General features: G+C 50.1%; 1 protein-coding gene across 1 annotated transcript; it reads right to left on the bottom strand.

The window, feature by feature from the left end:
• Positions 1-4789: 4789 nt before the first annotated feature.
• Positions 4790-56742, bottom strand: RASGRP1 (RAS guanyl releasing protein 1). The gene is made up of 17 exons (XM_054400094.1): positions 56711-56742; positions 54502-54671; positions 36914-37019; positions 34205-34267; positions 32339-32470; positions 29977-30130; positions 24351-24524; positions 22535-22651; positions 18533-18808; positions 17296-17376; positions 15815-15919; positions 15006-15115; positions 13397-13541; positions 11259-11295; positions 8992-9138; positions 7758-8137; positions 4790-4924 (listed from the first exon to the last, which is right to left on the bottom strand). The coding sequence occupies exons 1-17, from the start codon at positions 56740-56742 to the stop codon at positions 4790-4792; spliced, it is 2364 nt and encodes a 787-aa protein (XP_054256069.1).
• Between the last annotated feature and the right edge of the window lie 7298 nt (positions 56743-64040).

Genomic DNA, 64040 nt, shown 5'->3' with positions numbered 1-64040 from the left:
CAGCCCCATCTGGATGTGTTCCTGTGTGACCTGTGCTGGATTCTCTGCTCCTGCTATGGCAGGGGGTTGGACTCTGTGACTTCCAGAGGTTCCAACTCACAACATCCTGTGAGCCTGTGGCTTGTCAAAGATATATCCCTGGTAGTGTCTGGGACTACTAAGAAATCTCATCTACATTTTATCATGGTAAAAAAAAAATTAGTAAATTGCAGATCCACCTCTGTTATGAGGACAGGCTGGGGGTGTGCAGCCTGGAGAAGAGAAGGCTCCAGGCAGACCTAAGAGCAGCCTGCCAGGACCTGAAGGGGCTCCAAGAAGGCTGCAGAGGGACTGTTCCCAAAGGCCTGCAGGGACAGGACAAGGAACAATGGTTTGAAATGAGAGCAGAGCAGATTGAGATTGGATGTGAGGAACAAGTTCTGCACCAGGAGGCTGATGGAACACTGCAACAGGTTGCTCAGGGAGATATTCAACAGGTTCCCTGGAGCTATTCAAGGTGGTGCTTGACAGGGCTCTGAGCAACCTGATCTAGTGGAGGATGTCCCTGCTGAGTGCAGGGGGGTTGGACTGGATGACCTTTGGAGGTCCCTTCCAACCCAGACCATTCCATGAGGATTTGTGCCTTTATGTAAAGCGAGGCAATAGCTTTCAGTTACTTCTGAAGTCTTCAAGTGTCTCCAGTTGTGCAGTAAGCCACACCTTGTGTTGTCTGTGCAGGCTGTAGAGCAGATCTATCAAATAAATGAGGGCTCAGCCACTGCTCCCTGCTTGCTGCCACCAGCAGACTTGCTGGCAGTGCCCTCTGTGCTCTCATCCAGTCACTGATGAACGTATTTAACAGTACTGCTCCCAGTATCCACCCCTTAGGGCCCCCATTAGGCGTGAGCCTCCAATTGGACTCTGTCCCATTGACCACAACTCTCTGGCTTCTCTCCTTCAAGCACTACTGATCCACCTCACTCCCTGCTCATCCAGACCCTGGCCAGCTCAGCTGGGAGGAGGCTCTGGGAGCTGCTGTCAGCTGCTTGCCTGATTTCTTTGAGACAGAGACTCAAGAGGCAGGAAATGCAATTGGAATGGCTTTGTTTCTATTAGAAACATGAACCCCAAAACCTTACAGCTGATATAAAATCTTTACAATCTGTACACTTTTCCCATCCTCTCCAAGATTTCAGGTAGCCACAGACAGCAGTTACAACAAAACAACAGCAACCCATTTCCAACCCTCCCTCCCCCCAGAAAAGCTACTTCCCAGGCAGCCCTGCCTCCTTCCTGGTGATCTTCCTCCACCTATTTTCTTCTCTCCTCTTTAAATGATCAGAATTCACACTTCAACAAACAGTAGTTGGGGGGAGAAAGGGGTGGGGGCTGGGATTTGTTTTTCTTCCCTTCCTGTATGCAGATGAAGCCCAGCTGAGTCTGGAGCAGGAGCAAAGGGGAGTGATTGTCATTTAAATTAGCCATGACAAGAAAAAAAAAAAACAACTTAGTTTCAGTGCTTGCTAAATGTGACTCCTAAACAGCACTTGGTGCCTTCATTTTTACCTGCTAGCATAAAGCAGCTGGAGGACCTACTTAGAGAGATGTGAGTGGTTTCTGTTCAGAGCTCTGGCGGTCTCAGCAGCAGCCCTGCAGTCAGTTTCTGCTCTTCATCTTCCTTACAGCTAAAAGGCAGATCCAAAAGAAAGCAAGAAAGGACCACCACAGAGAGAACCAAGGGACTAAGGGCAGAGAACCACTTCTGCAATTCTCCAGCTACCAACTGGCCCTGAAGCAGGAGGTTTCCAGCACTGCTGGAGCTCCAAACACTGCTTCTGTAAGATAAGAAGTCCTGCAACCATTAAAAGCCATCCAGGTCAGTTGTAGGAGCAAGATGACCACACAAACACCACAAACCTATGGCCACAGCTCAGAGCTGAGGATTAGGATTCATCCTAGCACCACTGAGGCCTTGGGGCCAGCTGACTGGAGAATTTGCAGTAGGATTTTGTTGATCTCCATCCCTCTGCACAGTTTTGTGTGTACACCCCAAGTGTGTTAGACTCCAGAGTTCAGGCCATGAAGGAGTTTGCTGCACAGCCCTGTGAGGCTCAGCTGCTCTTCTAAGCTATTTTTCAAAAGAGCCTTCAAAATATTCAACTCTTCTCTTATTTGAATTGTTGCAGAAACAGACGACTTTTCTTCTTGAGAGATGCCTCCTTAACTCACCCCTTGCTGCAATTCCCTCAACAAAGGGCCAAAAAAATCAAGAAGCTTAGAGAAGAAGAAAAAAAAAAAAGGGCAAAGCAAGTTTACAGCCAGAACCTGAAAACCATTCTGGTGCCTTCAACAATCAGAGTACAATTCTGTGTTAATTGGTAATAATTTGGGTTTAGTGGATGAGGAACATCCTCACAGCTGCTGGGGTTTGTCCTCTACTTTTCAGTTATTTCCAGGAAGGGAAGAGAAAAATCTATTTGCCTCCTTTTTTTTTTTTTTTTAACTTAGCACAATCCAAGGTCAAAGCAAGAACTTAGAAATCACTCAGCTGGCAAAGAGGTTCAAAAGGCCTTTTTTTATTATTGTTGTCATTTAAATAAAGCCTCATTTACTTGACAACTGCTGTAAAGAATGACTGCAGCACACATCTACAGCATCTGGAACACAAAGCACACATGCTGCTGGAAGAGCCTGGCTCCACTGGGACCTGGAACTTACTTAACTAAGCATTCAGGAGCATGAAGTGGACTTTGGAGATCAAGATGCCAAAGTTCCTGTTGTTTAAAGGTATGATGGCAAATCCCTGTGGGCTGAAGGCAAGCAAATTTTATACAGCATGTGCAGAAGTTCTCTCCTGGACTGCAAAGTGGCTCTGCTGACAGGTAGATTTAGCAGGAACTTGGCTCTTCTGGGGTCTCTTGACAGTATTTACACTTGGCAGCTTTAAGCAGACTAAGTTGCCTTCCTAGCACCTTTTCCTGTACAGAATTTACACAGCCAAGAGCACTCTCACCTTGACTCTTCACCTAAAGTGCATCTGAAATCTAGGAGAAAGATAATGGAGAAACCGTGGGGAGAACCAGAAGATGTTAGGAGCTCTGGAATACAGCTGCACTGGAGTCCTGGGCACTGGCCTTCACAGGGTGGCCCTTGAGGTTCTGTTCAGCAGTGGCAAACACTGGACATGAGAGAAGAATAAATAAATAACCTGGTCTCAGATCTACCACAGATCAACAAGTTAGTCCTTAAGCCACACTACAGTAGGACAGGCTCCAGGGCTGGGCTGAGGAGAATCTCATCAGGGTCAGCAAAGCAAAGTGTGAGGTCCTGCACCTCAGTCAGGGCAATCCTGGAAATCAATCCAGGATGGGGGATGATGAGATGGGGAGCAGCCCTACAGGAAAGGACTTGTGGGTGCTGCTGGGGGAGAAGCAGGACATGAGCCAACAGTGTGAGCTTGCAGCACAGAAGGCCAAGGGCAGCCTGGGCTGCAGCCAAAGCAGAGATGGAGGGAGGGGATCCTGCCCCTCTGCTCTGCTCTGGGGAGACCTCACCTGCAGTGCTGCATCCAGCTCTGGAGCCCTCAGCACAGGAAGGACATGGGCTTGATGGAGAGGGTCCAGAGGAGGGCCAGGAAAATGATCAGGGGGCTGGAGCAGCTCTGCTCTGAGGACAGGCTGAGGGAGCTGGGGGTGTGCAGCCTGGAGAAGAGAAGGCTCCAGGCAGACCTAAGAGCAGCCTGCCAGGACCTGAAGGGGCTCCAAGAAGGCTGCAGAGGGACTGATCCCAAAGGCCTGCAGGGACAGGATGAGGGACAATGGTTTGAAATGAGAGCAGAGCAGATTGAGATTGGATGTGAGGAATAAGTTCTGCACCAGGAGGCTGCTGGAACACTGGAATGGGTTGCCCAGGGAGGTGGTTGAGGCCTCAGTCCCTGGAGACAATTAAGGTTAGGCTCAACATGGCTCTGAGCAACCTGATCTGGTGGAGGAGGTCCCTAATGACTGAGGGAGGGTTGGACTGGATGAGCTTTGCAGGTCCCTTGCAACCCAAAGCTCTCTATGGTAGGTACCCTGTGTGAACAATGTCTTCCTTAAGCCAGATGAGTAGGACACAGCACACAGAACTGGAAGCAGTCCTCAGAGCAAACCCTGGGCTCATCCATTTTCCCTTACCAAGGTCAGCCTTTAGGCAGCAGGACTCCTACAGCTCTGAAAGAGGGCTGAAAACCATTTCAGTTTATCTTAAGGTCTCTTACTAAACAATCAGGCTTCAAGAGCTTAACTCCTTCCTGTAACACTCTTGTTCACCTTGTGCAAAGAAAGATGACAAGGGCATGATCTGAGCTGGTTCCAGCCACAAGGAGAAGGACCTCTTGGGGGAATATTCTACAGTTTGACTGAAATATTTGTCTCCATTAAAAATTTGTTGGTGAATCTGAGGTGCCCCAGGCTCACAAACAGCTCCTGTGTCACAACACTTGCAGAGGAAGCTGTGCTGCTGGCAGCCAAGGTGCTGGGCAATCCACATGGCCTTCACCATGAGCAGGAACATCAGCCACAACCTCATTTCTGTCCCAAGCAGACCCAGAAGGTTCTCTTCTCATTGCAGAGGTGACACTAAATTACCTTTAGAAGTGAGAGGAGAGGGTCTGTGCACTGGAGGCTGTTTCAGATGGAAGTGTGCTGAAGAAGGAGAATATTTCTGTTTAACACCCCTCAGCCTCTCGAGTTCACTTGGTAAAGCAGCTCTAGCACAACCCCACCCTTCAGTCTTGCATTCCTCCACAGCAGGTTTCCTTTCCTGCCTGCTACGAGCAGTCTCTGTGTTGCAGGTTGTGGACTACATGGTTTCTCCTCTGGATTGTGAGAGATTCAATTGTTTTGTGTGCCTGTTCCAGCTGGAGCTTTAAGCCTTCATTGACTGCCTTCAGAGTGTTTCTTTCCTAAAGAACAGCAACAAAAAAAAAGTTCAGGTTGAATGGCATGAAGAGCACAGAATTGTTTCTGTGGGAAGAGACCTCTGATATTAATCCAGTCCAGCCATCAATCCAACCCCACCATGGCCAAGAAACCCTGGCCCCAAGTGCCATGGACACACCTTTCAGGAACACCTCCAGGGATGAGGACTCCACCACCTCCCTGCGCAGCCTCTGTCAATTCCTGACCACTCTTGCAGTGAAGTTTTTCCTGATCACAGTCTCACAGTACATCAGAGGTTGGAAGGGAGCTCCAGAGATCATCCAGTCCAACCCCCCTGCCAGAGCAGCATCACCCAGGGGAGTCTGCACAGGAATGCATCCAGGGGAGATTGGAAAATCTCCAGAGAAGGAGACTCCACAACCTCTCTGGGCAGCCTGCTCCAGGGCTCCAACACCCTCACTGTAAGGAAGTTTTTCCTCATGTTGAGCTGAAACCTTCTCTGTTCAAGCTTGGACCTGTTGTTCCTTGGCTTATTCCTGTGCACCACCCAAAAGAGCCTGGGCCCCTCCACTCCACCCACCCCTCAGCTATTGATAGACATTGATCAGATCCCTCTCAGCCTTCTCTTCTCCACACTAAACAGCCCCAGGGCTCTCAGGCTCTCTTCACAGGGAGATTCTCAAGTCCCCTAAGCATCCTCCTGGCTCTCCATTGGATTGTCTCCAACCAAACCCTCCCCTGGCACAATTTCAGGGCATTCCCTCTCCTTCCATCATTAGATGCAGACTAGGGAGAAGAGCCCAACCCCCACCTCACTGCAGCCTCCTGTCAGGGAGCTGCAGAGAGCAGTGAAGTCTCCCCTCAGCCTCCTCTTCTCCAGACTACCCTAGCCCAGCTCCCTCAGCTGCTTCTCCCCAGCCCTGTTCTCCAGACCCTTCCTCCCTTTGTGAGGGCATTCAGTCATGATTGCAATATCCCCAAGTACCTCTAAGTTATTATTTAGAAGTCATTTAGACAAGGCGAAAAAAAATGAAGGGGAAAAAAAAAAGAGTTGTAGGTGTTATCAGTGGAACAGGAGCAGTAACTCATTTGAGCATTTCCCTGGTCACTCATCTATCCTCTTAAACATCAGCGAATCATAGAATCAGTCAGGGTTGGAAGGGACCACAAGGATCATCCAGTTCCAACCCCCTGCCATGGGCAGGGACACCTCACACTACATCAGCCTGGCCAGAGCCTCATCCAGCCTGGCTGCAAACACCTCCAGGGATGGGGCCTCAACCACCTCCCTGCACAACCCATTCCAGGCTCTCACCACTCTCATGGGGAAGAACTTCTTCCTCATATCCAGCCTGAATCTCCCCACTTCCAGCTTTATTCCATTCCCCCCAGTCCTGTCACTCCCTGACACCCTCAAAAGTCCCTCCCCAGCTTTCCTGTAGCCCCCTTCAGATACTGGAAGGCTACAAGAAGGTCTCCTGGGAGCCTTCTCTTCTCCAGACTGAACAGCCCCAACTCTCTCAGTCTGTCCTCACAGGAGAGGTGCTCCTGCCCTCTGCTCATCCTGAACATCTCCAGCAGCTGCTGCCTGGCAGTTGTGTCCACCACCTGCATCTATCTACCCTCCACTGCTGCTTCCAAAGAGGGCAAACAGCAACCCAGCTCCTACCTCACAGCTCTAGGGAGGGGATTGTCCCCTGGGACTCAGCTCTGGGGAGGCCACACCTGGAGTGTTGTGTCCAGTTTGGGGCACCTCAGTCCAAGAGAGATGTGGAGGTGCTGGAGCCAGGGCAGAGGAGGGCAAGGAAGCTGGGAAGGGCCTGGAGAAGAAATCTGATGAAGAGCAACTGAAGGAGCTGGGCATGGTTAGTGTGAAACAGAGGAGGCTGAGGGGAGACCTCATTGCTCTCTGCAACTACCTGAAAGGAGGTTGTGGAGAGGCTGCTGCTGGTCTCTTCTCACAGGTCATTAGTGATGGAACAAGAGGGAATGGCCTCAAGCTGTGACTGGGGAGGTTTAGACTGGACAGTAGGAAGATTTTCTTCCCATCAAGAGTGTTCAGGGATTGGAATGTGCTGCCCAGGAAGGTGGTGGATTCATAGAATCATAGACTCAACCAGGTTGGAAGAGACCTCCAAGATCCAACCTATCACCCAGCCCTAAGCAATCAACCAGACCATGGCACTAAGTACCTCATCCAGGCTCCTCTTGAACGTCTCCAGGGATGGAGACTCCACCACCTCCCTGGGCAGCACATCCCAATGGCAAGTCTCTCTCTGTGAAGAACTTCCTCCTCACATCCAGCCTGTACCTCCCCTGGCACAACTTGAGACTGTGTCCCCTCCTTCTGCTGCTGGTTGCCTGGGAGAAGAGACCAACCCCCACCTGGCTACAACCTCCCTTCAGGTAGCTGTAGAGAGCAATGAGGTCTCCCCTGAGCCTCCTCTTCTCCAGGCTAAACACCCCCAGCTCCCTCAGCCTCTCCTCACAGGGCTGTGCTCCAGACCTCTCCCCAGCTTTGTTGCCCTTCTCTGGACACCTTCCAGTACCTCAGCATCTCCAGTCCCCAGGCCTGGCTGTGTTTCAATGTGGTGCTTGGGGCTCTGGTTTAGGGGTGAGCCTTGTAGAGGAGAGTTCTGGGTTGGACTTGGAAATGCTGAGGGTCTCTTCCACCCTGAATGTTTCTGTGACTCTGTGATCTCTGTGTCTCTGTGATTTCTGTAATCCATTCTAGGGTTCTCTGACTGCTCTGACAATCACCTGCAGGGGGTCAGGGGACACCCTCCCACCCGGTCCCTCCCCCCTGCCCCTCCCAGCTCATCTGTGGGGATCAGCCTGCGTGCAGCCTCTGAGTACCTGCTCGAGTTCTTGGTAGGAGGGCTTGGAGCTGGGCTGCTCCTCCTTTGCCCTGTGGCTGCAGTCCTTGTTCTCCCATTTAACATAGGCCTTCCTGCGGCCCAGGAGGGGGCTTGGCCAGGGGGATGGGGGAGCAGCCTGCAGGTGGGGAGGATTTTCTGGCCCCCTGTGTTCCTTCTTCTCTGCCTGCCTACGAGAAGTAGCAGCAGCAGCCAGCAGGATGAGCTCAGTCTGGGTGCTTTTGTGGACCACAGCTGGTTTCAGCCTCACGGAGATCTTCTGAGCTGAGGAGCCCATGAGCATAATGGTTCGGTCCTTGGTGTCTTCGTTGTGTTCCACCACTTCTCCATTGGGAAATGGGAATGCTCCTTCTTCTTGTCCTGTGGTGAATGGAGTCAAGAGCTCAGCCCAGGAAAAGAGAATCAGGCAGCACAGTGACTAAACTTGGTATTGGGAAGGAAGAGAAGATCTTTACTGGTTTCACATTCATTGCCCTGGAGATTTCTCAGGGTTATGTCTCCTGAGCAACTCTTTGCCCTGTCTCAGGAACATAAATGTGGATCAATGAGAGGAAAAGAGGCTGGGAGGCCACAAGGAGGTCCCCTCAGAGCTTTCTCTTCTCCAGGCTGGACAGCCCCAACTCCCTCAGCCTGTCCTCATAGGACAGGAGCTCCAGCTAGAGACAAACCTCCTGAGGGCCAAGAGGTTTTATACAGACCCTGACTGGGTTGAGAGATGAAAGCTGGGGATTATTAGTTCAGTGTTGTCACAAATCCCACCTGAAAAAGAATTTCAAATGGTTGGCAAATTCATTTTAGCTAACAACAAGTTTCATTTGCCACTGCTTTTCTACAGCTCAGCCTAAAATACTTTGGCAGTTAAAAATAAAATCTGAGGGAAAAGAGGGGAGGGGGGGGGCAGGGAACCAAACTCACAATGTTAGAAACGGAAGGCAAAAAAAAAAACCCAACCCTGCAATGAAGAGGTATTTAAAGAGACTCATTTCAGGTAAAGTGATTTCTGCTGGTGGGAAGAAAACAAAACAAGGCTGCACATGGGAACACAGGAAGGGAAAGGACAAAGGCAGTGGACCTGCAGTGGTCTTCCCTGGTACCTGGCTCCAGTTGAGATGCTGATGACACACTGCACCTAAACCCCTCCAATGATGCTGGAAAAGGAGCACAGCAAAGAGGATCTCAGATCTTTGCATCTTTTTCCTGAGATCTTTTCTCACCATGGAATTGTTCCTTGACTCCTACTGGGCAGAGGCTTGAAGCAAGAGCAGATGTTGGGCTGCTGTCTGCGACTGAAGTTTTGGATCTCCTCTTGCACTCTATCACAATCAGGTCCTTGCACTGCTTGTGACAGTTCATTCCACAGTCTGAAAGCAAAGCACAGTTGGCACACACACTCAGCCTTGGTTTAGAGCCAGACAGATTTCAATCACAGAATCACAGAAACATTCAGGTTGGAAGAGACCCTCAGGATCACCAAGTCCAACCCACAACCCTACTCTACAAGGCTCACCCCTAAACCAGAGCCCCAAGCACCACAGCCAAACCACCTTGAAACACAGCCAGGCTTGGGGACTCCACCACCTCCCTGGGCAGCACATTCCAATCCCTGAACACTCTTGATGGGAAGAAAATCTTCCTACTGTCCAGTCTAAACCTCCCCAGTTGTAGCTTGAGGCCATTCCCTCTTGTTCCATCACTAATGACCTGTGAGAAGAGACCAGCAGCAGCCTCTCCACAACCTCCTTTTAGGTAGTTGCAGAGAGCAATGAGGTCTCCCCTCAGCCTCCTCTGTTTCACACTAACCATCCCCAGCTCCTTCAGTTGCTCTTCATCAGATTTCTTCTCCAGGCCCTTCCCAGCTTCCTTGCCCTCCTCTGCCCTCCCTCCAGGTTTGCTCTTTTACCTCTTCCAAAAGGGGCACAAGAAAAATGCTGACACAAAGGATTGGACAGAATTGGAGAGTTTGGATGGAAATGCAATTCACAACTCCATACAACAGCACTGAGCATACAAAAGACCCCAAAATCCATGGGCTGGGCTTAACACAGCAGCTCATTAGCCAAAGCTTCACACAAGCCTCCCTTTAAACCAGGCCAACAAACCCAAGCCTTCATGCCCACCCCCCAAGCCTCTCTACCCTCCACACCATTGTGACACAGCTAAAATTCAGCTTGGCAGCTCCAGCCCTAACTGGCAGCATTGCCAAGGCTGACACCAGGTCTCCCCTGCAAGAGAGAACAGCCTGGGCATCCTCCTGGGAGGAGAGAGGGGGGGAAAGGGGAAGAAAACTGACTCTGCAGCCTGTTTTATAGGGATGCAGGAATTGTGGGAATGAAATACAGCTCCTTGTCCACATCCTGGACCTCTCTAGCCTCTGGAGGTTTTCAACTTTGTGGTTCTTAAAGGCACCTAGCCCCTAAACTATCAGAGGAACCTAAAGCCAGCTTTTAGTCTGGGTTGCCTCTCCAGGAAGCAAGAAAGTTGCTTGGATGTTCTCTACCTGCATGAGGTGCAACAACATCCAACTGGCAGAGAGACCAAGGACATCCCTGCACCAAAACCCCTTTTCATCCTGCAGCAACATTCTGACTGCCTGAGCTGCAGAGAGAGCAGGAAGAAACCTCTGCCAAACACCTGCTCTGCACGCCTTGCAGACAGAATTACTGAGGATGGAATAGACCTCTGAGATCATCCAGTCCAGCCTATGACCTAACACCAGCACATGGACTAGAGCAGGTCACTAAGTGGTGTTTGCACCCCTTGGAACACAAGGGGCTGCTGCCAAACCCTCTGAACTCAGGGATGGTTTGCAGAGGGCTGGAGCTAGCAGTTAGGAGTTCCTTCATTGTGTTATGGATGTGCTGGAAGGTGTCCAGAGAAGCACCACAAGGATGAGCAGAGGGCTGGAGCTCAGCTGCCATGAGGACAGGCTGAGAGAGTTGGGGTTGTGCAGTCTGGAGAAGAGAAGGCTCTGAGGAGACCTTCTTGTGGCCTTCCAGTATCTGAAGAGGGCTCCAAGAAAGCTGGGGAGGGAATTTTTAGTGTATCAGGTAGTGACAGGAGTGGGAGGAAATGAATCCAACTAGAGGAGGGCAGATTTAGGTTAGAAGTTAAGAAGTTCTTCCCCATGAGGGTGGTGAGAGACTGGCACAGGTTGCCCAGGGAGGTGGTGGAAGCCTCATCCCTGGAGGTTTTTGCAGCCAGGCTGGATGTGGCTGTGAGCAACCTGCTGTAGTGTGAGGTGTCCCTGCCCATGGCAGGGGGGTTGGAACTGGATGAGCCTTGAGGTCCCTTCCAACCCTGACAATTCAGTGATTCTGTACTCGCTCCCATTCTGGACCAGCTGTATGTCATTCTGTGCTTGACTTGGTCTTCTCCTCCCTGAGAGGTCAGATAAACAGGTCCCCAGGATCTCAGGATGACCATGGGGTTCCACCACTCACCAGCAGTTTTAGATTAGAACAAACCAAAGGTACTTTCTTACCTTTGCATCTGTATCCTTGCTTAATGACTCCCCACAGCTGAAATTCAAACAGAAAGACCATGGATTAAGAGATTTCCCTGGGCACCAGATACCACCAGATGAGACAAGAAAGTCCATTAGAAGTTCCACTCACTTGTAAGATCTGAGCACCTCCAGAATACCTTCTCAAGTAAGCTTAGAATCTGAACTCTTTCCCTCTTTACCATAAGGTAAAGATAATAACTCATGTGTGGTCCTCAGTCACAAACAAAATACCTTCAGTCAGTCTCTACTGAACACATCAGCAGATCTGACAGCTCCCAGAGATTTTGTGGTGCTGGAGGAGAGGAAGAATTCTCTCTCAGCACCTTTGTACCTTCAGCCAGTCTCAACTGAACACTCAGCAGCTCTGACAGCTTCCAGAGTTTGTGGAGCTGGAGGAGATGAAGAATTCTCTCTCAGCACCTTGGTATCTGGAGCCAGTATCTACTGAACACATCAGCAGATCCGAGAGCTCCCAGAGTTTGTGGAGCTGGAGGAGAGGAAGAATTCTCTCTCAGCACCTTTGTACCTGGAGCCAGTCTCTGCTGAACACATCAGCAGATCCGAGAGCTCCCAGAGTTTGTGGAGCTGAAAGAGAGGAAGAATTCTCTCTCAGCAACCTTGTTTGTACCTCGAGCCAGTCTCTGCTGAACACATCAGCAGATCCGAGAGCTCCCAGAGTTTGTGGAGCTGAAAGAGAGGAAGAATTCTCTCTCAGCAACCTTGTTTGTACCTCGAGCCAGTCTCTACTGAACACATCAGCAGATCCGAGAGCTCCCAGAGTTCGTGGAGCTGGAGGAGAGGAAGAATTCTCTCTCAGCACCTTTGTACCTTGAGCCAGTCTCTGCTGAACACATCAGCAGCTCTGACAGCTCCCAGGGAGTTCATGGAGCTGGAGCAGGTGGAGAATTCTCTCTCAGCATCCTTGTTTGATCCCAGCTGAGCTGAGGATTGGGAGGACTCAGTTTTACTGAATCTTTCTGGGACACAGGCAAGGGGCAGGAAATGTCTGTACCAGGACATGGAAGGCTCTGGAATTGTAAACCTGAGACTGTGGTTGGTCACACAATTCCCCATCACCACCACCAGGTAGGAGATACCTTCAAACAGATGATAGCAGTGCCCAGAGGGGTGCCAAGGATACCTCCAAGAGCTACACAGGCAGAAGCCTGGTGCTCTATGTAACTTCACTGCTGTCTTCTACAGATCCCTTAGGAGCAAGTTCTGCACCATGAGGGTGGTAGAACATTCCCAAACAGCATCTATCAAAGGATACCCAGGAATACTGCAAGGGTTTAGAAGGAGAAGAGATGAAGCAGGGATGCAAAGACAAACTCTTTACCCCCCTCTCTCCCCATCAGTTTTGGAATCCAGCACCTGAGCTTACCTGAGGGTTTCCAGTGAAGCAGGTGACCCAAAAGAGCAAGAAAAAGCAACGGCTGCAAGTGAAGCACATGAGAGGCTCACTGCAGACTCCACCAAGAGAATGACATTGGAGTGCCTGGCAGAAAAGGAGTCCCTGGCTCATGGAAGAATGGCTCTGGAAGCAGGGCATGAAAGTGATCAGGGCGCTGGAGCAGCTCTGCTGTGAGGACAGGATGAGGGAGCTGGGGGTGTGCAGCCTGGAGAAGAGAAGACTCCAGGCAGACCTAAGAGCAGCCTGCCAGGACCTGAAGGGGCTACAAGAAGGCTGCAGAGGGCAGGGACGAGGGACAATGGTTTGAAAGGAGAGCAGATTGAGATTGGATGTGAGGAACAAGTTCTGCACCAGGAGGCTGCTGGAATGCTGCAAGAGGTTGCCCAGGGAGGTGGTTGAGGTCCCATCCCTGGAGATATTCAAGGTTCGACTTGAACAAGGCTCTGGGCAACCTGATCTAGTTGAGAATGTCCCTGCAGACTGCAGGAGGGTTGGACTGGATGACCTTTGGAGGTCCCTTCCAACCCAAAGCATTTCCTGATTCCATGATTTCTGTGTGAGACACTACTGGTTTTTATGAGATTAAAAAAAAAAAAACAAACCACAGAGAGAGAAAGAGAGAGAGAGAGAGAGAAAGAGAGAGCATCATTCCAAGCAACCATAGCAGAATTGAATCAAAAAAAACAAAAAAGTAGCTTACAAATCCAGCACAGTTGTCACAGAAAGTAGGCCTTAGGTAAGTGGTCTCTTGAAAGTTGTGAGCAAAGCCAAGTCCCAGCTTGGAATAGATGGAGCTGGCCCTCATGAAGTAAGCTGTGATTTCATCCCTGCTGATCAGCCCTTCCCTGCAAACAGACAAGAGAAGTTATTTGCCAGACCTACCCAAGGAGAGTCAACACAACCTTCCCTCACAACTTTGATGCTGAGCTGCATCTTTGGTCTCCTTAGCTATTCACACAGCAATCCATACTCCAAGCACAAGTACAGGCTGGGCAGTGACTGCCTGGAAAGCAGCCCTGAGCAAGCAGAGCCTGGGCTGCAGCAAGAGAAGTGTGGCCAGCAGGGCAGGGAGGGGATTCTCCCCCTCTGCTCCACTCTGCTGAGACCACACCTGGAGCACTGTGTCCAGTTCTGGAGCCTCTGTTACAAGAGAGATCTGGAGGTGCTGGAAGGTGTCCAGAGAAGGGCCACCAGGATGAGCAGAGGGCTGGAGCTGCTCTGCTATGAGGACAGACTGAGAGAGTTGGGGTTGTACAGTCTGGAGAGGAGAAGGCTCCCAGGTGACCTTCTTGTGGCCTTCCAGTATCTGAAGGGGGCTCCAAGAAAGCTGGGGAGGGACTTTTTAGGGTGTCAGGGAGTGATAGGACTGGGGGGAATGGAATAAAGCTGGAAGTGGGGAGATTCAGGCTGGATGTGAGGAAGAAGTTCTTCCCCATGAGAGTGGTGAGAGCCTGGAATGGGTTGTGCAGGGAGGTGGTTGAGGCTCCATCCCTGGAGGTGTTTAAGGCCAGGCTGGATGAGGCTCTGGCCAGGCTGATGTAGTGTGAGGTGTCCCTGCCCATGGCAGGGGGGTTGGAACTGGATGAGCCTTGTGGTCCCTTCCAACCCTGACAATTCTTTGGTTCTATGTTTTCCTTTTATTCCTTTTGTAGTGTTTAAAGCAGGACATGATTTGTTTGAAGGAGGAAAACGAAAGATGCTTATAAAACAGCCCTGCACAAACAGAAAAAAACAATGTAAAGTGTAGTCCTCCTAAAAGTGGAGGTGAGAGGAGACCTCATTGCTGTCTACAACTACCTAAAAGGAGGTTGTGGAGAGGCTGCTGCTGGTCTCTTCTCACAGGTCATTAGTGATAGAACAAGAGGGAATGGCCTCAAGCTGTGACTGGGGAGGTTTAGACTGGACAGTAGGAAGATTTTCTTCCCATCAAGAGTGGTCAGGGATTGGAATGTGCTGCCCAGGGAGGTGGTGGAGTCCCCAAGCCTGGCTGTGTTTCAAGGTGGTTTGGATGTGGTGCTTGGGGCTCTGGTTTAGGGGTGAGCCTTGTAGAGTAGGGTTGTGGGTTGGACTTGGTGATGCTGAGGGTCTCTTCCAACCTGAATGTTTCTGTGACTCTGTGATATTGCAACCCTGAGAAAATAGAATTGAAACACACACCAAAAAAAATCCTAAACAAAGAAACAAAAAAACCCAACCCAAACAAACAGAAAACCCCCACAAAAAACCCAACCCACAAAAAATCCCACAGGACTCTCCCAAAAAGCAGATGCTCCCAAGTTGCTAGGCAGAGCTAGGGGCTGGGTACTCACCAGTCCTTAGCCATTACACAGAATGAGAATGGAAAACTGGCAGCTATCTTCTCAAACTCCTCCTGGGAGATGTATCCATCCTGGTCATGGTCATAGTTTTTGAAGACAGACTGTGCAAGAAAAGAGGGGAATGGGTGACAGCAAGGATGGGCTGCATGGCCACTTGACAAAGCCTCCACTGCACTCAGGGCTTTCCTCCCCCACTTTCTCCCAGTGCAACACTATCTGGGTTGGGGTTTTCTTTGACTTGAAGCTAAAGAAGCCCTCACAAAGTCTGCATTTGGAGCAAAATGGAGAGAAGTCAACAGAGGCTGAGCTAACTGCTTCCCTGCACACTGACAGCTTTTTTCTGTGTTGCTTTAAGACCTTTATTTGCTTTAAGATCATTAAGTTCTGCACCAGGAGGCTGCTGGAACACTGCAACAGGTTGCCCAGGGGGGTAGTTGAGGTCCCATCCCTGGAGATATTCAAGGTGAGGCTGGACAAGGCTCTGAGCAACCTGATTTAGTGGAGGATGTCCCTGCTGACTGCAGGGGGTTGGACTGGATGAGCTTTGGAGGTGCCTTCCGACCCAGGCCAGTCCATGCTTCTAAGCACACAAATGAGCATTCACAGCTCCTGCTGGCTCCTTAGAGTGGAATTTCCTTCCATGCCTCCTGGGGCACTGCTGCTGTTTACAGGCAGGCAGAAACACCTATCTGTGAGGAGAGAAGTGCTTCCCAGCAGCTCTCAATCCCTTTCTGCATCTTCTCACAGCTAAGGATATGATCCACAGATGACCTGGAAGTCAAAGGGCCAAGCATACTTACATCTACCATCCTCTGAACGTGCTTGCTGATGGTCTTTGGATCAGGCTTGGGGGCTACTCCTGAGGCCCAGTCTGCAACTACAGGTGGTCTGGAAGGTGTCATAGGCTGGAATAAATGGAATGGAACTTCATTAGTGCCCCATGGAAAGATTTTGCAGTCCTGCATTGCTTCCAGCTGTGAGCATGGACTGCGTGTGACCCAGCCTGCTGTGCCCACATCATGCTTTTGACAGTCCCCTGGTGCTTCAGGGGAAGCTCTTCCCTGGGCTGTCCAAAACAGTGGCACAGGTCACTGCCAGCCCCACAAATTCAACATCATTTCCATATTTATACCACAGTATCACAGAACATTACAGGTTGGAAGGGAGCTCCAGAGATCATCCAGTCCAATCCCCCTGCCAGAGCAGCAGCACCCAGGGGAGTCTGCACAGGAATGCAGCCAGGTGGGGTTGGAAAGTCTCCAGAGAAGGAGACAATGTCTGGATTTAATCATTTGAATCACAGGAGAATAATTTCATGTAAAGGAATCAGTGTGCATGGCCAGGACTGAGCCTGGTGGGCTGTCTCCAAACAACTTCATCTGACTTTGTGTTCACATTGCAAAACTTTGACCTGGTGTCAACCCTTTCATAGAGGGAATGGTTTGAAGCTGAGGCAGAGCAGGGTTAGACTGGAGCTGAGGAAGAAGTTCTTCAGTAGGAGGGTGCTGAGACTCTGGCACAGGCTGCCCAGGGAGGCTGTGGCTGCCTCCTCCCTGGGGATGTTAAAGGCCAGGGTGGATGAGGCCTTGAGCAGCTGAGTCTAGCTGAGAGGTGTCCCTGGGCATGGTGGGAAGGTTGGAGCAGAGGAGCTCTGAGGTCCCTTCCAACCTGAGCCATTCTGGGATTCTATGTTGGCTCTGCCTCCATTTCAGTTATAACTGATTAGTTACTACACCTCAGCAGCTAAGTTTTGATTTCTCACTGGTTCACACTGAATTGCTCTCCCTGTTAACTTGTGGGACACTCACTGGGGAGAGACTTTTTAGGATGCTGGATAGTGATAGGACTGGGGAGGATGGAGCAAAACTAGGAATGGGTAGACTCAGATTGGATGTTAGGAAGAAATTCTGCCCCATGAGGGTGGTGAGAGACTGGCACAGGTTGCCCAGGGAGGTGGTGGAAGCCTCATCCCTGGAGGTTTTTGCAGCCAGGCTGGATGTGGCTGTGAGCAACCTGCTGTAGTGTGAGATGTCCCTGCCCATGGCAGGGGGGTTGGAACTGGATGATCCTTGAGGTCCCTTCCAACCCTGACAGTTCTGTGATTCTATGCTTTCACAGACTTTGCTCAGTCTGTAAAGCTAAAATGTTTTCAGTTCAGCATGAACCAAAAAAAAAAAACCAAAAACCAAAAAAACCCAAGGAATGCAAAGGAACAAAAATCACATTGCTCAGATAAAGAAATCATCTTTGTGTTTGTGAGGAACATGCCAAAGGTCCTTACAGCAGCACGGTGGCTCCGTGGCTCTCGCGCGTAGGACAGCTCATAGATTTCATCCTCGGTGTAGTAAAGGTCAAGGGACAGCTGGAACACAAACACAACAGCAGGTGAACCCCAGACCAGCCACAGCTACTTGGTGAACTTCTTCCTGGCATGCATCTGCACTTTTCTTTTTTTGGGAAGGATTAATTTTTAGTTTAGGTGGCAGCTAGGAGGAAAAGAAAACTGCAGGTGAGCTGCACAGGTGACTTGCAATGGGCACAGCTGGAAACTCCAGACTGCTTGTGGCATGATCTGAACAGCTCTGACAGCACACAGCTACAGTCAGGAGCACAGCAACTGACTCTGGGCAGAAGCAGCAGTCAGGTAATTTACTGCTAAGTGGCTCAACACAGGAGTTCAGAGGGGTGTGATCACAGGAAGGGCTTGGAAGGGACTTCTGAAGGTCATCCAGTCCAACCCCCCCTGGCAGAGCAGGACCAGAGAATCCAGCACAGGTCACACAGGAACACATCCAGATGGGGCTGGAAAGGCTCCAGAGAAGGAGACTCCACAACCTCTCTGGGCAGCCTGTTCCAGTGCTCTGGCACCCTCACAGTCAAGAAGTTCCTCCTCATGTTGAGGTGCAACCTCCTGTGCTGCAGTTTCTATCCATTACCCCTTGTGATCAGGGGCACAGTGTCCAGTGGTTCTCCCCAGGGATCAGTACTGGGCACAGGTGTGTTCAAGATCTTCATCAAACTGGATGAGAGGATTGAGTTGGACCCCCAGTAAGGTCATTGGTGATACCGAACTGGGGGTGGCTGACACCCCTCAGGCTGTGCTGCCATCCAACCAGAGCTGGACAGGCTGAGAGCTGGCTGCAGGCAAACCTCATGAAGGGCAATAAGGACAAGTGCAGAGTCCTGCAGCTGGGCAGGAATAACAGCAGGCACCAGGACAGGTTAGAGGCTGCCCTGCTGGAAAGCAGCTCCACGGAGAAAGACCTTGGAGTGCTGGTGGGCAGCAAGTTCTGCATGGGACAGCAAAGTGCCCTTGTGGCCAAGAGAGCCAATGGGATCCTGGGGGGCAGCAAGAGAAGTGTGGCCAGCAGCTCTGAGGAAATTCTGCACCCCCTCTACTCTGCCCTGCTGCAATCCTGTGTCCAGTTTGGGGCTCCCCAGTTCCAGAGCCAGGGTTGCTGGAGGGGTGCATGACATCACTTTCAAATGGGAGCATTTCCCTCCTCCAGCAGACTCACTGTAAGCAAATGAACCAGGTCCATATTAGCCTCCAGAGGAAGTGGCATCTCCTGGAGCTGTACCAGCTCATTGATGTGGTTGTAGAGAGAGTAGAGTTTGTAGATGTTAATTTTTTTGTCCTCCAAGTAGTCTGGCATGCCCTCATAAAGTGATATCAAGTCTTTCAGGTGGACCCCAAGGATGGGGATCTTGAAGTTGGTGCACTCGCTGTAGGCTCGTCGGTAGCTGTCGTAGTTCCTGTAGGATGAGAGCAGTTCTGTCATGTCATTAAATACCTGGGAAGAAACAGAGACAGAAGTCATCAACCTTGGTACCTTACTGCTCTCCTGCTCCTGCAATCACAGGCTTGGCAGCAGTGCCACAGAGTCAACTTGGAGGCCTGTGGGCAGTGGTGTTCCCCAAGGATCAGGACTGGCTCCAGTTTTGTTCAAGATCTTTATCAGTGACCTGGAGGAGGGGATTGAAAGCACCCTCAGCAAGTTCCTGATGATACAAAACTTGGGGGGGGTGGGGGGGGAGGTTGGCTGACACCCCTCAGGCTGCGCTGCCATCCAACCAGAGCTGGCTGCAGGCAAACCTCATGAAGGGCAATAAGGACAAGTGCAGAGTCCTGCAGCTGGGCAGGAATAACAGCAGGCACCAGGACAGGTTAGAGACTGCCCTGCTGGAAAGCAGCTCCACAGAGAAAGACCTTGGAGTGCTGGTGGGCAGCAAGTTCTGCATGGGACAGCAAAGTGCCCTTGTGGCCAAGAGAGCCAATGGGATCCTGGGGGGCAGCAAGAAAAGTGTGGCCAGCAGGGCTGGGGAGGTTCTGCTGCCCCTCTGCTCTGCCCTGCTGAGACCACAGCTGCAATCCTGTGTCCAGTTTGGGGCTCCCCAGTTCAAGAGAGACAGAGACCTGCTGGAGAGAGTCCAAGGGAGAGCCAGGAGGATGCTTAGGGGACTTGAGCATCTCCCCTTTGGAGAGAGACTGAGAGCCCTGGGGGTGTTTAGTCTGGAGAAGAGAAGGCTGAGAGGGATCTGATCAATGTCTATCAATAGCTGAGGGGTAGGGGTCAAGGGGAGGGGGCCAGGCTCTTTTGGGTGCTGCACAGCAGTAAGCCAAGGAACAATGGGATTAAACTTCAACATAGATGATTGCACCTCCACATGAGGAGAAACTTCTTTCCAGTGAGGGTGTTGGAGCCCTGGAGCAGGCTGCCCAGAGAGGTTGTGGAGTCTCCTTCTCTGGAGACTTTCCAACCCCACCTGGATGCATTCCTGTGCAGACTCCCCTGGGGGATGCTGCTGTGGCAGGAGGGTTGGACTGGATGATCTCTGGAGCTCCCTTCCAACCTCTAATGTCGTGTGGAGCTGTGAACACCAGAATCTCCCATCCTATGGCTAAAGGGTTCACTCACAGCCACTCTTGATAAAGGATTCCAAAATTGTAGGCTTCAAATGCAGTTAGGGATTCATCCCATCCTGTAACTCTCTATCTAGAGATAATCCATAGCTTGATCCATAACACTGACCTTCCCCATTCCCTACTTAGTCCAAGAAAAGCAGCAGGATTCTCTCAAATCACAGTTAATGCATCAGCACAGCACAAGCTCTCTGAGCTTGATCACAGCAATCAGCTTCACCTTACAATGTGGAATGCACTTCTCTGGTTGCCAGGTCACCATCTGGAACTGCTGGCATTGGAAAGTCCTGGCAGAGAAACTCTACACTGCCCTGTGGTGCCATCACACAGTGACCTACTGCACCTGTGAGCTTGCAGCACAGAAGGCCAGTGGCAGCCTGGGCTGCATCCAAAGCAGCTGGAGAGAGGGGATCCTGCCTCTCTGCTCTGCTCTGGGGAGACCTCACCTGCAGTGCTGCATCCAGCTCTGGAGCCCTCAGCACAGGAAGGACATGGACCTGATGGAGAGGGTCCCAAGGAGGGCCAGGAAAATGTTAAGGGCTTGGAGCAGCTTTGCTCTGAGGACAGGCTGAGGGAGCTGGGGGTGTGCAGCCTGGAGAAGAGAAGGCTCCAGGCAGACCTAAGAGCAGCCTGCCAGGACCTGAAGGGGCTCCAAGAAGGCTGCAGAGGGACTGTTCCCAAAGGTCTGCAGGGACTGGATGAGGGACAATGGTTTGAAATGAGAGCAGAGCAGATTGAGATTGGATGTGAGGAACAAGTTCTGCACCAGGAGGCTGCTGGAACACTGCAACAGGTTGCCCAGGGAGGTGGTTGTGGCCCCATCCCTGCAGACATTCAAGGTCAGGCTGGACAAGGCTCTGAGCAACCTGATCTAGTTGGGGATGTCCCTGCTGACTGCAGAGGGGGTTGGACTGGATGAGCTTTGGAGGTTGCTTCAACCCAAAGCAGTCAATGATTCTATGATTCTAACTTCTTCTACAGCTGCAGAAGAAACAACATAAAGGACATTGAAGGGCCCAATGAATCTGAAGTCCAGCAGTGTAAGCACTTCTCTTGCTTAAAACTAGACAAGTACAAAGCTGACTCCACAGACAATCAGTGACACAGACAATACTTTCTTGTGGAAGGTCCTGTCTGACCCTTTGATCTTTAACCTTCACCAACTGGTTAATTACAGTGAAACTTTAAAGGGTGCTCTCACAGGATCAGAGGATGTCAGGGGTTGGAAGGGTCCCCCAGAGATCATCCAGTCCAGCCCCCCTGCCAGAGCAGGACCAGAGACTCCAGCAGAGGTCACACAGGAACACGTCCAGATGGGGCTGGAAAGGCTCCAGAGAAGGAGACTCCACAACCTCTCTGGGCAGCCTGTTCCAGTGCTCTGGGACCCTCACAGTCAAGAAGTTCCTCCTCATGGTGAGGTGCAACCTCCTGTGCTGCAGTTTCTCTCCATTGCCCCTTGTCCTATCCCAGGGCACAACTGAGCAGAGCCTGTCCCTGTCCCCTCCCTCTTGACCCCCAGCCCTCAGCTATTGATAGACATTGATCAGATCCCTCTCAGTCTTCTCCTCTCCACACTAACCAGCCCCAGGGCTCTCAGCCTCTCCTCCCCAGGCACTGCTCCAGTCCCTTCAGCATCCTTGCAGCCCTCCCTTGGACTCTCTCCAGCAGATCCCTGTCCCTCCTGAACTGGGCAGCCCACAACTGGATGCAGTATTCCAGGTGAGGTCTCAGCAGGGCAGAGGAGAAGGGAAGGAGAACCTCCCTGGCTCTGCTGCACACACTCCTCTGAATGCCCCCCAGGACCCCCTTGGCCTTCTTGGCCCCCAGGGCACATTGCTGTGCCATGCAGAACTTGTTATCCACCAGCACTCCCAGGTCCTTCTCCTTGGGGCTGCTCTCCAGCAGATCCCCTCCCAGCCTGTCCTGCTGCAGTTGATTATTGCTTCCCAGGTGCAGGACTCTGTTCTCCAGTCACTAATTACCAGCCTTGGTTTCCATGTTTTCCATCAGCACTTGCATACACTTGCTCCATGCAAGAAGCTGTTCAAACCCTGAGCCCACTCCCTAGGATGGCACAGCCTGCTTCTGAACCTGCCTGCCTCAGTGGTTTTAATAGATCCTGAGAGCTGCAACCATTACCACTGGGCGGTCAAACTTCTGGTCTCTACTCCAGGTAAGCAATGATCATTCAAGCTGTGGGTGTTCAGCCTGGAGAAGAGAAGGCTCTGAGGGGACCTCAGAGCTGCCTGCCAATAGCTGAAGGGATCCTGCAGGAAGGCTGCAGAGGGACTTCTCATCAGGGTGTCCAGAGACAGGCCAAGGGGGAATGGTTTGAAGCTGAGGCAGAGCAGGGTTAGAGTGGAGCTGAGGAAGGAAGGTTAGAGCAGGGTTAGACTGGAGCTGAGGAAGAAGTTCTTCAGTAGGAGAATGGTGAAATCACAAAGCAGAACCTTCCAAAACCAAAGGAAGTATTTTCCTCCTTAGTTACTGTCTTGCTCTCCACCTTTCCCAGTGATGTGAGGTTATTTCTGTGTGTGCAGTGACCAAAACAGTTAAGAGTTATCTTATTTGTGAACCATAGGGGAGCAACACCAACCTTGATTACATCATGAGGAACACAGGAGCTTGTCTCCTTCAGTCTGGAAATGGAACTGTGACAGAGGCCTCCTATCACTGCCATCAATGTATTGAAGTTCTGCAGCTGGTGGAGCTTCTGTAGTGACACACACACACAAAAAGCCATCATCAAACCCAGTATTCAGCAAAGGTTCAGGGTCTCCAACATGCACATTCAAATTCTGTATTTCCTCTGTTGCTTTCCTCTGGTCTTACAGGTTTTGTGCCACCTCCCACTTGACCTAATGCCTTTTGGTGATGAGTTGGGACTTTACCCCATGTGTCAGTATGGGCTGGGGACTGAGGTGCTGGAGAGCAGTGAAGGGGACAAGGACCTGGGGGTCCTGGTGGATGGGAGGTTGACCATGAGCCAGCAATGTGCTCTGGTGGCCAAGAAGGCCAAGGGCATCCTGGGGGGGATTAGAAGGGCTGTTGTGAGTAGGTCCAGAGAGGTTCTCCTCTCCCTCTGCTCTGCCCTGGTGAGGCCACATCTGGAATATTGTGTCCAGTCCTGGGCCCCTCAGGTCAAGAAGGACCTCAGGGAACTGCCTGAAGGCAGAGCCAGAAAGCTGCTGCAGGCAGTGGAACATCTTCCTTATGAGGGAGCTGAGGGCTCTGTAGCTTGGAGAGGAGGAGCCTGAGAGGTGACCTCATTGCTGTTGATAAAGATGTGCAGGGGGAGTGCCCAGAGGCTGGAGCCAGGCTCTGCTGGGTGATGCCCAATGCCAGCACAAGGGGCAGTGGTGGAAGCTGAGGCATAGGAAGTTCCATGGAAACAGGAGGAAGAATTATTCCCCTGTGAGGGTGACAGAGCCCTGGCACAGGCTGCCCAGGGGGGTTGTGGAGTCTCCCTCTCTGGAGGTATTCAAGACCTGCCTGGATGTGTTCTTGTGTGACCTGCTCTAGGTGACCCTGCTCTGGGATCAGGGCAGGGGGGCTGGACTGGATGAGCTTTGGAGGTCCCTTCCTGCCCTTCACACTCTGTGATTCTGTGAACCATGTACTTATTCTACTCTTATTAAAGCAGATATTCATCCTGCAGGTACAGTTAAGTTTTCAAAGCATTTCCTCTTCCCACAGTCCACCACAAAGAGGAACCACTGCAAAAAAATACTAACAGCACCATGACTCTGCTGCTGTCAAGCCAGGTGTAGCTGGGAGATGTGCTTCTAACTGCAGCCACAGGCATGGGAGTGGTTCATGCTTTGGAAAGTGCCATCCCAGCTTGGAATTTCACCCAGCCAGTCCAAAAACAAGCCTGGGTTTGGTCAGAATGGCTGTGAGGATGCCATGGTGGCACTGTAGGATCTGAACAGCTGCTATGAAACATGGTGTGTATGAACCAGGAGAGCAGTGCCCTACAGCAGCAGCATGAGATCAGGATCAGAGGATGTTATAGGTTGGAAGGGACCTCCAGAGATCATTGAGTCCAACCCCCTGCCAGAGCAGGACCAGAGAATCCAGCACAGGTCACACAGGAACACATCCAGATGGGGCTGGAAAGGCTCCAGAGAAGGAGACTCCACAACCTCTCTGGGCAGCCTGTTCCAGTGCTCTGGCACCCTCCCAGTCAAGAAGTTCCTCCTCATGTTGAGGTGGAACCTCCTGTGCTGCAGTTTCCATCCATTGCCCCTTGTCCTATCCCAGGGTGCAGCTGAGCAGAGCCTGTCCCTGTCCCTTCCTTCCTGACCCCCATCCCTCAGCTATTGATAGACATTGATCAGATCCCTCTCAGTCTAAAAGGCTGTGTCAGGGACCCACCCAAGCAGCACCACACTTGTGCAGACTTCACTGACCTGTGCCACATGAATGAACTTGATGAAGACTTCAGCCCGAAGCTGTGGGGTTGGCCTGCTGAGGACCATCAGCTGCACCCACTGGGAGATGCCATTGCACAGAGCTATCGACCTCTCCATGGTTGGGTTCTCCTTCACAGAGCTGTTCACAATGTAGTTCTGATAATCTGAGAACTTCAGAAAAAAAACAAACAAACAAAAAAAAGGAAATGAAAACTCCTCTGAAGGTTCATGTTCCTCATGACCTGTCTGGAGATGCAGCTCTGCTTTGCACATGAAACACACTCAATAAGCCCAAGAGTTAAAACCTCTCCTTTTTTCACTTCAAAACAGAAAGCTGTGTTTAGTCAAGTGGAAGCAGCTTTCTGTTCATTATTTATATCACAGCTTTCTCATCATGCACCTGGACATCAGTACAGGCTTGGAGGATGATGAGATGGAGAGGAGCAGGAAAGGACTTGGGGGGTGCTGGTGGGGGAGAAGCTGGACAGGAGCAGGCAGTGTGAGCTTGCAGCACAGAAGGCAAAGCACAGCCTGGGCTGCATCCAAAGCAGCATGGCCAGAGATGGAGAGAGGGGATCCTGCCCCTCTGCTCTGTGCTGGGGAGACCTCACCTGCAGTGCTCTGTGCAGGTCTGGAGCCATCAACACAAGAAGGAGATGGAGCTGATGGAGAGGGTCCAGAGGAGGGCCAGGAAAATGCTCAGGGACTTGGAGCAGCTCTGCTATGAGGACAGGCTGAGGGAGCTGGGGGTGTGCAGCCTGGAGAAGAGAAGGCTCCAGGCAGACCTAAAAGCAGCCTGCCAGGACCTGAAGGGGCTACAAGAAGGCTGCAGAGGGACTGTTCCCAAAGGCCTGCAGGGACAGCGTGAGGAACAATGAGAGCAGAGCAGATTTAGATTGGATGTGAGGAACAAGCTCTGCACCAGGAGGCTGCTGGAACACTGCAGTAAGTTGCCCAGGGAGGTGGTTGTGGCTCCATCCCTGGAGACATTCAAGGCCAGGCTGGACAAGGCTGTGAGCAACCTGATCTGGAGGATGTCCCTGCTGACTGAATCACCTCTCTGCTGGCAGATACTCTACAGACAAGCAGGTACTCAATTAACACAGAGCCTGCTGTTACAGTGACCAGTTTAGGAGCCTAAAGAAGGGAAAGGAACCCAGGCTCTTACAAAAGACTGGACCCTGCCTGTGTGGATGAGCAATCCAAATGGCTTCCAAACACCAGGTACCTGCAGCCTTTACCCTCTGAACACCATGTCCTGCATCCTGTTTTGCTGCTGATGTCTCATGGAAGATTGTGCTCTTTATAGTCATGACATGAAGTATTTCTTCCTCACTGCCTTGAGGGTGGTGAGAGACCGGCACAGGTTGCCAGGGAGGTGGTGGAAGCCTCACCCCTGGAGGTTTTTGCAGCCAGGCTGGATGTGGCTGTGAGCAACCTGCTGTAGTGTGAGGTGTCCCTGCACATGGCAGGGGGTTGGAACTGGATGATCCTTGAGGTCCCTTCCAGCCCTGACAGCTCTGTGATTCCATGAAATGACCAAACCTATGAACAGTTATTTCAGTGCCTGCTAGCACAGCAGGTGACTTGCAGCCTCTCCAGCAGTCTGTGTTGCCATGTTAGAGCCACAAAAGGATTCTGTGGCTCAGCACACCATGAGCACACTCTGCAGAGGGTTGAGGAATACAGCTGTTGATTTATGACGTCTTATTGTCTGCTCTGAGGGTTCAGGACCAAAACATGTGTGGGGAGCTAGAGGAGGGGAGAGTTAAGATTAGACATCAGGAAGAAATTCTTCCCCATGAGAGTGGTGAGAGACTGGCACAGGTTGCCCAGGGAGGTGGTGGAAGCCTCATCCCTGGAGGTTTTTGCAGCCAGGCTGGATGTGGCTGTGAGCAACCTGCTGTAGTGTGAGGTGTCCCTGCCCATGGCAGGGGGGTTGGAACTGGATGAGCCTTGAGGTCCCTTCCAGCCCTGACAATTCTGTGACCCTGCATATAATCCAAGCATGGAACTGCTGGAGCTCTGTGACACATCTGACACTGACTGCAGTCATCCCTGTCATGCTCATGAACCAGTAATGACTTCATGGCTGCAGGGAGCTGGCAGATGTTGGAGACTTCTATAAGCTTTGCATACCAGCACTGCCTGCAGGCAGCAAGCTGGGCAGGGCTTTGGAACTCACCACAGCACACAGAGAGACTTCACCTCCTGTCAGCTCAAAAAGAAGTGCACTAACACCTGGCTCTGCAACCTTCCCCCATCTATGGGGAGCCCCTTTCCTTGCAAGGCTTTATCTCCAAATGGGAGTTGATAATAATAATAATAATAATAATAATAATAATAATAATAATAATAATAATAATAATAATAATAATAATAATAATAATAATAATAATATAAATTTATTATTATGATGTTTTGTTCTTGTGTTTGGGTTTTTTATTTCTTTCTCTTTTTTGTTTTGGTTGTTTAGGGGTTTTTAAAATAATAATAGTAATAATAATAATAGTATAATAATATTAATAATAACAACAACAATAATAATATCATCAATAATAATGTCAATAATAATAATGTTGATATGTAGATATTATTAATAATAATGTTGATATTATTAATAATAACAACAATGACAATAACAACAATAATAATAAATACCAATAATTGTATAATAATAATGGAAAGTACCAATAATAGAAGGTAATAATAGAAAGTAATAATAATAGAAGGCTATAATAATAGAAGGCTATAATAATAGAAGGTTATAATAATAGAAGGCTATAATAACAGAAGGCAATAATAACAGAAGGCAATAATAACAGAAGGTAATAATAACAGAAGGTAATAATAACAGAAGGTAATAATAAATATAGATTATTATAATAATAACAACAACAATAATTATTGTTATAGTTAAAAAAACCCTAAACAACCAAAAGAAAAAAAAGAAAGAAATAAAAAACCCAAACCAAACACAACAACAAAACAAAGCCAAAAAAAATCCCCAACAAACACAAAAGAAAAAGAAAAACAACCCCACAACATTTTGCTTTCCCTGAAGAGGTTTCCCTGCCCGTGGCAGGGAGGTTGGAGCAGATGATCTCTAAGGTCCCTTCCAACCTTAAGCCATTCTATGATCTGTCAAAGAGCTCAGATTTTGGTCTCTAATGTTCCCTGTCCGACCAGAAGCAGTGTTGCAGCACACCAAGGTTCAAGTGCAACCAGGCTGCATAGGAAAGTTGGCATCTTACGAGCTGCCACCAGGGCTGAGGAAACAAAGGGAAGACAACAGACATGAAATAAGTCCTTACATATCCTTACTGGAAAGCTTCTCTAAGAAAACCTCCTCTTAGATCAAAAAATGGCATTTTTCTCAGCTGCTTTGTTATCACAGTCCCACAGTATATTAGGGGTTGGAAGGGAGCTCCAGAGATTATCCAGTCCAACCCCTCTGACAGAGCAGCAGCACCCAGGGGAGTCTGCACAGGAATGTGTCCAGAGAAGGAGACTCCACAACCTAGATACAGATAAATTGTTGTGGACATTAAGAGTCCCTTTGAAATTCTCATGGGATGAGAGCTGGGCTTGCAAAGTGTTTGGGGTTTTGTTTAGTCTGGGTTGGGTTTTTTTGTTTTTGTTGTTTGTTTGTTTGTTTGGGGGGTTTTGTTTGGTTGGATTGGGGATTTTGTTTGGGGGGTTTTGTTTGGTTGGGTTGGGGTTTTTTGTTTGGTTGTTTAGCAGATAGCTAAGATTGTGGTGCTCCTTCTTGCTGGAAAGAAATGGAGACATGGAGGTTTCATAGATTCATAGAGTGGGCTAGGTTGGAAGGGACCTCCAGAGATCATTCAATTCCAACCTCCCTGGCAGCAGCCTGCTCCAGGGCTCCATCACCCTCACTGGAAAGAAATTTCTCCTCATGTTGAGCTGAAACATTTTCTGTTCAAGCTTGAACCTGTTGTTCCTTGGCTTATCAGTGCACACCACTTGGCCCCCTCCACTTGACCCCCACCCCTCAGCTATTGGTAGACATTGATCAGATCCCCTCTCAGCCTTCTCTTCTCCAGACTAAACAGCCCCAGGGCTCTCAGGCTCTCTTCACAGGGGAGATGCTCAAGTCCCCTAAGCATCCTCCTGGCTCTCCCTTGGACTCTCTCCAGCAGGTCTCTGTCTCTCTTGAACTGGGGAGCCCCAAACTGGACACAGGATTGCAGCTGTGGTCTCAGCAGGGCAGAGCAGAGGGGCAGCAGAACCTCCCCAGCCCTGCTGGCCACACTTTTCTTGATGCACCCCAGGATCCCATTGGCTCTCTTGGCCACAAGGGCACTTTGCTGTCCCATGCAGAACTTGCTGCCCACCAGCACTCCAAGGTCTTTCTCCATGGAGCTGCTTTCCAGCAGGGCAGCCTCTAACCTGTCCTGGTGCCTGCTGTTATTCCTGCCCAGCTGCAGGACTCTGCACTTGTCCTTATTGCCCTTCATGAGGTTTGCCTGCAGCCAGCTCTCAGCCTGTGCAGTCTTTATTTTGTTATGCTAGGGTGGAGTCAGTGTGGTGGGGTTGGGTCATAGGCTGGACTTGATGATCTCAGAGGTCTAGTCCAGCCTCAGTAATTCTGTGTTTCTGTGCTCTGTGCAATCCAAACTGGCAAGCAGAGTCCACTGGGCACCTTCTGTGAAGGCAGCTCAGTAGTCACCACACAGGACTGCTGCACTGTTTCCTACAGCCACAGGAGGTTGGCATTCTAGCAGAATGGTCTAAGTTTCCTCCATCCCATTTCTGACTGATTACTGACTGGAGTCAAAGGAAGCTGCTGGTTCCTGACACCATTTGCTCTACCAAAAAAGAGATTATCTGGAAGAGGATCAATTGCTCTGCTCCCCTTCCTCCCAGCTGACCTTGCCCCAGCTCTGTTCCACAGCTGCTTAAGACACTGATTCTCCCTCTCTCAGATACTCAGAGTAAGCACCACTGGCCACTTTCCACAGAGTAGTAAAACAAAGAGTCTTGACAAGCTCTTCTTGTCCAACAGCTTGCACTGCAGGGTTAATCTTGTACTTCTACCCTTCTCCCATCTCTTCTATGTCCAGTTCTGGGCCCCTCAGTTCAAGAAAGCTGTTGAGATGCTGGAAGGTGTCCAGAGAAGGGCAACAAAGCTGGGGAGGGGTCTGGAGCACAGCCCTGTGAGGAGAGGCTGAGGGAGCTGGGGGTGTTCAGCCTGGAGAAGAGGAGGCTCAGGGGAGACCTCATTGCTGTCTACAACTACCTGAAGGGAGGTTGTAGCCAGGAGGGGTTTGGTCTCTTCTCCCAGGCAACCAGCACCAGAACAAGAGGACACAGTCTCAAGCTGTGCAGGGGAGGTTTGGGCTGGATGCGTGAAAGAAATTCCTCACAGAAAGAAAGATTTACCACTGGAATGTGCTGCCCAGGGAGGTGGTGGAGTTACCATCTCTGGAAGTGTTTTAATAAAGCCTGGAGGAGGCACTCAGTGCCAGGGTTTAGTTGATTAGAAGGTGTTGGGTGGTAGGTTGGACTGGGTGACCTCAAAGGTCTGTTCCAACCTGGCTGATTCTGTGATTCTGCCCTTCCCATCTTTGTTTCAAATAAACAACCAAGAACCACTTACTGATATTCTCCTGAAAGACTTAAATTCCAGGTAGGTAAGGTGGTCTGACAGCTCCTCTGGCTCCAGGTGATCAAAGAGAAGGGAGACTTTCCTTTTCTTACTGCTGTTGGCCTTGACACGCTGTGTCAGCTTTCTAGACCAGTCCCTGGAATTTCTTCAGGAGGAAATTTGAGACAGGATTACTCTCAGTTGCTTTCTGAAGAGCAAACTTCTCTCCTCCCCTCCTAATACAAAACCTAACATACATTTTTTTCCATGCCTTAAACTGCAGTAAGAAGTTAATCATTATGGATGTGTTCCTGTGTGATCTGCTCTAGCTGATCCTGCTCTGGCAGGTGGGGGTTGGACTGGATGAGCTTTCAAGGTCCCTTCCAGCCACATTCTGTGGTTTCTCAGCTGCTTTCATGCATTGGAGGTTGTATGACAAAGCCTCACTGTTACTCTTTATTGTGTTGGTGTAGCATACAAGCACTTTACAGCTGTGTTACTAAACAGCCTGAGACCACAGATTGCATTTCCAGACTTGCTGTCTGGAGCTTTGTCTTCACTCAGCACCTCCCAGTGCTCCGGCATTTAATCATTCTGGCAGTTTCTATCACGAGACTCTGAATATCATCTGTCCTCCCATGCCCCCTGCCCATCTAAGTGTAAAATTAAATATCATCCTCCATCAGGAGGCCCTAGAAAGGTTCTCTTAGTCCTTGCCCAGGCTGGGCTGAGCTCTCAAGCTGCTACTAGAGACTTCTGGGTTTGACAAAGTATTGCTGAGCTAGGCATAAGTGTCTGAATTGGACCTCAAACCTCTGAGATTTACTTTTTTTTATATGCTTCTTTTAAGCCAGAAATAAAAAAAAAAAAAAAAAACAAGGAAAACCAAACCAAACCAATAAACCCAAGAGATACTGTTAAGAGCTGCAAAGGAATCAGTGGGACACATCAAGCCCTCATCCAATGGACTTTGTATTTCCAGTTTGCCAGCACTTGGGGAAATCTTGGGGATTTGCACAGCCCAGTCCTGCAGGGTTCTGTTCTTGGGATCATGCTGCTGAGCAAAGGCAAAGGGGAGACCTTAGAGCAGCCTCCCAGTACTTGAAAGGGCCCTACAAGAAAGCCAGAAAAAAAACCCAAAACTTTTTGCAAGGGTTTGTAAAAGACAAAAAGGAATGGATTGAAACTTGAGGAGAGCAGATTAAGACTGGAGATGAGGAAGAAATTCTTCCCCAGGAGGGTGGTGAGAGACTGGCACAGGTTGCCCAGGGAGGTGGTGGAAGCCTCATCCCTGGAGGTTTTTGCAGCCAGGCTGGATGTGGCTGTGAGCAACCTGCTGTAGTGTGAGGTGTCCCTGCCCATGGCAGGGGGGTTGAAACTAGATGAGCCTTGAGGTCCCTTCCAACCCAAAGCTTCCTATGAATCTGTGACTCTTCCACAGCCAGATATAAAGATCTATGCCAAATCCTGCTCTGCTTTTGCTCTGCATTCCCAACCAGAGGATGAGTGTTGCACAGAACTGTCTTAGTCTCACTGAACAAGGAAGGCTCTCTTCCCAAGGAAGAGCTATGTGATGTAGAGCTGCAGGATTTAGTCTTGACAGGACAAGTAATTTTATAACTAAAATCACAGAAAATAGTATCACAAGTTTGGCAATGCAATGAACTTTATCTTCTTAGATATTGGAAATACAACACACTTTCCCCCACCCTCATCTCCTACCCTGTCAAAATATATTCTCCCTTCTCACTGACTTCCAAGTGATCTCCCAAAACCATTAGGCCCTCTACAGATTTTCTACCTTCCCTGGATGGAGTAAAATTTACCTAAGCCAAAGAAATCAGCACAAAGGCTACTCAGCAATTCAATGTAACCTAAACTATTCCTCTCTGTAATATATATTTCATTTATAGTGATGTATAATCTTCTCTAAGGACAGATAATATTGACCTGGAGCAAAAGTAGAAGTGGGGAGATTCAGATTGGATGTTAGGAAGAAATTCTTCACCATGAGGGTGGTGAGAGACTGGCACAGGTTGCCCAGGGAGGTGGTGGAAGCCTCATCCCTGGAGGTTTTTGCAGCCAGGCTGGATGTGGCTGTGAGCAACCTGCTGTAGTGTGAGGTGTCCCTGCCCATGGCAGGGGGGTTGGAACTGGATGAGCCTTGAGGTCCCTTCCAGCCCTGACAATTCCATGATTGTCATGACTTATTCCATGATTCCATGGCTTATTAACATCAAACCCAGTACAGAACTATTTTCCTGCAATACTGGAGAGACAAGTGAATAAAAGAAATTCAGAGCGAAAGGGTTTGGGTTTGTTCTTTGGTTTTGGGTTTTTTTTCCCCCAATCCTATTGAGCCTTTGGGACTTACATTTGAGTTGTGTCAATCAGGTGACAGTGGAGCTCCTCACCATTGGCTTTCACCAGCTGCTGAAATTCCTCCATGGTTGTGGAGAGCTTTGAGTCCATTTTGAACATAACCCAAAACTCTGTAATCCAGTACCTGGGGCAACATGGAAAGCACAGGAACAGCACCATCAGCATCATGCTGGAACATCACTAAGGCTGGGATTTAGACAGCTGCTCACTGTTTTGGGCTGTATTCCTTCTTCCTCTCCAGCTTCAAGGGCTGAGCCTTGGAGTTAGAATCCTTTTCTAGGCTTACCTTGGTTTTTATTGGAACTCAAAATTCCAAGATTAAAAATTTCTTACAAGTTAGCTGGTTTAATGCTGCACACAGTTAGGAAGGCACTGGACAGGTGAAACCCATGGGCTGAGGTCAGTGGAATGTGAGGTTTAACAAGACCAACTCTGCCTCCTCCCAGTCTCACGCTCACCCCCAGCCTATGCTGTGGGGGTGCAGAGTGAGGCTTGAGGCTGTGCAGTCACTGCTCAGCAGCAGCTGGAACATTGCTGTGCAGAGCAAAGGCAGGCAAAGCACAGCACCACAGGGGCTGCTCTGCTGGAAGTTAGCTCCATCCCAGCCAGGTGCAGGGCACCCCTGCATACAAAAAGGGAACTGCACATGCTCAGGGATGCACTAAGAGCATGAATAACCTCAGATGAAGTCTTCCAGTGGTTATCAGAAAGCAGCATCAAAAACAATGCAGTGCAAGAAAGCATCCAGCAAGCAGCAGGCAATTGAAAAAGCTGAAAAGCAAAGGTAAGAGCCCTGGGATGCTGTAGTGATGTGCTGCACAGACTGCTTCAGCACTGCAAAAAGGGTTGGGGTTGTGCAGTCTGGAGAAGAGAAGGCTCTGAGGAGACCTTTTTGTGGCCTTCCAGGATCTGAAGAGACCTTCTTGTGGCCTTTCAGTATTTGAAGGGAGCTACAAGAAAGCTGGGGAGGGATTTTTTAGGGTGTCAGGGAGTGATAGGACTGGGGGGAATGGAGCAAAACTAGAAATGGGGAGATTCAGGTTGGATGTTAGGAAGAAATTCTTCCCCATGAGGGTGGTGAGAGACTGGCACAGGTTGCCCAGAGAGCTGGTGGAAGCCTTATCCTTGGAGGATTTTGCAGCCAGTCTGGATGTGGCTGTGAGCAACCTGCTGGAGTGTGAGGTGTCCCTGCCCATGGCAGGGGGTTGGAACTGGCTGAGCCTTGAGGTCCCTTCCAAGCCTGACAATTTTGTGATTCAATGAATTTGCCTAGAAGCAAAAATATTCCCAGCCCCACCCAAAGCCAAAGCACTGTTCCCAGATCACACAAAACACCAAAGCATCCTGACCCAACCAAGAATCTGCTGGGAGCTAATGCAATCAGCACCACTTCAAAGAACTCTTCCTTTCCTGTTACTACTTATATCCCGTTTTATGGATTGTGTCTAAAATCTATTATCAGAGTTGCCTTTCCCCTCCCCCTCCCTCTTTCCTATTTTCTCTACAACATCAAACTATACTTAATGGAAAAAAAAAATAAAAGTGAACCAGGACCATTATTAGAATTACTAAGAACTACCTCTTGAGCACAATAGAGTTTTGCTTAACATAAAAATAGTTGCAATATCCCACTTCATTTTTATTTAGCAGGCCTAGAGAATAGGATTAGACAATTTCTGAGTCAATCCAGCCTTTTATTGTGTTGTTTTTTGGTCTGTGTGTGTGTGTATAAAGCTGCCAAAGGGAGCCTTGAAAGCTGAAGCAGTGCAGCTGCTCCTCTTTGGTAGTGGCAGCTGAAGAGAGGCAGAAGCTTTATGCTTGGCACAGCCTAAGAGCCACCAGGGGAGGATATTCTTACCTCACAAAGTAGCAAATCTTCACACACAGCATGGAAGATTTCTTCTCCAAAGCATGGAGGTATGTAGGAAAGTGTTAAGGGAAACCACAGCCACACACAGAGGATACAAAACACAACTTGCCTGAGAGCTGGAAGCAACAGGAATCATTGGGCTGCCACCACACAAGAGCAGGGCAGGGGCTTGCTCAGGGGGGGAGAAAGCACTCCAAGGAGCAGCAGCTGAAGTTGGTGTCCCTGCTGACTGCAGAGGGGCTGGACTGGAAGACCTTTGGAGGTCCCTTCCAACCCAGACCATTCTATGATGACCTTTAGAGGTCCCTTCCAACCCAGACCATTCTATGATGACCTTTAGAGGTCCCTTCCAACCCAGACCATTCTGTGATCCCATGATGACTTACAGAGGTCCCTTCCAACCCAGACCATTCTATGATGACCTCTACAGGTCCCTTCCAGCCCAGACCATTCTATGATGACCTCTACAGGTCCCTTCCAACCCAGACCATTCCCTGATTCTTTGTTTGGGGTTTTTTTTGTGGAAAGAAACACTAATATTTTATCCTATCAGCTCTATAAAATGTGTGTGGATATTGCAGCCATTGTCTTTTGAAGACATGGAAAATCCACCCAAAACAAGTGCTCAGCTCAGCTTGGGCTTATTATAGATCCAGTGAGGTCTGAAGTAGGTCCCAAATCTGAATGCCTGAAGTTAGGTGGCTCCCAACCAGCCATAACCATCTAATCCCCCACCTGATTTAAGGATGGAAAAGGTGAAGCAGGGACATTTGCAAGGTCTGAGCCATTCAGAACTGCCCTTCCCTTTCAATGTCCTTACAGGGAGCTATACACAGCCACACAAAACCAAATCAGGGAACTCTACACAAACATGCAAGCCTCAGAGACTTTAAATCCTAAAATGGCTCAGGTTGGAAGGGACCTCAGAGATCATCTACTCTACTAGTGGTGTTCCCCAGGGATCAGGACTGGCTCCAGTTTTGTTCAAGATCTTTATCAATGCCCTGGAGGAGGGGATTGAAAGCACCCTCAGCAAGTTCCTGATGATACAAAACTGGGGGGGGGGGGTGTTGGCTGACACCCCTCAGGCTGTGCTGCCATCCAACCAGAGCTGGCTGCAGGCAAACCTCATGAAGGGCAATAAGGACAAGTGCAGAGTCCTGCATCTGGGCAGGAATAACAGCAGGCACCAGGACAGGTTAGAGACTGCCCTGCTGGAAAGCAGCTCCATGGAGAAAGACCTTGGAGTGCTGGTGGGCAGCAAGTTCTGCATGGGACAGCAAAGTGCCCTTGTGGCCAAGAGAGCCAATGGGATCCTGGGGTGCAGCAAGAGAAGTGTGGCCAGCAGGGCTGGGGAGGTTCTGCTGCCCCTCTGCTCTGCCCTGCTGAGACCACAGCTGCAATCCTGTGTCCAGTTTGGGGCTCCCCAGTTCAAGAGAGACAGAGACCTGCTGGAGAGAGTCCAAGGGAGAGCCAGGAGGATGCTTAGGGGACTTGAGCATCTCCCCTGTGAAGAGAGCCTGAGAGCCCTGGGGCTGTTTAGTCTGGAGAAGAGAAGGCTGAGAGGGGATCTGACCAATGTCTATCAATAGCTGAGGGGTGGGTGTCAAGGGGAGGGGGCCAGGCTCTTTTGGGTGCTGCACAGGAATCAGACAAGGAACAACGGAGACAAAGTGGAGCATGGAAGGTTTCAGCTCAACATGAGGAGAAACTTCTTTCCAGTGAGGGTGCCAGAGCCCTGGAACTGGCTGCCCAGGGGGGTTGTGGAGTCTCCTTCTCTGGAGACTTTCCAACCCCCCCTGGATGCATTCCTGTGCAGACTCCCCTGGGGGATGCTGCTCTGGCAGGGGCTTGGACTGGATGATCTCTGGAGGTCACCAAGAATCCAACACTCCAGCAAAGCTCTGTGATCAGTGGTGCTGCTTTTAAAAGCCCATAAGACAGAGAGTTTTTTGGGGAAAAAAAAGGATTATCTACAATGTAGCAAACCTGGCTGGAGATTCTCAGCATCTCAGGTCTGAAGTATTTTTTTTTTATCTAATTAGGAGTAAACCCTCTGCAAAGCTAAGAAGTCAGGGAATTCCTTCCCCACTTGAAAATCCCTGAGTGTGGTTCATAGGTTTGAGTGGTTTTGCTGAGAGCAACTGAAGTGAGCCAGAAACACATCTGCAGGAAGCCCAGGCTGGCACAATCCAAATGGGGGCAAAGAAGAAGGAAAAGCTGAGGATTCATCTGGGTGCATTGACATTTGAAGTGTGTAAGAAGTAATATTGATTGGAAATTTTCCAACCCAGCTGCTCCTATCAGAACATATTCCCCCACCCCTCAAAAAAAAAAAAATCACAATTCTGAGTTTTTTTCCTTTTTTTTTTGTAAGGAGGAAAGAAATCTGAAACTTCATCCCTGACTGAGGTGCCCACATCCACCTGACACCTCCCCAGCCCATGGAGGGAGGTTTATCCTGCTTGGAAATCCACACTGCAGGTTCGTCTTTTTCCTCTGTGGATGATAACCTAAACCAAATCAACAAAAAAAAGCTCCAACCCTGACCCAAGCAGACCCACAAAGCAATTGGGTGTTGTTGGATTAGAGCAACAGCAACACCCCCACAGATTGAATATCCTCTGCTTGCCCATTTCAAAGCTGCCCAAGTTATCCAACGCTGCCTTGGCGGGAGGTGACTGCTGCAAAGGATATAGATCCATGAGTTTGTGAAGCATGTCTGCAGAGGAGATGATCAGCTGGTGCATGGCCAGAATGATCTTCAGCAGCTGGTTGTTTTGATAAGCATTTCCGTCTAAATCTGAAAGACAGAAAAAAACAGAAGGAGCATTGATAGTGAACTCTTGGTACACCTGGGAGAAAAACAAATCTTGCAAGAGGCTTTTTCAGAACATTCATTCTGACCATGCCTCTTTCAAATTCAGCAGTGATTTACTAACTTAGCAAGTGCTGGCTCAGGCCAGTCCCAGGCACAAATCCAGGGTGAGTGCAGAGTGGGTTGGGAGTAGCTCTGGAGAAAGAGCCTTGGGGGTGTTGGGTGCTGAGCAGCTCCCCAGGAGCCAGCAGTGCCCTCATGCAGCCCAGCAGGCAGCTGTGTACTGGGCTGCAGCCAGAGGAGTGTGGGCAGCAGGGCAGGAGAGGGGATTCTGCCCCTTGGCTCTGCTCTGCTCAGACCTCACCTCCAATCCTGCCTCCAGTTCTGCTGTCCCCAGCAGGAGAAGGACACAGAGGAGCACAGAGGAGGCCACAAAGATGATCCCAGGGCTGGAGCAGCTCTGCTGTGAGGACAGGCTGAGGGAGCTGGGGGTGTTCAGCCTGGAGAAGAGAAGACTCTGGGGGGACCTTAGAGCTGCCTGCCAATAGCTGAAGGGATCCTGCAGGAAGGCTGCAGAGGGACTTCTCATCAGGGTGTCCAGAGACAGGACAGGGGAGAATGGTTTGAAGCTGAGGCAGAGCAGGGTTAGAGTGGAGCTGAGGAAGAAGTTCTTCAGTAGGAGGGTGGTGAGACTCTGGCACAGGCTGCCCAGGGAGGCTGTGGCTGCCTCCTCCCTGGGGGTATTGAAGGCCAGGCTGGATGAGACCTTGAGCAGCTGAGTCTAGCTGAGAGGTGTCCCTGGGCATGGTGGAGGAGGTCCCTTCCAACCTGAGCCCTTCTAGGATTTTTCTGATGAGAGCTATATGACAACAACTATATTTCACTATCAGGTTGTATAATAACAAAATAAAGATAAAGTAAGAACAAAACCAAATTATTATTATTAAATAATAATAACAACAGTTAAAAATAACAATAACAACAACAAATAATAATAATGACAACTGGTGATAATAATAACAACAATTAAAAAATAATAATAAAGATAAGGAAAGGCCAGGAGGAAAAGAGCTATCTCAAAGCCACTCAAAATATGCAGATGTTTGCACACAGTGATCCCAGCCCTGCAATGTCCTTCCATGCTTAGCTTCAGGCAGATGAGAATAAGCTTTGAAACTACTGAACTGGAGAAAAAGAGTTCAGTTCCCAATCCATAGCAGTCAGCCATTGGCATGATTGAACTCACCAAAGAGAATGGCAACATTCTGCAGTGGTTGTCAGGCTTTTTGCACACCTGACATAGCTAAAGCAGATGCAGAGGTCAAGAGCTGTACCTAGATGTGCATGGAACAAGACACAACACATGCAGAAGTCCAGAGGGAAACCTAATCAGGCTCCTGGTGGTGAACCTAAATGTCCTCCTGGATTTGCTTCAGCTATGCATTACAGGGATTTCACTTGAGGTTTTTCTAGGCTACATCTGTCCTCTGGGTCTTGGGGGATTATTTTCCAAAGAAACACTCTGCAGCAAAAATAATTAAAAAAAAAAAAAAAAAAAAAAAGGTTTCCAGCACTGAAAATTGAGCCTGAGGTTGGAAGGGACCTCTGAAGATCATTGAGTCCAAACCCCTGCCAGAGCAGGACCAGAGAATCCAGCACAGGTCACACAGGAACACATCCAGATGGAGAAGGAGAACTCCACAACCTCTCTGGGCAGCCTGTTCCAGTGCTCTGGGACCCTCCCAGTCAAGAAGTTCCTCCTCATGGTGAGGTGGAACCTCCTGTGCTGCAGTTTCTCTCCATTGCCCCTTGTCCTATCCCAGGGCACAACTGAGCAGAGCCTGTCCCTGTCCCCTCCCTCTTGACTCCCACCCCTCAGCTATTGACAGACATTGATCAGATCCCCTCTCAGTCTTCTCCTCTCCACACTAACCACACCCAGGGCTCTCAGCCTCTCCTCCCCAGGCAGGGCTCCAGTCCCTGCAGCATCCTTGCAGCCCTCCCTTGGACTCTCTCCAGCAGATCCCTGTCCCTCCTGAACTGGGCAGCACACAACTGGATGCAATATTCCAGGTGAGGTCTCAGCAGGGCAGAGCAGAGGGGGAGGAGAACCTCCCTGGCTCTGCTGCACACACTCCTCTGAATGCCCCCCAGGACCCCCTTGGCCTTCTTGGCCCCCAGGGCACATTGCTGTGCCATGCAGAACTTGTTATCCACCAGCACTCCCAGGTCCTTCTCCTTGGGGCTGCTCTCCAGCAGATCCCCTCCCAGCCTGTCCTGCTGCAGTTGATTATTGCTTCCCAGGTGCAGGACTCTGCACTTCTCCTTCTTGACCCTCAGGAGGTTCCTCTCTGCCCAGCTCTCAGTCTGTCCAAGTCTCTGAATGGCCTCACAGCCTTCAGGTGTCTCAGCCAAGCCTCCCAGTTTGGTGTTATCAAACTTTGTGCAGCAGTGGAGGCAATAAGCAGAGAACTCTCCTGGCTGTGTTTCAAGAGTGTCTCTCAGTGCCCCTGTAGCATCCTCTTGAGCCTCCAGCAGTGTGCTTCAGACTCCTTTGGTTTCCGTTTGCATACCTGCCTCTAACCACAGCCCCTGCTGAGCAGAAACCACCCAGTGAATGCCAGACCAAGTGGGATGCTGTGTGTCAGGCTCTCAAGTCACCTTACAGAGAGCTGCAAAATGCTGCATGAGCCTCAGCTGCCTTTCACTGCAGCACAGATACACACAGCCCTCCAGCTGCCTGGCCTTTCCTCCTGCAAATCCAGCATGGCATGGTCCAGGCTGGAAGGGCCCTCCAAAGGTCATTCAGTCTGATCCCCCTGCAGTCAGCAGAGACATCCCCAACTAGGTCAGGTTGCCCAGAGCCTCATCTTGAATATTTCCAAGGATGGAGCCTCAACTACCTTCCTGGGCAACCACCCTCATGGTGAAGAACCTCTTCCTGATATCCAATCTCAATCTGCTCTGCTCTAGTTTGAAGTCATTGTTCCTTGTCCTGTCCCTGCAGGCCTTTGCAGACAGTCTCTTTCCATCCTTCCTGTAGCCTCTGCAGGTCCTGGCAGGCTGCTCTTAGCTCTGCCTGGAGTCTTCTCTTCTCCAGGCTGCACACCCCCAGCTCCCTCAGCCTGTCCTCATAGCAGAGCTGCTCCAACCCCCTGAGCATTTTCCTGGCCCTCCTCTGGACCCTCTCCATCAGGTCCATGTCTATCCTATATTGAGGGCTCCAGAGCTGCACACAGCACTGCAGGTGAGGTCTCCCCAGAGCAGAGCAAAGTGGCAGAATCACCTCTCTGGCTCTGCTGGCAGTGCTGCTTTGGGTGCAGCCCAAGTGCCCTTCCTGCACTAAGGTATTTCAATAGCTGTTCTCTGAAGCAGCAGTGGAAGACATTTCCCCCAGCATTTAACTACAAGAGTGAAAGCAAAACAAGACATTTAGGGCTAAATGTTCCCTGTTTGGGGGTGAGAAAAGTAGGAAGTCATTAAATATCCACTGTGCTGACAGATTCTGGGGAAACTGAAGTCCTTCTTCCTTCTCTACTCACTGCACCATAGGTAAGTCACTGACAGGATATTCAAAGGCTGATGTGGAACACCTCTGCTGTGAGGAGCTGGGGTGTTCAGCCTGGGGAAGACTCCAGGGGGACCTCAGAGCTGCCTGCCAATAGCTGAAGGGATCCTGCAGGAAGGCTGCAGAGGGACTTCTCATCAGGGTGTCTAGAGACAGGCCAAGGGGGAATGGGTTGAAGCTGAGGCAGAGCAGGGTTAGAGTGGAGCTGAGGAAGAAGTTCTTCAGTAGGAGGGTGCTGAGACTCTGGCACAGGCTGCCCAGGGAGGCTGTGGCTGCCTCCTGCCTGGGGGTGTTGAAGGCCAGGCTGGATGAGGCCTTGAGCAGCTGAGAGGTGTCCCTGGGCATGGTGGGAAGGTTGGAACTGGATGATCTCTGAGGTCCCTTCCAGCCTGAGCCATTCTATGTTTATGTTTACATCTTAGACTTTATGGAGTTACACAAAGCAACTAAAAACTACAGTTGCAAGAGTGCCATTGCAGGTGAGATTCAGAACACCCCAGGGGGGCACATCAGCCACTCTGCTGCATGCTCCAGCTGCTGCCTGCTTTCAATCCCTGATTTAGAAATAACTCTGGCATCACTTGCTCCTAGGCTGAAGAATCAAAATACTCCAAAGGCAGTCAGCAAGGCTTTAAGAGCAGACAGTCTGCTTCGCAGCAGGTCCTGGTGGCCACCAAATCTGTGGTAACAGACTTGATAGAGTGTGTTCTATAGACTCCTGCCTATAGACAAGAGACCTTCCCACTCAGGAGTACAACAGGGAGGATGCCAAGGTGGCTTAAGTGAGTTCTGCAAGAATGACAAGTTAGCTTCTCTAGGTCTATTTCCACACAATCACAGAACATGAGGGACTGGAAAGGACCTCAGAGCTCATCCAGTCCAACCCCCCTGCCAGAGCAGGGTCACCCAGGGCAGCTCACACAGGAACACATCCAGGGGGGGTTGGAAAGTCTCCAGAGAAGGAGGCTCCACAACCTCTCTGGGCAGCCTGCTCCAGGGCTCCAGCACCCTCACAGGGAAAAAGTTTTCCCTCCTGTTCCCCTGGCACCTCCTCTGCTCCAGCTTGCCCCCACTGCCCCTTGTGCTGTCCTTGGCCATCCCTGAGCAGAGCCTGGCTCCAGCCCTGCACATCTTTATCCCCAGCAGTGAGGGCAGCCCTCAGGCTCCTCTGCTCCAAGCTCCAAGCCCCAGCTCCCTCAGCCTGGCCTCACAGGAGATGTTCCACTGCCTGCAGCAGCTCTGGGGCTCTGTGCTGGACTCTCTCAAGAAGTTCCCTGAGGTCATTCTTGACCTGAGGAGCCCAGAACTGGACACAACATTGCAGATGTGGCCTCAGCAGGGCAGACAGAGTAAGCATTGTCTTTACTTCAGATGCTGGCTCCAACACTATCACCTAGTGTACAGTTTGAAATGAATCAGAAGTGAATCACAGAGAACTGCCATCACATGTTGAGTGACTAATCCACTAAGAACATGAACAACTACTGGTGAACTCCCTGAAGTCTTCCAGTGGTTATCAAAAAGCAGCATCAAAAACAATGCAGTGCAAGAAAGCATCCAGCAAGGAGCAGGCAATTGAAGTGCAAAGGTGAGAGCCCTGGGAGGCTGTAGTGATGTGCTACATGGACTGCTTCAGCACTGCAAAGAGAGTTGGGGTTGTGCAGTCTGGAGAAGAGAAGGCTCCCAGGAGACCTTCTTGTGGCCTTGCAGGATCTGAAGGGGGCTCCAAGAAAGCTGGGGAGGGACTTTTGAGGGTGTCAGGGAGTGATAGGACTGGGGGGGGATGGAGCAAAACTAGAAATGGGGAGATTCAGATTGGATGTTAGGAAGAAATTCTTCCCCATGAGGGTGGTGAGAGACTGGCACAGGTTGCCCAGGGAGGTGGTGGAAGCCTCATCCCTGGAGGTTTTTGCAGCCAGGCTGGATGTGGCTGTGAGCAACCTGCTGTAGTGTGAGGTGTCCCTGCCCATGGCAGGGGGGTTGGAACTGGATGAGCCTTGAGGTCCCTTCCAACCCTGACAATTCTGTGATTCTATTAAAGCAGCATCTGGTTTGCACACTGAGCAGACTGAAGTTCCCAAGGTCTCCAAGAGCTTGGTGCAACAGACACATGTCAGATGTGGAGTACCACAAGCCAGGCCTTAGTGACTGCCCTGAAACATCCCTGAGTCAGTACCTCTGCCACATGCAAGGTGCAGCACCACAAGATTACCTTACAACAGCTGGAAGCCACCAAAACTGAATGAAACACCTCAGGACTATTCCATGGCTAACTCCTGGAACTTCCTTTGCAAATAGGAAGGACTCTGCTCCCCTTTAGCTTAAAACTGAGGCAACACATAGTAAGCAGTCTCCTTCCCCACTAGGATTTGGTACCCCTGTAACAGAGGTAGGAATTTAACTCTCTCCATTAAACTGAACACACTCAGCCAGAAGCAGATTCCTAAGAATCAGATTCCCTCTCCTGCACATCATTTACATCACCACCACTGAGGAGCAGCAAGCAGACTCAACCTCAGTTACTGTTGACTTGTTGAGTTGGAAATAGGCTTCACTATTTTAATGACAGATGAAAGCTCAGCTGAGGGCAGAAAGCAGGGCTAGGAGCAAGTGCAGCCTGTTCCTGTGATCCAATGCTTTCTGTTCCTCTGATCCAATGCTTTCTGTTCCTCTGATCCAATGTAGAAGGAGCTTTCCAAAGCCACTATGCTGCAGACCCAGCTGAGTTTGCTGTTGAAGTTAGAATCACAGAATTGTCAGGGCTGGAAGGGACCTCAAGGCTCATCCAGTTCCAACCCCCCTGCCATGGGCAGGGACACCTCACACTACAGCAGGTTGCTCACAGCCACATCCAGCCTGGCTGCAAAAACCTCCAGGGATGAGGCTTCCACCACCTCCCTGGGCAACCTGTGCCAGTCTCTCACCACCCTCATGGGGAAGAATTTCTTCTTAACATCCAATCTGAATCTCCCCATTTCTAGTCTTGTTCCATACCCCCCACTCCTATCACTCCCTAACACCCTCAAAAGTCCCTCCCCAGCTTTCCTGTAGCCTCCTTCAGACACTGGAAGGCCACAAGAAGGTCTCCTCAGAGCCTTCTCCTCTCCAGACTGCACAACCCCAACTCTCTGTCTCCAGAGCAGAGCAGCTCCAGCCCTCTGCTCATCCTCCTGGCCCTTCTCTGGACACCTTCCAGCACCTCCAGATCCTTCCTGGAACAGAGGCTCCAGAACTGGACACAGAGCTCCAGGTGTGGTCTCAGCAGAGTGGAGCAGAGGAGGAGAATCCCCTCCCTGCCCTGCTGGCCACACTTCTCTTGCTGCAGCCCAGGATACAATTGGACAGTGATGAAAGTTTGTGTTCCTGTGTGATCTGCTCTGGGTGACCCTGCTCTGTTAGGTGGCTTGGACTGGATGAGCTTTCCAGGTCTCTTCCCACCCCTAACACTCTGTGATTCTGTGCTTTCACAGCCTCAGCAGGTGACTTATGCCAGCCCCTGAGCAGTCTGTCAACAGAGCATTCTCCTGGCTTCAGGCAGCTGAACTCCATTATGCCTGGCCCCAAGCAAAGAGAACAACAAACCCCACAACATTCTTTTTCCCTTAATCTGTTTTATCTGTTTAAGGATTGCTTCCTTCATCTCTTTTCTGAGCTAGCAAACAAGAAATTTGTCCTTTATTTCCCCTACCAACCCCCCCACACACACCCCCCACTCATTCAGATATTGATAGACATTGATCAGATCCCTCTCAGTCTTCTCCTCTCCACACTAACCACCCCCAGGGCTCTCAGCCTCTCCTCCCCAGGCACTGCTCCAGTCCCTGCAGCATCCTTGCAGCCCTCCCTTGGACTCTCTCCAGCAGATCCCTGTCCCTCCTGAACTGGGCAGCACACAACTGGATGCAATATTCCAGGTGAGGTCTCAGCAGAGCAGAGCAGAGGGGGAGGAGAACCTCCCTGGCTCTGCTGCACACACTCCTCTGAATGCCCCCCAGGACCCCCTTGGCCTTCTTGGCCCCCAGGGCACATTGCTGTGCCATGCAGAACTTGTTATCCACCAGCACTCCCAGGTCCTTCTCCTTGGGGCTGCTCTCCAGCAGATCCCCTCCCAGCCTGTCCTGCTGCAGTTGATTATTGCTTCCCAGGTGCAGGACTCTGCACTTCTCCTTCTTGACCCTCAGGAGGTTCCTCTCTGCCCAATCCTCAAGCAGTGAATTAAAACACAGATGTGGGAAGAAACTCTCCAAACGTTGTCTCTTCAAGTCTACTTCCCCTTTCAAACTCCTTGCAGAAGAGTAGGGGGGAGGGAACCTCCTCTGTTCCTCCAAAGCCTCCTCAGCAATGCAGATCCCTCCCAGCCACGAGTGAGTCCACAAGGCACCCAAAAAAGGACAGCAAGGCTCTCATGTGCAAGAGGGTATGGAATATCAGGGGAGAAAACCCTCCAGGGAAAGGCAGTGCCCTCTCTGAGGCAGCCTTGGGGAGGTACCTCTGGCAGAAAGGGCTCTGGGGTGGGTAATTCCTTGAGAGGAAAACAAGAAGATAAAAGCTCTTGTCAAGGGGGAACTTGGGATGATTTGGAGGAATTAAAATGTGCTTTGAGAGAAGCCAAAGGAAAGGTGGGTGGAAAGCATTCCATTAGCCTTGGAAAGTCAGATCAAGCACACAGAACAAGATCAAATGTTATCAGCACCAGCACACACCCCACACCCCCCCCCCCCCCCCCCCCCGCCTTGTTCTACAGCCTGGTTAAAAATCATCAATTTTAGCACGTTTAGAGGAGAACTTTTTAATCAAAGACTTCTTTTCTCCAAAGCCTACAAAACATCCTTCAAATATTCCAGATTTTTTTTTCTTTCTTCAGAGCTCATCCCACAAATGCAGCATTTAGGGTGGCCTTAGGGTGTGAGTGAGCCCACCAAGAGACATATTTGGGCAGGTGGATGTGTGTGTATAGGTGTGTGGATGCTGCAGGGTGGTTGGACTAGATGAACTTTAAATGTCCAACCCAAAGCAGTCTGTGATAGCAACACACATACGCAGGCAAATTCACATCCATGTGTGTACATCCATGACTCATTTCTTTTAAAGCCAGACTGCAAATAAATGCTACAAACTGTCATTTAAATATGTTTTGGAAGGAAGCTGCCCAGCAAAGGGGATGCACTGAGCCATTTCAAACACCACTACCCCCTTACCCAGTGTTCTGTAGTGTTCTGCCAGACCCTGTGCCAGCTGGTGGGGAGGGCACGGATGTATGGCATTGCTTCATGCTCTGTGGCTTTTGCTTCAAGGCTTCTGCTTGAATAAAGTGCCAGAGATCACATGTGATGTTTCCAGGACCTGGGCAAAGATTGTCCCGCTGTGCTCTGTGTTGGTGAGGCTGCACCTAGAGTACTGGGTTTAGTTTTGGGCCCCTCACTCCAAGAAGGGCACTGAGGTGCTGGAGTGTGTCCAGAGAAGGGCAAAAAAGCTGGTGAAGGGTCTTGAACAGAAGTAGTGTGAGGAGAGGCTGAGGGAACTAGAGGAAGCTGAGGGGAGACCTCATTGCTTTCTACAACTCCCTGAAAGGAGGGTGAAATGAGGTGGGAGTCGGCATCTTTTCCCTAGTAACAAGTGACAGGAAGAGAGGAAATGGCCTCAAGTTGCTCCAGGAGAGATTTAGGTTGAATATTAAGAAAAATTTCTTTCACCAAAAGGGTCATTTGGCCCTGGAACAAGCTGCCAAGGGAAGTGGTGGAGTCACCATCTCTGGATGTGTTTAAAAGATGTTTGGATGAGGTGCTCAGGGACATGATCTGACTGTTGTATACAGGGGGATCTTGGATTACGGTTGGATTCGATGATCTTGAGGTCTTTTCCAACCAGGCAATTCTGGGATTCTGGGATTCTCTCCAGCTGCATGACTGATCCTGGGGCAGCCAGCCCATGGAGTCACAGAATTGTCAGGGTTGGAAGGGACCTCAAGGCTCATCCAGTTCCAACCCCCCTGCCATGGGCAGGGACACCTCACACTACAGCAGGTTGCTCACAGCCACATCCAGACTGGCTGCAAAAACCTCCAGGGATGAGGCTTCCACCACCTCCCTGGGCAACCTCTTCCAGTCTCTCACCACTCTCATGGGGAAGAATTTCTTTCTGACATCCAATCTGAGTCTACCCATTTCTAGTTTTGCTCCATTCCCCCCAGTCCTATCACTCCCTGACACCCTAAAAAGTCCCTCCCCAGCTTTCTTGGAGCCCCCTTCAGATCCTGGAAGGCCACAAGAAGGTCTCCTGGGAGCCTTCTCTTCTCCAGACTGCACAACCCCAACTCTCTCAGTCTGTCTCCAGAGCAGAGCAGCTCCAGCCCTCTGCTCATCCTCCTGGCCCTTCTCTGGACACCTTCCAGCACCTCCAGATCCAAGGGAGGACCAGGTGAGCCCAGCTGGCTGCTCAAGCTGTGACAGACACCAAGCTGCTTTCCTCTCAGGGACTTGCAGATGTGGCAGACCACTCAGCTCCCAGTTCTTCATCTTGATTTTCACTACTGAGAGAAGCTCCAGCTCTGCTCCTCCTCTAATATTTCTAACTCACTCTTCCCCATTTCCATGCCTTCCACACCTCACTTCCCCACTTTTTGCTCTAACTTCTACATACATTTGGGGAATCAGTGTGGCAAAATGTCTTCTAACCCAGCAGCTGGGGCATGCCTGCTCACACTGCCACACCAGTGAGCAGGCTGGGGGTGCACAAGAAGCTGGGCTGGAGGGGGCAAAGCCAGGACAATCCTCACTATCAATACAGACTGGGGGATGAGGTGATAGAAAGCAGCCCTGAGGAAAAGGACACCTGCAGACAGCAGGGACATCCCCAACTAGATCAGGTTGCTCAGAGCCCTGTCCAGCCTCACCTTGAATATCTCCAGGGGTGGAGCCACAACCACTTCCCTGGACAACTTACTGCAGTGTTCCACCAACGTCCTGGTGCAGAACTTGTTCCTCACATCCAATCTCAATCTGCTCTGCTCTCATTTCAAACCATTGTTCCTCATGCTGTCCCTGCAGGCATTTGGGAACAGTCCCTCTGCAGCCTTCTTGGAGCCCCTTCAGGTCCTGACAGGCTGCTCTTAGGTCTGCCTGGAGCCTTCTCTTCTCCAGGCTGCACACCCCCAGCTCCCTCAGCCTGTCCTCAGAGCAGAGTTGCTCCAGTCCCTGATCACCTTCATGGCTTCCTCTGGACCCTCTCCATCAGGTCCATGTCCTTCCTGTGCTGAGGGCTCCAGAGCTGGATGCAGCACTGCAGGTGAGGTCTCCCCAGAGCAGAGCAGAGGGGCAGGATCCCCTCTCTCCACCTCTGGCCATGCTGCTTTGGATGCAGCCCAGGCTGTGATTTGCTTTCTGTGCTGCAAGCTCACTGCCTGCTCCTGTCCAGCTTCTCCCCCACCAGCACCCCCAAGTCCTTTTCTGCAGGGCTGCTCTCAGTTTCACCATCCCCCAGCCTGCACTGGTATCTCCTGAAGAGGACAATCCCCTCACACCCAAAATGAGTATTTTGAAGGTTAACATTTAAAACAAACAAACAAACAAAAAACAACAACAAAAAAGAAGGTACAAAGGTTAAAATAGAAGAGCAGCTCCCAAAAGGTCCTCTCTTATCCTTGCCTTTTGCCAGCTTGCTGCACTTGCACCTTCTAACCTCAGTAATGGGGAGGGGGAGAGGGAAAAAAAAAACCCTTTTACCCTATTTAGCAAGTTATCTTAGCTTTTTATCTCCAGCCTGACCTGCATAACAGAAAGCTCTACTGAGCTACCAGTCTAAGGGAAGCCACTTCTCCTCCAGACTTTTAAAGAAAGCAATGCAAAAAAAAAAGCCACAAAAATAAAAAAAAAGTCTTTGTACCTGGCAACACACACAGCAGAGCACTGCAAGGTTTCACTCTGAAGCAGACCCAAACCAAACCTCACCACATGGAAGAGTAAAATGCATGGAGAAAAAGAAAAAAAAAAAAAGAAAAAAAAAAAAAGCAAACAGCAAAGCTCTCCTGGCTTGCTCCAACTTCACAGCTAGATGGAGGAGAAGAAAGGGTTGGATTCATGCACCATTCCCAGGAGAATTCAGACTTTTTCTGTGGCTCTCTAAGCTTTTTTTTGCATTGTTAAATACAGGTGGTGTTTGCTGTTGGGTTGGGGTTTTTTTACTGCAGAGGTCTGAAGATGATTTCCTGTCATATCCTGTGCTAAATGGCAGGGAATGGAAGACTGCTTTGTACAGCAAGAAAGCTGAACCTTCTTCATAGGGGGTCAGGGAGTGACAGGACTGGGGGGAATGGAGCAAAACTAGAAGTGGGGAGATTCAGATTGGATGTCAGGAAGATGTTTTTCCCCATGAGGGTGGTGAGAGACTGGCAGAGGTTGCCCAGGGAGGTGGTGGAAGCCTCATCCCTGGAGGTTTTTGCAGCCAGGCTGGATGTGGCTGTGAGCAACCTGCTGTAGTGTGAGGTGTCCCTGCCCACGGCAGGTGGGTTGGAACTGGATGAGCCTTGAGGTCCCTTCCAACCCTGACAATTCTGTGATCTTTCATTTCCTTTTATTATTTATTAACTGACTTTGGAAACAGATTGAAAAGCCTGAGGTTAAACCAGCTCAACAGAACTTTAAATATGCATAAAGCTTCCCTAAAGTTTCTTTTAATTGGGATTTTTTTTTCTTCCATGGGCACCAGGTTAAAAAAAAAAAAAAAAAGAAGAAATCTATTTTGGTTTTGGTACAATCACAATTAACTTTAATAGCTAGTTAAACAGCACTTAGAATTCTCCAGAGCAGTAACTGCTCTTCTGTTCCCACAGAGTCATGCATTCTCCACAGCAGTAATGACTCTTCTGTTCCCACAGAGTCATTAATTGATCATTAATGTAGTTTCTGTTGCCAAGCAATGCTGAAAGTTTCTGCACTCTCTTTGACCAAATCACACCCAGATTACCTAAGCACCAGGATCAGAAATATTTTCCTGCAGAACACCACCATGAACAAACTTCAGCTGCTTTGGCAGGAACTGGAAACATGAGTACCTTCGAGATCAATCCAGGCTGGGGGATGATGAGATGGAGAGCAGCCCTGAAGGAAAGGACTTGGGGGTGCTGGTGGGGGAGAAGCAGGACAGGAGCAGGCAGTGTGAGCTTGCAGCACAGAAGGCCAAGGGCAGCCTGGCTGCAGCCAAAGCATCCATCTCCAAAGAGATGGAGGGAGGGGATCCTGCCCCTCTGCTCTGCTCTGGGGAGACCTCACCTGCAGTGCTGCATCCAGCTCTGGAGCCCTCAGCACAGGAAGGACATGGATCTGATGAAGAAGCTCCAGAGGAGGGCCGTGAAAATGCTCAGGGGTTTGGAGCAGCTCTGCTCTGAGGACAGGCTGAGGGAGCTGGGGGTGTGCAGCCTGGAGAAGAGAAGGCTCCAGGCAGACCTAAGAGCAGCCTGCCAGGACCTGAAGGGGCTCCAAGAAGGCTGCAGAGGGACTGTTCCCAAAGGCCTGCAGGGACAGGCACTTGGAGCCATGGTTTAGTTGTCAGGAGGTGGGAGGTATTAGGTTGGACTTGATGATCTCGGAGGTCTTTTCCAACCTGGCTGATTCTGTGAGAGCAGAGCAGGTTGAGATTGGATGTGAGGAACAAGTTCTGCACCTTGAGGCTGCTGGAACACTGCCACAGGTTGCCCAAGGAGGTGGCTGAGGTCCCATCCCTGAAGATATTCAAGGTGAGGCTAGACAAGGCTGTGAGCAACCTGCTCCAGTGGAGGATGTCCCTGCTGAGTGCACAGGGGTTGGACTGGATGAGCTTTGCAGGTCCCTTCCAAGCCAGCCCATTCCATGTCCATGGTTAGCAGATGTACCACTAACAAGACCTCCAGTGACATGGACACTGCTGAGCTATTTCTCCTGTCTGCCCTGTGACAGCCTCTGGACTGAAGCCATGTCAGCAGGCAGAGATGTCACAGCCCCTCACACAGTTTGCCAGCACAACAGCCAGCAACAAGAAGGACTCTGCTACCAAGCACTGAAGAGTCCATGTGGTTGTGGACACAGACCCTGCTGTGTTGGTTTCTGCTTGCATGCCACACTTCCCCTCCTTCTCTAAAGCCTCCACTCATCATGCACACAACTTGCACTCTGCAACTCTTCTCCTCAAGTGAGATCACAGCAGGAACAGCATCCTGTAGCTACCTAAACTTCTGAGAGATCCTAAGCCATAGAAGACATTCTGAATCACTGTCCTACGTGAACAGATAGCTTCTTCTCACACTGAGCAGAGCAGTCTCAAGTCTGTACAAACTTTCTCCTAATCTCAGAAGCAATGTTCCAGTCCCAGGCACTTCCTGCCTTCCATCCCCCATCATGCTAATTTTCCCTGAACTCTTGCCCTGCCTTTTCTGTTGCCTTTACTTTTGGCAATTCATTAGCAGGATGACTCAAATTACTCATCCTGCTGCAATCCTTCATGGGATTTGAAGAAAGATCTACTTCCAGCATCTTCTTATCATGCTATTGAATAAACACTGGGGCAGTGCTGATCACTCAAATGTAATCACAGAATTGTCAGGGTTGGAAGGGACCACAAGGCTCAGCCAGTTCCAACTCCCCTGCCATGGGCAGGGACACCTCACACTACAGCAGGTTGCTCACAGCCACATCCAGCCTGGCTGCAAAAACCTCCAGGGGTGAGGCTTCCACCACCTCCCTGGGCAACCTGTGCCAGTCTCTCACCACCCTCCTGGGGAAGAATTTCTTCCTGACATCCAATCTCAATCTCCCCACTTCTAGTTTTGCTCCATTCCCCCCAGTCCTATCATTACCTGACACCCTAAACTTCTGCAACTGCATTGTTTTTCCCCCACCCCTCCTCTAACCCCCAGATTAAAGGGGTTTTTTTTTCCCCCATTACTTCCTCTGTTGGCATAATAAATTTTGCCTTCTTTAAGGAACTTTGTTATGTAGGTTATCTATAGTTGTATCAGTTGCACTTTACAAATCCTGTAAATAGCCTGCTGAGAAGTCCCAGCAGAGCACAGAAGATGGAGAAATGCAGCCACTGGCATGAACTGCCCAACAAAGAACCTAAACTTCTGCAGCACACATCATAATCCTAGCAGTCATAGAATGGCTTGGGTTGGAAAGGACCTCCAAAGGTCATTAGTGCAACCACCCTGCAGATAGCAGGGACATCCCATAGGACAAGGGGCAATGGATAGAAACTGCAGCACAGGAGGTTCCACCTCAACAGGAGGAGGAACTTCTTGACTGGGAGGGTCCCAGAGCACTGGAACAGGCTGCCCAGAGAGGTTGTGGAGTCTCCTTCTCTGGAGCCTTTCCAGCCCCATCTGGATGTGTTCCTGTGTGACCTGTGCTGGATTCTCTGGTTCTGCTCTGGCAGGGGGGTTGGACTCAATGATCCTCAAAGGTCACTTCCAACCCCTAACATCCTCTGATCCTGTGATCTCCAACTAGATCAGGTTGCTCAGAGCCTTTTCCAGCCTTACTTTGAATATCTCCAGGGATGGAGCCTCAAACACTTCCCTGGACAACCTGTTGCAGTGTTCCAGCAGCCTCCTGGTGCAGAACTTGTTCCTCACATCCAATCTCAATCTGCTCTGCTCTCATTTCAAACCATTGTCCCTGGTCCTGTCCCTGCAGGCCTTTGGGAACAGTCCCTCTGCAGCCTTCTTGTAGCCCCTCCAGGCACTGGCAGGCTGCTCTTAGGTCTGCCTGGAGCCTTCTCTTCTCCAGGCTGAACACCCCCAGCTCCCTCAGCCTGTGCTCACAGCAGAGCTGCTCCAAGTCCCTGATCATTTTCCTGGCCCTCCTCTGGAGCTGCTCCATCAGGTCCATGTCCTTTCTGTGCTGAGGGATTCAGAGCTGGATGCAGCACTGCAGGTGAGGTCTCCCCAGAGCAGAGCAAAGTGCCAGACTCACCTCTCTCACCTGCAGTCCTTGGTGAGTTTCAGGGCATGCTTGCAGATGCACTGCTACTAGCTTTGCTACACCCTCCTAGCACCTCTCAAGCTTCAGGAAGGGCTATGGCAAATCTTCTGGAACATGAACCTCTCAGGAAAGATTCCCATTTCTGCTAGCTGACCTGGACAGGCACACTTGCTTTTCTTTGCCAGCTTAGTCCTTACAACACACAGACATCCAGAAATCTGAGCGTACATTCAACATGCACATGTTGGCAGCCACAAAGCATTTTTAAAGGATGAAAGGTAATAGGAAAATAATTAAGCCAACAATTAATCTCCCACTCAAGGGTTTCACCTGTAGTACTTGATGTGAATCACCATAATAATTTTGCTGGAGTTTTGTAATGTTACATTCCCAGAATGGTCTGGGTTGGAAGGGATCTGGAAGCTCATCCAGTTCCAACCTCCCTGCCGTGGGCAGGGACACCTCACACGAGCCCAGGTTGTTCCAAGCATGTGGAACATGAATGTTGGTCAAACAGTCACAATATGAGGGTTGGGTGAAGGTCTTGCATGCACTCTCCACATTCTCTCTCTCTCTGTCTGATAACCAAACCATAAGAAAAATACGAACTGACATTTGTTTAGGAATCAGAGCTTTGCAGCAGATCAGTGGATGGGTTCTTTACAGTAACTAAGTGGAGGAAAGAAGAAATCAAAGCAAACCACAACACTGCTGCCAATTACATCTTTCACCAGCCTTCCTCACATCTATTTCTCTGCACATGCTGATTAGAAGGCTTTCTAAAGAAACAAAAGGAAACAAAAGACCTTTCCAATGAACGTGAAACTGAATTAGTCACTGTGTATACAGCACTAATGTGCCATATCACCAGAGCAGCCCTCTGTGTTACTATTTAACTGTACAGATAGATTATTTTCAAGCCTCCTGGGTGCTCAAGCACATCTATTTTCTAAGGACTGCTCTGCAACTAAGACTTTGCCACCTATGCTGACTGCAGTGAAAGACACAGCATTGACAGACAGATGCATTGCTTCCAGGGGTTAAGAATCACTTCCAGTGCCTTCAGTACCAACATATTGTATTAATATAAAAAAGTAAATTAAACGCCTTCACTGATGAAAAAGTTGGAAAAGAAAGCTAGGGATAGAGAGCTCAGGGTCCACAAGCTAGGGACACACAGAGCTCAGGCTCCACAAGCCAGGGACACACAGAGCTCAGGCTCCACAAGCCAGGGACACACAGAGCTCAGGCTCCACAAGCCAGGGACACACAGAGCTCAGGCTCCACAAGCCAGGGACACACAGAGCTCAGGCTCCACAAGCCAGGGACACACAGAGCTCAGGCTCCACAAGCCAGGGACACACAGAGCTCAGCAACAGTCATGCTTTCTCCATGCATATTAGTTATTATTTTTAAGAGATGATGGATAAATGAATGGGCTCAAAAAGCTATGGAGTTGTGATTTTTGTTCAGATTCTTTTTCTTTTCTGGCAGAATCAATCTGAACCCCCTCTGATAAGCCAACTTTATAACAATGAGGCAAGAAGTAATCCCACCTTATTTCATCTAGTTGAAAAGCAGCCCTGCTCATTTCAAAACATTTAGCTTCAAGATGTTGCTTGCACACACTAGGAGAATACTACTGCAAGATGCAGCATCTGATGATTGATTGCTAGAGTTCAGGAAATGGGTACTTGAAGGAAAACATAGATGCCTGGCATTTGTCTTCTTCTCTCAAGAAAACACAGGAGTCACATTATTCTCTTAGCACATATTACACCCAGAGGCATAAAAAAGATCCACAAAAATATGCAGTCACCCACAGCATGGAAAATCCTCAGTGGCACCTGCCTGACTCCACCAATAAATCAGTGCAATTCTCTAGTGAGTGCCCCAAGCACGGCCAGCACAGAAAGAAACACCATTCTAAAGCCCTCCAGACACTCACCAAAAGACTGGATGCAGGTTTCCAGCAAATCTTCCAAGGTGGCTCCTTTGGCTAAGTGCCCCAAGGGCACCATGGTGACCTGGGTGAGATTTGAGATGCTGAGACAATGACTGATCTGCTTCAGCTCCAGTGCTGGTTCAGGGGCAGTGCTGTATGCTTGGGCAGGATTCCTAAGAGAAAGCACAACACTGAAGTAAATACAGGAAGGCAGAGTGGTAGATTTTACACTGCATGGGAGGAAGAGAGATTTGAAGGACAACTTAAACTCCCTGTAGTTAGGGTGCTGCAAGGCATAACCCTCCCACTTAATACGTACTCCAGAGAGGCTGCTCAGTGATTATCTTTATTCTGCTAAACGGGGATGGTAAAGCACAGGCATGCAGAGCTCCTTGAAATAAGGTCTCCCAGGAGACTTGATTGTGGCCTTCCAGTATCTGAAGGGAGCTACAAGAAAGCTGGGGAGGGACTTTTCAGGGTGTCAGGGAGTGATAGGACTGGGAGAGATGGAGCAAAACTAGAAATGGGGAGATTCAGATTGGATGTTAGGAAGAAATTCTTCCCCATGAGGGTGGTGAGAGGCTGGCACTGGTTGCCCAGGGAGGTGGTGGAAGCCTCATCCCTGGAGGTTTTTGCAGCCAGGCTGGATGTGGCTGTGAGCAACCTGCTGTAGTGTGAGGTGTCCCTGCCCATGGCAGGGGGGTTGGAACTGGCTGAGCCTTGAGGTCCCTTCCAACCCTGACAATTCTGTGATTATCTTTAAGGTACTATCTTAAGCTTTTCTACTTTTGTTGGAACACTAAACAAGACTTTATTACTAGATTGACAGCCCTGGAAAGAAAAGCTGTGGACATCCACTAGGTGTGTATCTTGCAGTCAGAGAGGGAAGGCAAACACACAAACGTCCCTGCCCAGGCACCCCTGAACAAATTTGGAAATACGGGCTGGCCTTAGGAAGAGAGACTGGATCCTACCTCCTGCCAGTGAATTTCAAGCCTTGTCTTCAATTTCTCTCTCGTTTGAACACTGGGAAAGCCACGAAACTGCCTGGGATGTGACTTTCAAAGCAACAGAGTCCAGGTCTCCATAGTTTCAAAGCCAGGGAAACAGGGACCTGACCCCGCAGAGGTAGTGCCCATCACTCAGCTCCTCCGTAGCTAAGCTGACAGCTATGCAAAGAATGTTCTCTTCCCTTCCCCCTTTCTCTAAATTTCCCTCTTAGCTTTCTGCTCTGACTTCCTGTTCTCAGATGAGAAGACCCAGGGCCCAGCTCTCTCAGGGCTCTGACAAGCTGAAACCTCTCTCCTAACTTTATTCCAGCACCTTTCCACCGCTGGGCTGAGAACCCGAGCAGCGCAGTGGTGGTAGTGTAGGTGTAACGGCAGGAGGTTATTTTAGACCTTGGCACCAGAGTATAGCAAACCTGAAGTTTCCACACACCCAAAAAAAGAAAGAAAAAGTTTACAGCACCACTGTGGCCGACTTGGCAACACTAGAGGGGCAAAACTCATCCCTGGGCACGTCTGAAGCAAAACATTCGTTAGCACGGATCCTCTTACAGCTGTCACTTGACATGAAAAATTGATCCAAGCTGTGCTGGGGGGCGGCGAGGGAGGAACGAGCGCCCTGCTTCCCCACTCCACGCTCTTGGGCGGCGGGGGAGACATCGCAAAGAAGCGATCGGCAGCTCCAGCACCCACAACCGGGGCTGCCGGTGCCTCCCTTCCTCCCCTGCCAAGGCGGGGGAGCGGCAGCCTTGTTCCCCGGTATCCAGCTCCCCGCCCAGCGGCCCCCCCCAGCCGCAGACCGCCGGCGGTGCTGCAGGTAACCGGATCCCGGCCCCAGCCGCCCCTCCCGCTCAGCCGGGGCCGTAACGGGAGGCTCTTACCCAGCCCGTGCTGGCCGCACGCCTACACTCGAAAGGGCGAAACAAAGCCCTCCCCACATCTGCGCTTTTTTCTCCCCTTTCTTTCCCACCCGGGAGGGTCTCGGCCGGCCCTCGCGGAGCTCCAGCCGGCCAGCCTACAGACCCTGCACCCGCGGAACTCCCCGACCAGCCCTGCCGCAGGGGCAGCCCACCGCGTCCGTACCACCGTCCTCGGACGGGGCTACCTTACGACCCCCAGACCCGCCTGCCCCATCCCGCCGCAGGCAGCACGATTGAAATTAAAACAGAAAACCCAAAAAACCCAACCAGCAAGGGCGAACTCACTGTTTTTCTTTCCTTTTCCCTAAGGTTCCCATGTCGGTGTCCGCCGCGGCTCCGCCGCCCGGCCGGCTCTGCAGGGAGCGGGGGCTACGCGGGGCGGAGGGGGGTCGGGGCGAGCAGCGCAGCTCCGCGCATCGTCTCCTCCCGCTTCGCTGCTCTCCCCGCTCCCCGTCTCGCCCCGGGAGGAGTCTGAAACCGATTCAAGCGCGGCAGCCACCGGCCGCGACTCCGCCACCAGTGACGAGCGCAGGCGAAGATCTTTATCGGCAGAAGGAAGTACTGTGAGCTACTACTGGGTTGCTCTTCTCTGAAGCCGCCGGATTTACCGTGCACCGAAACACACTCCCTCCCCCCTGCTCGCACCTTCTGGCCTCTAAAAAGCGGCCGCAGCTTTCCCCCCCTCCAAGCATCGCCCGCCCCTCAAGCTCCCTCCCCACGCCACCGGAGCACGGCCGCTGCCCAAGGGCAGCCGCTGCCGGGGGCTCCCGGGAAGGGCCATGTCGGGGCAGCAAGTGCAGTGTGGTGGGCTGGAAAATTCCCCCCCAAGATTAAATTTGCCAGCCCAGCCCAGTTGGAAGCAAATGGAAACTGTATTTACAAGCAAAACTACAATCTACAATGACATGCAATGAACACGTACAAAATGGACAACATTTACATATATTTACAGGTATTTACAATTAATGAACAGCACAAGAACCCCCCCCCCCCTCCCGGCCAAAAAAACAGGGGAGCTGCAAATAGCTCCTCTCTGCTCCCTGCCCCTCTCCTTACCCCCCTGGACACAAAGGGACAAGAGAAAGAGCAGAGAGTTATTTTGTTAGGATGCTCAGCCACAACAAAGAACACAGCCAAGGTCAAGAACAAGCAGGTTGGTGTCTCTCAGAGCAAGGAAGTCAAAAGAGACCAAGATTTTTTTATCAAACTAATTCTTATGGTAGATCTCCCTCCAATGGGATAGTTTAGAACTTATCATTATTTTCCTTTTTAGGCTCCGAGGAGACCTTGTTGTGGCCTTCAGTACCTGAAGGGACCTACAAGAAAGCTGGGGAGGGACTTTTCAGGGTGTCAGAGAGTGGGGGGAATGGAGCAAAACTAGAAATGGGGAGATTCAGATTGAACGTTAGGAAGAAGTTCTTCCCCATGAGGGTGGTGAGAGACTGGCACAGGTTGCCCAGGGAGGTGGTGGAAGCCTCATCCCTAGAGATTTTTGCAGCCAGGCTGGATGTGGCTGTGAGCAACCTGCTGTAGTGTGAGGTGTCCCTGCCCATGGCAGGGGGGTTGGAACTGGATGATCCTTGAGGTCCCTTCCAACCCTGACAATTCTGTGATTCTATGGACGCTCTTCAAACTCCACACTGACAGTTCCTTCACAGAGGACTTGCCAGAGAACCTGAAAGGACAGAGGCACCCTGGGTCCTGTAACTTGCAGTTTGACTTTTGCTGAACAGCTTCCATTGAGCAGTACAGAAGCAGGGTCACAGAGCACTTCAGCTGCTGGGTTGCCAGCTGCTTATGTTCTTTAAAACTCCCTGGGTATTGTAATGCCATTGTGCCTCACACCAGGATAAACTGCTTCTGAACTGGTATGGTTCAGGTATTCAAAACACTTCTCTGCCAACAATCAGGGCACCTTTCTCCATAGGTCTCCAAGAGGATGTGTTTTGCAGAGGATGCAGTTCCCTGGCATTCTATCCCTGGGGCTGTTTAATCTTGAGAAGACTGAGAGGGGATCTGATCAATGTCTATCAATAGCTGAGGGGTGGGGGTCAAGTGGAGGGGGCCAGGCTCTTCTGGGTGGTGCACAGGGATAGACAAGGAACACTGGAGACAAAGTGGAACACAGAAAATTTCAGCTCAACATGAGGAGAAACTTCATGGTGAGGGTTCCAGAGCCCTGGAGCAGGCTGCCCAGAGAGGTTGTGGAGTCTCCTTCTCTGGAGACTTTCCAAACCCACCTGGATGCATTCCTGTGCAGCCTTCCCTGGGTGATGCTGGCAGTGGGGGTGGACTGGATGATCTCTGGAGGTCCCTTCCAACCTCTAAAGTACTATGAAATGCCCTGTGAGATGCATTTTCACCAAGGCAGGGGTAACTACAATTCTCAAACAGGAGTTGGCCAAACCTGCCTTTTGCTTTGCCAGGTAAAAGGAAAAACCCTATGGACTGCTGGAAATCACACCAGTGATTCAGTGAGGTGACAACCTTCTGACTAAGGTTTTAAGCTCATTTCCTAGCATAGAGCTTGAAGGTCACTGTGGTTTGAGAACCACAAACGCATTCATATATAGCCAAGACCACAGGTCGTGGGAGTTGTGATATTCACAGATTGCATCCAATTGCAAGGGATGCTCAAAGGTCATCTTGTCCAACCCCCCTGCAGTCAGGAGGGACACCTCTGACTAGATCAGGCTGCCCAGGGCCAAAGCAAGTTTGACCTTGAATATCTCCAGGGACAGATCTTCAACCACATCCCTGGGCAGCTTGTTCCAGTGTTTCACCACTCTCATTGTAAAGAACTTCCTCCTAGTGTCCCAACTATATCTACCCTGCTCCAGGGCTCCATTGCCTCTCATCCTATCACTGCAAGCACTTCTAAATAACCCTGCCCCAGCCTTCCTGTTAGGTCCCCTTCTGATACTGAAATGTAGCTCTAAGGTCTCCCTGGAGCCTTCTCCCAGACCAAATTCTTTCAGTCTGTCTTCATAATAAAGTGCTCCAGCCCTTGATTAATTTTTGTGGCCTTCCTCTGGATCCACTCCAGCAGGTCCCTGTCTCTTGTGCTGGGGCTCCAGAGCTGGATGCAGCATTCCAGGTGAGGTCTCACCAGGGCAAAGTGGCAGGATCCCCTCTCTCCATCTGCTGACCACCCTTCCTACCATTGGCCTTCTGGGCTGCAAGCTCACACTTTTAGCTCATGTCCAGCTCATGATCCACCCTTCTACTAAAGAACTTCTTCCTAAGCTCCAGACTAACCCTGCTCTCCCTCAGCTTCAAACCATTCCCCCTTATCCTGTCTGTAGACACCCTGATGAAAAGTCCATCTGCAGCCTTCCTGGAGGATCCCTTCAGGTGTTGGAAGGCAGCTAGAAGGTCATCCCCTGGAGTCTGGAGAGGAGAAGAATGAGAGGGGATCTGATCAATGTCTATCAATAGCTGAGGGCTGGAGGTCAAGAGGGAGGGGACAGGCTCTGCTCAGTTGTGCCCTGGGATAGGATAAGGGTTAATGGATAGAAACTGCAGCACAGGAGGTTCCACCTCAACAGGAGGAGGAACTTCTTGACTGGGAGGGTCCCAGAGCACTGGAACAGGCTGCCCAGAGAGGTTGTGGAGTCTCCTTGTCTGGAGACTTTCCAGCCCCATCTGGATGTGTTCCTGTGTGACCTGTGCTGGATTCTCTGGTCCTGCTCTAGCAGGGGGGTTGGACTTGATGATCTCTGGAGTTCCCTTCCAATCCCTAACATCCTCTGAACCTTTGACTTCTGCTGTATTTGCAGGCACCAAGCCTGCAGACTGAGGGAAGTGACTACAGCACCTCTGCTCAGCACTCCTGACTGAGCCCAGTCCTGGGCTCTCCAGTACCAGGAGGACATCACTGAACTGGAGTAAGTTGACCAGACGGCCACTGAGATAGTTCAGGGTTGGAGTGCTCCGGGAACTGGGCCCATTTCAGCCTGGAGAAGAGATGGCCTCAGGGGGATGTAACAGCAGACTGACTGTGCTTCTGAAAAGGTTGTTGAGAAGGAGCCAGGCTCTGCACAGCAGTGCATGTAGGAGAGACGATGAATAAACTGATGCCAGAGGAGATAATGACTGGGTACAAAGAAAACTTTTTTTTCTTTTTTTTTTCTTTTTTTCTTTTTTCTTCGCTTCTTTCTTCTTTTTTGTTTTGTCTTTTTTCTTTCTTTTTTCTTTTTCCTTTGTTTCTTTTTCTTTTCTTTTCTTTTTTCCTTTGTTTCTTTTTCTTTACTTTTTTTCTTCTTTTTCTTTTTTCTTTTTCCTTTGTTTCTTTTTCTTTCTTCTTTTTTTTTTCTGTTTTCTTTTTCTTTTTTTTTTCTTCTTTTTTTTTTCTTTTTTTTTTCCCCCCTTGAGCAACCAGGTCTAGATGAAAAGAACCCTGGTAACCTTGAAATAACCACTGGCCAGAAACGGTGAGGATGAAGACACAGAAAGGAAAAGCTTAACACCACTGCTAAGAGTACTTCTGTCTGGGTCCACCATCAGATTTGAAAGAACAAAACAGCTACTTAAACAGGATGTAGATAACATCGTCCTAAAGGGTGCCTTTGTAAACATTTTCCAAGGAGATAGTGATTAGCAGCTTCCTGTAGAGGATATCTCTTGCTTAGCAGCAAAAGGCAAGACATCACTCACTAGAAACACATGGAGGGTTTTAACTTCTTCAGAGTGGTTTCACAGTATCACAGCATCACAGTCTCACAGTACATAAGGGGTTGGAAGGGACCTGCAGAGATCACCCAGTCCAACCCCCCTGCCAGAGCAGCATCACCCAGGGTAGGTCACACAGAAACACATCCAGATGGGGCTGGAAAGTCTCCAGAGAAGGAGACTCCACAAGCTAGACACAGATAAATTGTTGTGGATATAAGAGTCCCTTTGAAAATACAATGAGATGAGAGCTGGGTTTGCAGAAGTGGGTTGGACCAGATGATCTCTTGAGGTCCCTTCCAACCCCTGATATACTGTGAGACTGTGAGACTGTGAAGTGTTTGGGGTTTTGTTTGTTTGGTCTGGGTTGGGTTTTTTTGTTTGTTTGGGGTTTTGGTTGTTTGTGGGGTTTTTTGCTATTTGTTGGTTTGGTTTGGTTTTTTTTTTTGTTTAGCAAATAGCAGCTAAGCTCCTTCTAGCTGGAAAGAAATGCAGTCATAGATTCATAGATTCATAGAATGGGTTGGGATGGAAGGGACCTTGAAGATCATCTAACCTCCCTGACACTTTCCATTAGGTCTTGAGAGTATTTTTGATACTATGATAAATATGACTCTGGTCTCTGCAGCATAGAATTACAGAACCACAGAACTGTCAGGGTTGGAAGGGACCTCAAAGATCATCCAGGTCCAACCCCCCTGCCATGGGCAGGGACACCTCACACTACAGCAGGTTGCTCACAGCCACATCCAGCCTGGCTGCAAAAACCTCCAGGGATGAGGCTTCCACCACCTCCCTGGGCAACCTGTGCCACTTCCTAGGTCACAGGATCAGAGGATGTTAGGAGTTGGAAGGGACCTCCACAGGTCATCGAGTCCAACCCCCCTGCCAGAGCAGGACCAGAGAATCCAGCACAGGTCACACAGGAACACATCCAGATGGGGTGGAAAGTCTCCACAGAAGGAGTCTCCACAACCTCTCTGGGCAGCCTGTTCCAGTGCTCTGGGACCCTCACAGTCAAGAAGTTCCTCCTCATGTTGAGGTGGAACCTCCTGTCGTATAGTTTATATCCATTGCCCCTTGTCCTAGGTGCTGAGATCCCTTGCCAAGTGTGTGTGAATGAAGCTGGAAGGAGGGCAGATATGTTTCATTTGAGTATTGCTGAGCAGATCAGAATTTTTATCTTCCTGTTCAAAAGAGGGCTTCCAGTATAAGTCAGTTTCCCACCCTTACTAATGTGAGCAGCCTTCACCCAAACCAAAGCACACAACTTCCGTTCAGCATAAATATGAAACTGAGGAAGAGAATCTCAAACTCTACATCTTTTCCAGTGGAAGGAGTAGGGACTGGTTTGATTCTGGTTGCCATAGCACTGCCTACAGCTCAGGCAGATTGTGCAATGGCTGCAATGACACTTTTGAGGAGGGCAGCACTTGCAAACAATAGCAATGGAACTGCAATATGAGCTAGTGATGTAATCAAGGAAAGATGGAAGCACAGTCAACAGCATGCTTATGACATGTCCGTCAGAGGATGATGAAATGTTTGACAGAGGAAGGCTGGATCTTGGTTCACAGCATCACAGGATGTTAGGGATTGGAAGGGACCTTTGAAGATCATTGAGTCCAACCCCTCTGCCAGAGCAGGACCAGAGAATCCAGCACAGCTCACACAGGAACACATCCAGATGGGGCTGGAAAGGCTCCAGAGAAGGAGACTCCACAACCTCTCTGGGCAGCCTGTTCCAGTGCTCTGGGACCCTCCCAGTCAAGAAGTTCCTCCTCCTGTTGAGGTGGAACCTCCTGTGCTGCAGTTTCTCTCCATTGCCCCTTGTCCTGTCCCAGGGTGCAACTGAGCAGAGCCTGTCCCCTCCCTCTCAACAAGGGCTCCAGCCCTTGCATCATCTTTGTGGCGTCCTCTGTGCTCTCTCCAGCAGCTCTGTGTCCTTCTCCTGCTGGGGACAGCAGAACTGGAGGCAGGATTTGAGGTAAGATCTCAGCAGAGCAGAGCCAAGGGGCAGAATCCCCTCTCCTGCCCTGCTGCCCACACTCCTCTGGATGCAGCCCAGCACACAGCTGCCTGCTGGGCTGCATGAGGGCACTGCTGGCTCCTGGGGAGCTGCTCAGCACCCAACACCCCCAGGGCTCTTCATCATTATCACAATTATTAGGATAGCAGAGCCTTTGATACTTGTATGAAGGTGAAATGTTCTAAACACATCTGCAAACTTCCCTACCCTCTGCTGGTGGTGAGTAAGGTTGTAAAGCCAGCAGGGCACCTGGCTGCTCCCCAGGGGGAAGTCAAGCTGGCTGCTGAGGAACCACTGAATGAATCCATCCTGTGCCAGAGGAATCCAAGAGCTATCTAAAGGAACTACAAGACTCTGAATCTCCATCAGCAACTATTCCTCCAGGGTGCTCCTGTCTATTTTTTTTCATTTAGCTTTTTTGCCACGTGTCCTGCAAGAACTCTGAGGGATCTACAGACCTATTTTGTCTCAGAGTTTGAACTCTTTCTTTTGTTTGCTTGTTTGTTTTTTATTGCCACAACCACAGGCTGAGATAAAAGCCCTGAAACAACCTTCCTGGCTGAATACAAACAGCTCTGCCTCTGTGGGAAACAGTGCTTTGGACATTGGTAGGATCTGACGTGTTCATTGAAGCACAATTTTCCCTCTTTTTAGTATCATTTCTCTCTGCTATGGAAACACACATTAAGCTTCTGTGTGTGTGTGTGTGTGTGCATTCTGCAATTACCTTCTGCAGCTGGTGGTGAGGATAATAGTTTGGCAAAGTTCTTAAAAGCAAAGTAAACAAACTGTATGTGGTGGGTTGGAATTACCCCTCTGCCCCCCAACTAATATGAGAAACCAGCCCCAAAATAAAATTGACAGCCCAGCTCAGTTTGGGATGGAAGCAAATGAAGCTCTGATTACAAGCAAGAT

The sequence above is a fragment of the Indicator indicator genome, chromosome 4 (genome assembly GCF_027791375.1).
Source record: "Indicator indicator isolate 239-I01 chromosome 4, UM_Iind_1.1, whole genome shotgun sequence".
NCBI lineage: Eukaryota > Metazoa > Chordata > Aves > Piciformes > Indicatoridae > Indicator > Indicator indicator.
The sequence above is the reverse complement of the archived record's forward strand: the minus strand, read 5'-3'. Positions and strand labels throughout refer to the sequence as shown.

Coding starts and splice junctions, on each gene's coding strand:
- RASGRP1 (XM_054400094.1), bottom strand. CDS start 56,742: ATGGGAACCTTAGGGAAAAGGAAAGAAAAACA. Junction 37,020..54,501: donor AACCTGCATCCAGTCTTTTG/GTGAGTGTCTGG, acceptor TCTGTCTTTCAG/ATTTAGACGGAAATGCTTAT. Junction 22,652..24,350: donor AGTTCATTCATGTGGCACAG/GTCAGTGAAGTC, acceptor GTGTCACTACAG/AAGCTCCACCAGCTGCAGAA.